At 30.9% G+C, this 71,501-nt stretch overlaps 8 protein-coding genes across 11 annotated transcripts in view; 7 read left to right on the top strand and 1 right to left on the bottom strand.

Moving 5' to 3' along the window:
- LOC101496978 (regulator of G-protein signaling 1) overlaps positions 1 to 4,805 on the top strand; it is a 5,724-nt gene extending 919 nt beyond the window's left edge. The window contains exons 2-11 of one of the 2 annotated variants that reach the window (XM_004502290.4): positions 1 to 72; positions 191 to 254; positions 362 to 446; positions 735 to 808; positions 1,196 to 1,387; positions 2,918 to 3,006; positions 3,141 to 3,379; positions 3,643 to 3,767; positions 4,037 to 4,158; positions 4,261 to 4,805. The exon at positions 1 to 72 is cut by the window's left edge and continues 49 nt beyond it. In XM_004502290.4, coding sequence (XP_004502347.1) covers positions 1 to 72; positions 191 to 254; positions 362 to 446; positions 735 to 808; positions 1,196 to 1,387; positions 2,918 to 3,006; positions 3,141 to 3,379; positions 3,643 to 3,767; positions 4,037 to 4,158; positions 4,261 to 4,464 — 1,266 coding nt within the window. In that variant the 3' untranslated portion in view covers positions 4,465 to 4,805. Of the gene's footprint in view, positions 73 to 190; positions 255 to 361; positions 447 to 734; positions 809 to 1,195; positions 1,388 to 2,917; positions 3,007 to 3,140; positions 3,380 to 3,642; positions 3,768 to 4,021; positions 4,159 to 4,260 lie in introns of both variants that reach the window. The other variant, XM_073368958.1, reaches the window with a different exon arrangement.
- A 1,296-nt stretch (positions 4,806 to 6,101) lies between these two features.
- Positions 6,102 to 8,143, top strand: LOC101497308 (very-long-chain 3-oxoacyl-CoA reductase 1-like). Its single transcript, XM_004502291.4, has 3 exons — positions 6,102 to 6,838; positions 7,129 to 7,198; positions 7,599 to 8,143. Exons 1-3 carry the CDS (start codon positions 6,219 to 6,221, stop codon positions 7,884 to 7,886), a joined length of 978 nt encoding a protein of 325 aa, XP_004502348.1. The 5' UTR covers positions 6,102 to 6,218; the 3' UTR covers positions 7,887 to 8,143.
- Positions 8,144 to 11,321: 3,178 nt separating this feature from the next.
- Positions 11,322 to 14,283, top strand: LOC101497630 (very-long-chain 3-oxoacyl-CoA reductase 1-like). Its single transcript, XM_004502292.4, has 3 exons — positions 11,322 to 12,149; positions 12,240 to 12,309; positions 13,785 to 14,283. Exons 1-3 carry the CDS (start codon positions 11,512 to 11,514, stop codon positions 14,037 to 14,039), a joined length of 963 nt encoding a protein of 320 aa, XP_004502349.1. The 5' UTR covers positions 11,322 to 11,511; the 3' UTR covers positions 14,040 to 14,283.
- Positions 14,284 to 17,907: 3,624 nt separating this feature from the next.
- Positions 17,908 to 25,142, top strand: LOC101497963 (uncharacterized). The gene is made up of 6 exons (XM_004502293.4): positions 17,908 to 18,217; positions 18,307 to 18,374; positions 18,465 to 21,108; positions 21,241 to 22,488; positions 23,233 to 23,287; positions 24,695 to 25,142. The coding sequence occupies exons 1-6, from the start codon at positions 18,109 to 18,111 to the stop codon at positions 24,834 to 24,836; spliced, it is 4,266 nt and encodes a 1,421-aa protein (XP_004502350.1). The 5' UTR covers positions 17,908 to 18,108; the 3' UTR covers positions 24,837 to 25,142.
- Positions 25,143 to 26,015: 873 nt separating this feature from the next.
- LOC101498292 (photosystem II reaction center proteins PsbY, chloroplastic-like) lies at positions 26,016 to 26,996 on the bottom strand. Its single transcript, XM_004502294.4, has one exon. The coding sequence runs from the start codon at positions 26,726 to 26,728 to the stop codon at positions 26,129 to 26,131; it is 600 nt and encodes a 199-aa protein (XP_004502351.1). The 5' UTR covers positions 26,729 to 26,996; the 3' UTR covers positions 26,016 to 26,128.
- Positions 26,997 to 28,267: 1,271 nt separating this feature from the next.
- LOC101498630 (ALBINO3-like protein 1, chloroplastic) lies at positions 28,268 to 35,149 on the top strand. Its single transcript, XM_004502295.4, has 11 exons — positions 28,268 to 28,828; positions 29,739 to 29,849; positions 29,996 to 30,070; positions 30,457 to 30,517; positions 30,836 to 30,909; positions 31,029 to 31,133; positions 32,556 to 32,666; positions 33,500 to 33,603; positions 33,689 to 33,898; positions 33,992 to 34,295; positions 34,644 to 35,149. The coding sequence occupies exons 1-11, from the start codon at positions 28,472 to 28,474 to the stop codon at positions 34,725 to 34,727; spliced, it is 1,596 nt and encodes a 531-aa protein (XP_004502352.1). The 5' UTR covers positions 28,268 to 28,471; the 3' UTR covers positions 34,728 to 35,149.
- Positions 35,150 to 44,796: 9,647 nt separating this feature from the next.
- LOC101498958 (ultraviolet-B receptor UVR8) lies at positions 44,797 to 48,904 on the top strand. 3 transcript variants are annotated; one of them, XM_004502299.4, is made up of 7 exons: positions 44,797 to 45,043; positions 45,888 to 45,927; positions 46,069 to 46,351; positions 46,669 to 47,018; positions 47,100 to 47,501; positions 47,818 to 48,202; positions 48,389 to 48,904. In XM_004502299.4, the coding sequence occupies exons 3-7, from the start codon at positions 46,121 to 46,123 to the stop codon at positions 48,629 to 48,631; spliced, it is 1,611 nt and encodes a 536-aa protein (XP_004502356.1). In that variant the 5' UTR covers positions 44,797 to 45,043; positions 45,888 to 45,927; positions 46,069 to 46,120; the 3' UTR covers positions 48,632 to 48,904. The 3 variants fall into 3 exon arrangements, with proteins under 3 accessions (XP_004502356.1, XP_004502354.1, XP_073224515.1); XM_004502297.4 differs by having other exon boundaries at positions 44,797 to 45,927; XM_073368414.1 differs by lacking the exon at positions 45,888 to 45,927.
- Positions 48,905 to 65,397: 16,493 nt separating this feature from the next.
- Positions 65,398 to 67,742, top strand: LOC101500122 (probable pectate lyase 5). The gene is made up of 4 exons (XM_004502301.3): positions 65,398 to 65,611; positions 65,971 to 66,708; positions 66,850 to 66,988; positions 67,226 to 67,742. Exons 1-4 carry the CDS (start codon positions 65,493 to 65,495, stop codon positions 67,445 to 67,447), a joined length of 1,218 nt encoding a protein of 405 aa, XP_004502358.1. The 5' UTR covers positions 65,398 to 65,492; the 3' UTR covers positions 67,448 to 67,742.
- The last annotated feature ends 3,759 nt before the right edge of the window (positions 67,743 to 71,501 follow it).

Below are 71,501 nucleotides of genomic sequence, written 5' to 3' on the forward strand. Positions count from 1 at the left end.
ACTAAAGGCAGTGGTTTCTGGATACCTGTAATTCAAGTTGTTGCTAGCTTCATTATTCTTCTATCAATTATGGTAGAAAAAAGTTCTTTATGTCGTGTCATTGATTTTCTGTGACAAAAAAAAAACCATATTAATCGTTCAGTCGTTATAGCAGTATATGCTCAGTATTGCCGTGTTTGTTTTCATACAGATGTCGAACAATTTCTTGAAATTTGAAAAGAGGTATTGGTGGCAGTCATGCTACTTGTGGGCAGGTTACCTTCTGCCATGCTATCTATTCTGAATTGTTTATAATTCATATTTGAACACATGAATATTTGTTACTTGTTAACATAACCATACTTTGCATGTTTATTTGCAGTCTGGGGTGAAGGTCCACTAGGTTTTGGTTTGCTGTTGAGTTGTCGCATAACACAAGCGTTTCAGTTATATTTTATCTTTGTCAAGTAAGTGCAAACTTGATATTGAGTTGTTAGGTTCTATAGCTTCCAGTTTCTGCCTTAGGTTGCACTTTGCCAAGTCCTTACAAATTTTATGATGGGAATTAACCATTTCACACCCTTAAAATTTCTACCCCGCCCCTTTTTTGTGGTGTGAAAATATAACCACTCGTTTATGTTTATTTTTTTTGTAGCTTTTTATTTGTACTCACCACATTGCTTAACAAGTGCTAAATGAGTTACTATCCATTTGTCAATGGTGTGTTGAATTTTATTTCTTTATTGCTATTTCAGGAGGCGTTTACCACTGATCAGATCTTTCTTTTTAATTCCGCTTATTCTATTTCCCTGGATTGTTGGTGCTGCTAGTAAGAATCTGATTTAATTTTAAGTTACTTATTTTTGTTGTTTGTGTTTTGTAGACTTTTCTGCTTGGAGTAGATATAGTAGTAGTAGTAGCTATAAATTTATCCGGGTACTTCAATGTTTTTTTGCCTGTAGAGCTGCCTTTTTTTTAATTTATTTTTATGTAATATCTTGTACTCTTTTCAAAATTTGCTGGGCATTATCTACTTCAGTTGAATGAGTTATTCATTTCAAAATATTTCTGCAGTATGACCTTAGTATTTTAAAATCCTGTGGAATTTCTAGAAATGATTGCCAGAATCCCCTCTTTGCCTAGCCTTTCTCTTTTGCTTTCTAAGTTGCTATATTCTTATATTTATTTCTAACAAAGCTATTAATTCTTGCTCTAGTTATTCATATCAAAAAGCCTCTTAGCAATCGCTGCCACATGTCGGTTCAGTGGACCGTACCAGTCGTTTGCCTTCATTCATTGTATGTTGCCACTTTGGTTGGGGTAACCGCAGCTGTTCATCATATAGAGTTCAGGTTTGATGAACTCAGAGACCTCTGGCGGGGAATACTTGTATCATCCGTATCCATTGGTACACTTTTTCCTAGATTCTATAACATACTCCATTTATCTTTATTAATTTTGAAGCTCGGGCTTTCTACTAACAACTGCTATAAGGCAAATATCAGTGTTCTTGAATTCACCATTAAGTCAAAATGAGTAACATTAATGTTAAGAAACTGAAGCAGAAATCAATGTTAGCTATTCAATGCAATATTTTCAAATGTTTACAGATTCTGAGACTACACTATGCAATCTCTTTGACTAACAACAATTTTAATCTTATTTAACAAGGATTTGACTCCTCTAACGTGAGAAATTGGTGAAGTGAGTGGATCAATGGTTGATATTATAACCACCCATGATTGATTAGCATGTTCACAAAATAACAACCATTCATTTTGCATAGGCTAACCGAATATCTATATCCAATGAAATTATTTTCAAAACTATTATTATAAAACAGGAGGTTGAATACTATAGTAGTCATAGCCTCATATGGTTAGTCTTTTAATAATTGAGGAAGGTAGTAGTACTCAAATTAATAGTTATATTAAAATGATAAGAATGATGTATTGAATGTTACTACAAAAAACAAAACCCTGATTTTTTTTTTAAATAGGGAAACAGATCATGATATATAAAGAAATATGAATACTAATAACCTCAAGAGATAATCTAAGATACACTAAACTACTTCAAGGCACAATCAAGATATTATAGGATATTTTTCATATATTCTAAGCTAAAATGCCTTTTGGCCCCCCGATTTTCTAAATATGGAAATTTTGGCCCCCATAATTTCAAAATAACACTTTTTGCCACTAACTTTTACCCCTTTTGCAAATTATTAGACTCCTTGATTTTGACCAAGTCAAAACTGACGTGGACCAATATTTTTCACTATCTAGTGCCATGTAGGATATTACTTGAATATTAGATTATTATTTATTTATTGCAATTATAATTTGGAATAAAAAATAAAAATTGAGCGCACCTGTATTCTAAATAACTGAGTAAGACTAAATAAAGGTAACTATTTGAGTCCAGATCATTCGGTTATTTTTATGGATTTAAAGTGAATTATAAATATATTTGCCTCACGAAAGTTATTTACGTGCACTCATGAAATTTATTTGACTGAATATGCTTATTTACAATACACCTTTATTTATGAGGTGAAACTGCTATTTATTGCCTCCACTGTTATACACAAACTAAAAACTACTTCTCTTATTGTAATTTAAACTCATTTTTTTTTTCAAATTATAATTGTAATCAATAAATGATAATCTAATATTAAAGTAGGACACTAAATAGTAAACAAATATTGGTCCACGTAAGCTTTGACTTGGTCAAATCAAGAAGTCCACCAATTTGCAAAAGGGGCTAAAGTTAGAGGGCCAAAAGTGCTATTTTGAAACTATGGGGGTCAAAATCGCCATATTTATAAAGTTGGGGGGCCAAAAGTGCATTTTAGTCTATATTCTAGCATATATTTTCTAAATGTCTCCGCTTGGTGGCTTCAATAATTTTAATATTTTCTCATTTATTCTGTCAGTTGCATGGGTTACTGCTTACATACTGAATGAAATTCACGACAATATATCATGGCTTCAAGTTTCCTCCAGATTTCTTCTTTTAGTTTTGGTATGCTTTCCTACTGCTTCTTGTTGCATAACGATGAAATAAAGGACACTGTTAGTTGATCGGAAGTATGAATTCAAAGTCATTATGTTGTGAATATTTTATTTACACGATCTTATGTTTGTCTTTATTTAAAGGCTAGCATACTTGTGCTGGCTTTCTTTTCGATATCAAGTTCACAACCACTGCTCTCGCAAATCAGCTTGAGGAGAAGAGAATCCAGAGAATTTCGCACAATGGGCCAGGCTTTAGGCATACCTGATAGTGGGGTATTAGTACAAAGTGAACCAAATTCAAGGATAGATCCTAATGAACCATTGGATAAGCTTCTCTTGAATAAGAAATTCAGGCAGTCTTTTATGGCATTTGCTGATAGGTAAAATGCTCTTCTGTTGACTCTAGCAGACATTTGTTGGAATTATGGTTTCTCTAATTTAAAATTCAAGTGAAATGAACATTTTCAATACATTGAATAGAATAGGTGTTACATTTTGACAAAGAATCCCGGTTGAGATAAATGTCTAGAAAGTTTTGGACCTAAACATGAAAATATAGAAGTAAAGAACAAAGAAAATAAAAAAAAACCTTGTTTTTGTTCATGCAAAATAATATTATATTACTGTTTTAATATATTTACAGTTGCTTGGCTGGGGAGAGTGTGCACTTCTTTGATGAAGTGCACGAGCTAAGTAAAATATCCGAAATTGACTGTGTGAGAAGAATCTATATGGCACGGCATATTATTGAGAAGTACATTGCTGCAGGTATCTACTTTTTTAGTTACAGATAGCTTCCTTTTTCATCCTGCTTTTCCCATTGTTAAAACTGCAAAACCAAAAAATTTCTCAATCTTTTTATGATCATGTCTATTTGATTTATACACAGTTTCATGTCTCACCAATGCTGTTTTCAGTGAATGAGTTGAAGTATCCAGGGTTTCTAACTTTATATGGAAAAAAATTGCATGCGTGCAAGTTTTCCTTCCAAATGTAGGGTGCTGGTTTTGAACATTTGCTAGAATATTATTTTACAGGTGCAGCTATGGAGATAAACATCTCTTACAGAAGCAAACAAGAAATTTTGTCAACTTCTGACCTCGCACGCGCTGATCTCTTTCATAATGCACTTAATGAGATCGTGCAGCTGATGAAAATGGCGAGTTCCTTACATTCAAAACAATTTGATGGGATTAAAATTATTCTAGCTGTGGCCGTATAGTTTTAATCTAAATTATATATATCACGTCCATTTCTGCAGAACTTGGCAAAAGATTATTGGTCATCAATGTTCTTCCTAAAGTTCCAAGAGGAATCTGATATGAGATGCAATGGCTATGAGCTTGAGCAAATAACAGGGTGGAACTATTCTCCAAGGTTGAGTTCTGTTCACGGTACAGACGACCCTTTTCACCAGGATCATCTTCTGAAGAACTCAGAATGCGGCAATGATACTGATTCGTGACTTGGTAATGCTTATCGGCTTGCAAAACCAGATTTATTACTGATATACTTTTTTCCTACTTCATATATAGTTTTTGTCCACAAGTGAGAAGGTGTATGTAGTAAAAAAGCAATTGTCTTTTTCTTTACCAACTGTATAGTTAGGCTAGGATCGTATACATCTTGGCGTTGTTTCTTACACTGATAGTCTGGTATTGATTTGATTTGAACTTACTCTAACCACGTCTTAGGTCTAGCATTTTAAGTATACACAAGAGATCCTGTTGTACTTCTATCATCAAATGCAGCTAGCTAACAACGTCTTTGTGACAGTATATTATAAACGTAAAATGTTTATTACAATGTTACGGTGTTAATTTCTGTTAATTTTGTTAGGATTAGCTTGTGTTTGTTGTTAGGTAGTTTATGTGAATCCGGAAATAATATCTCTCATTAATTGTATTTATCTACTTTCCTAGAATACATTAGACAAATCAAGAATTGATTTGTTTTTCTTATATTGTAATTATTAGAGGTAATTGCTTGTATAGAGTGTTACCATTATTTATAGAGAGGAATAACAGGCAACAAGGGAGGAAGCCAAAATTCATGACAGCTTGGGGTTTAAAGCATGAAATAACTATTTCTCTACGTACATGTGATCAAAATGGAAGGCACATAGATGTTGGATGAATTAGGATGATCCTGAAAGGAATAATAACTACTTTCTTAGGTCTTAAATATAAGCGGAAAATCAAATATATTTGGTATAGATTAAATACATTAGATTTTTCGTTTGTATTTAAGATTCGAGAGAGTATTTCGTTACCCACCTGGAGTTAAAGTCAGGCAGATAGGGTTCTATGAAGCGTGTAGCTTCATGATAATCACTTTAAACATAAACAGTTCTAAGCTAATGAAAAATTGGAAGACTTGAAGATATGTTTTCAAGACCAAAAATCTGAACTCTGAACTGGCTAAAATGGTTGGTCCTGTTTGAACACTTTTAAAGCAATTGAATAATGAGCCAAAAATATCACCTATTCGATGTAAGATTCAGTTATTAAAATATTGCTCACACGAGTCTGTCTTCATTGTTCACACTTGTGACCAAGTTGGCATTGTAAGTAACATGGACCACTCAAATCTTTTACTATTAATATATAATAATAGGAATCAAATTCTCTATTGTAACTGCGTCACAACTTTCGGTTGTCCAATTTAGATAGATAGCTGAGATCATTTTATTCAGTAAAATTTAGATAGACTTGTGATCTCAACTTATAGACTTGCAAAAAATTTGTGGAGAGGAAATAATCTTTTACTGCATGAAATTCACATAATTTTTTGTAAGTCCAATTTAGATAATTTTACTGCATGAAATTTTTTGCAATTTTTTACTACAAAAAATTATCTAAAATTGAACTTGTAATTTTTTTATTTTTTTTTTGCAATTTAGATAGACAACTGAGATCATTTTATGCAGTAAAATCTGATCAAAAATCAACGGTTGAGATAAACAATTACGCAAAACTACGTATTTTTAAAATAGTAAGAAATCGCCATCCATAATAATAATAATGGGGGAATAATTCCACATTCCAACCCCACACTGCTAACATGATCATTTATATACACTCACATCTTACGAATTCAAGGTTGTTGGTGAACATTTAATTTATTTAATTTAATGCCAAACAACCACTCCTATTGATTTCCAAAGAGTTCTATATACCAAGAAATTATCTTTCTTTATCTTTACACAAGTAGTGAGACATGGAGTGGCAAGATTTCTTCTTAGCAGCAACAACAACCTTAGGCTTCATCACTATATGCAAATCTCTTATCCATTTTCTAAACTATATATGGGTCATGTTCTTAAGACCATCAAAAAATCTCAAACAATATGGTTCATGGGTTATAATCACTGGCTCCACTGATGGAATAGGAAAAGCCATGGCTTTTGAGTTTGCATCTAAGGGACTCAACATTCTCTTGGTTGGTAGAAACCCTCTTAAACTAGAGTCAACATCAAAGGAGATAATAGACAAACATTTTGGAAATGTTGAGGTAAAATGTGTTGTTTTAGACTTGCGAAAAAATTGTGGAGAGGAAATAATGAAAAAGTTAGAAGATGCAATATATGGTTTAGATGTGGGGATTTTGGTTAATTGTGCTGGAATGGCTTACCCTTATGCAAGATATTTTCATGAGGTTGATTTGGATTTGATGAATTCAATTATTAAAGTGAATGTGGAAGGATTAACTTGGGTTACAAAAGCTGTGATTCCTAGTATGATTAAGAAGAAAAAGGGTGCTATTATTAACATTGGTTCTGGTTCTAATGCTGTGCTTCCTTCATATCCTCTTGTCACACTTTATGCAGCTTCAAAAGCGTAAGCATATAAATTTGTGTTTTTATTGATCTAAGATCTGTTTTGTATTCTATTTTATGCATTTTTCTTTTCTTTTTTGGTTTGATTTTCTTCATGTCTATAGTCTTTCTTATTTTCTTATCAAATATTTCATCATTTGAATTGAAAAACAACTCTCAGAAAACTAATTTAGAAAAAGATAATAACTTTGCCACTTCATTGTTATTTATAAAAATTATTCTGAAGTAACTACAAATTAATTTTTTAATTAAAGTCAAATTTGAATCCAGATCTTCATGCTAATTTTACAGGTATCTTACAATGTTCTCAGCATCCATCAATTTGGAATACAAGAAGCAAGGAATTGACATCCAGTGTCAGGTAATTCTCTTTTGCTTCTCTCATGTTTCATGGAAGGTAAATTGACATTTTAGTCCTAAATTTACAGAGTATTGTCACTATAGTATTTGAATGTAACGAAATTATACACGTCCTTGAGTGTTTCTTTAATTTATTAATAATTTTATTAACTAACGAAAAACACATGTAAAGACTAAATTAATTGACTAATGACTAACAAATACACGTTTAAGTATATTTTTGTAATTTTAATACATTTAAAAACTACCATGACAACGTCGTCTGACGTGTTTAAGAAATAAAATGATTAGTACATGTTTGAATGTTTGATGGTTATTATTGATAATTCATAATTACTAAACATAAGATAACTGATTTAATTTGAGAGAAAAAGTTTGAAAGTTCTGAAGTGAATATACAGGTTCCATTAGCTGTGTCAACAAAAATGACAAGGACGAAGGAGTCACTTTTTGTTCCATCACCATATGCATATAGCCAAGCATGCACAAGATGGATTGGCTATGAAAAACTGGTTGTACCTTTCTTCTTACATTCTCTACAATCTTATTTCGTAATGGCAATTCCTGATGTTTTCCTTGATTACTACACGCTGCATAATTTTCTTTACTGGCGTAAAAGAGGACTCATCAAGGACTCTCAAACCAAAGGATTACAAGCATCTACTTCTCAATTCAATCAACAATCATGATGATGCCAAATTTAGTTTATGTTTCTAATTAAATCTAAATAAGAGGTCCAAGTGAATATGTAGGACTTTTGGGTTTTTTTGTACTTTCTTTTAACATAAACTTGATCCTTTAGCACAAAATTGATGACTAAGTGTTAGGAGTAAGTTCAAGTAATAGCATTTATAGGCATAGTTAATGCTACCGGCCATAAGTCATGAACTAATTAGTTACTCTTGTATCTTTGCATGATTTAATTAAGTTTTAAATTCCTATCAAATCTATTATTTTGTTAAGAATATACAAAAATTTATAATTTTTTAATATTAAATATAAATTTTTAAGTTTTTAACATTCAAAAATTCATATTTAATATAAAAAAATTAAATTTTAGTGGAATTTTTTTATAATATCTTAAATATTATTTAAAAAAAAATATTTAAAACTTAAAAGATACACAAAAGTTGATGAATATTTTTATAAAAATTAAAATAAAGTTTTACAAAATGGAGAGAAATTTGGGAGGGTATTTTACAACCCACCTCATCTTCCCAATATGAAATGTTGTATAATCAACCTTTTTGGTTTGTCCTCATCTTCCTTGTTGGAATATTCACCAATCTCAGCTTCACTTTCATTTATGCCAGGTGCTTCTATACCAATTTTCTCACGCCTCCCAAAAAATTTAAAAATTGATGGATTAAACCGGTTTCTCATTTTTATTTTTTATTTTTTATTTTTTATAGATTATTATTTTCCTTTGGGTTTGGGTTAATCGTTTCTCTACTTTACTATTACTATTTCTAATTTCTTGTTTTTATTACTACTATTTGTAATTCAAGCATGTGATTCTCGTCGTTTAATTTAATTTGGGGCACGTATACGTCCATGGTGTAAAATTGAAGGGAATCCTTAAAATCAGAAAGAGGTTAAATTTGGACTGAAAATTGCTTTAAAAGAATAGCCGGTTCTTTAAATCACACAATTGTGAAGGAATAAAAGTAGAATTAAACCTTAAAACTAACATTCTACTAGAACAGTTATTTATATATTCATCCCATAAATATAGGTAGTTGAAAGGATGTTGATAGTGACAATAATAAACTTTAAATAAGTAAATTAAATAATAGAACCATAAATTCGATTCAGAAAATAAAGATCCTAACAAGAAAGAAAAAATTCAGACAATATTTGATCTAAGAATTCGATTAATTGACTTTATATCAGTGACTACGATATGTTTGATGTATGATTCAATGTTGAAGTTTATAGTGTACAACTTCAGGGGTTAACCACCAAACACAAAGGGCGCTTTTCCTCACCACAATTTATATCAGGATATCCTACTTTTTAGGATTTGTAACTAAAATGTCTCACTTTTGAAATCACATATTAAAATGCTCTATTTTTTTGAGCTAATAGAAAATCGCTTCCTCGGGATGCGAGCAGCTAAAGAGAAGTTTTTTTTCCTAGTAGGAGGTCGCTGGCTGGGGATGCGACCTCTTAAAGGGTTTTTTCAAATATTTTTAAAATCATTTTTTATATTTTATGTAATTGTTAATATTAATTTTCTATATTAAATAATAATAATAATACATTAATTAATTATTTATTATTATTAATTATTATTATTATTATTATTATTAAAAATTGTTATAATTAAAAATAATTATAATTAAGTTAAAAATAATTATAATTAAAAAAGAAAATTAATATTATAACTATTAAAAGTAATTAAAATTAAAAACAGTAAATTATATTATAAATTTAAAAGAAAATACATTAATAAGAAAAATTACATTAATAACATGAAACAAAATACATTAAATTAAAATAGGAAATTAATATTATAAATTTTAAAAAAAATACATTAAATAAAAATTATACATAAAATTATTCTCAAACTATTTTCATGATAAGTTTGAGCTTAAAACAACAACGATTAATTACGATTGCTATAAAACAAGCTCGTATTTTATCTTTGTTACCTTTCGCTAATTCATTACCTTTTGTTAATAATGGAAAAAAAAAATATGAAAAAAGGGGGATTGTTTCCATTTCAATTTTGGTTCATATGGCAAATGTTTGCATAACCAACAGGGAGTTTGATTTTATTGTAAGACTCTTCTCAATTGCCATAAATTTGTTGGATTTATTTTTTCCCTTCCAGGTCTTTTTATAAATAATTGTATAATTGCGCAAAGCCTGAATCTCAGCAATAACGACCTATTTTAATGTATTTTTATTTATAATTTGATGTATAATTTTTATTTAATGTAATTTTTATTTGTATTTTTATTTAATGTTGCGCAAAGCCTGACCATTTATTATTAATAATAAATCATACCTAACACTAATATAATAAAATATGAAGAATACAGTGTCAATTCATTCATGAATTCATTGATATTTCTTCCTTTATTATATAATTAGAAATTTAAATTAGTAGAATTTTAATTATTTAGAGTGAGATATATCTCAATTTAAAAAGACCACTCACTAAATATGTCATATTGACAGTTGAAATAAGACATTCATCTAAAAGTTACAAGACACACCATTATTTTAAGAAATTGTTGTGATAATTGTAGAAAAAAAAATATAATAGACATGAAATTCAATAACTAAAGCTAAAAACAATTTGTAAAGTTTTATATTGAATACTAATTAGAGATATTATTTTCATTTTTGAAAAATTGCAAATAACCATTAAGAAGAAAATGATGATGAATCATAAATTGAAACAAAAAAATGAATAAAGGAAAATTGCTTTTCACTTTAAGTTCTTTAATTTATTCTAATTTTGACTGAAAAAATTAACAAAAATAAAATTAAGAGACCAAAATAGAATAAAAGATAATTAAGTGATCAAAGAAAAAATAAAAAAATAACTAAATGTGCAATTTAATCTAAATAATTAAGGACATTATAAAAAATAAAATAATATGATATTAAAAATAGCTTACTTTATTAATTGTTTTTATATGTATTGAAAAAATAATAATTAAGAGAGTATCACATGATTAATCTGACATTCCAAATCAACCATCTATCATTTACAACACACTCAAATTATTATTAAAAATAAAAGATAAGTAAACAAGTTACTTGGAGGATGATACAAAAACTTAATAAAACAATTTCAAGGATACAAACTATGACAAAGGAAAACAATAGTACAGTAAACATCTAAAAAAATCAACAAATTTTATATTAGAAGAACTTTTTGTTAAGAACATCTAAATAGTAGAGGGAACAATTTTCTACCAATGACCATTATGAATGCAAAACCTTAAATTAACAAAAGCTAATAAATATATCTTTTGAATCTTATTAAAACAATTTAATCTTCTATTTTGAATAGATAAAAAAACAAAATTAGAATTCTTGAAATTGCAATGGGATGCATTAGTTATTAGTATTAATGAATTGAATTGAATGCCACAATGTCCCAACGGTCCAACCTCCCTACTTAATTCTGTTGATTTTCCTGCTCATCTACCTTACCTGTTATTTGTTACTACCATACCCACACTACTCTCTCTCTCTCTCTCTCTCCTTAAATTCAGCCATGCTCTTCTCTCTATCTTCATAAACCTCTCTCTCTCTCTCTCTCTCTATTACCAAACAACCCTTAATCATACCAATATGGATTGCTGTATAATCAGTAAGCTCAAGACTCAACCTTTCTGGTTCATTATCCTCTTCGCCCTCGGTCTCCTCACCATTCTCAGATTCACTCTAACATTTCTCAATTGGCTCTATGTCAATTTTCTCAGACCCTCTAAAGATCTCAAAAAATACGGATCTTGGGCACTCGTTACTGGACCCACCGATGGCATTGGAAAAAGTTTCGCCTTTCAACTTGCTAGCAAAGGCTTGAACCTAATCCTCGTTGGACGAAACCCCGACAAGCTCAAAGACGTTTCGGATTCAATTCAAGCCAAGTTCGGAAATACTCAAGTTAAAACAATTGTAGTTGATTTCGCAGGTGATCTCGACGAGGGTGTTCAGCGAATTCGAGAAACGATTGAAGGGTTGGATATTGGGGTTTTGATTAACAACGTGGGAATTTCGTACCCTTATGCCAAATTCTTCCATGAAGTGGACGAAGAGCTTTTGAAGAATCTTATTAAGGTTAATGTTGTTGGAACTACTAAGGTTACTCAAGCTGTTTTGCCTGGGATGTTGAAGAGGAAGAAAGGAGCAATTGTTAACATTGGTTCTGGAGCTGCTATTGTTATTCCTTCTGATCCACTTTATGCTGTTTATGCTGCCACAAAAGCGTGAGTCTTGTTCATTGTTCTACTTTCATGCTCTTAGATGTGTTCTCTTTTCTGTTTTTGAAATGAGGGTACGTGTGTTTGTTGATTCAGGTATATTGATCAGTTTTCAAGATCTCTCTATGTTGAATACAAGAAGAGTGGGATTGATGTACAGTGTCAGGTATTGTGCTGTTGTTTTTTAGTCTTTCATTTTTAGTACCTACTTCTAGCTTGCTTCAATTTTTTTGGGGTGAAAAGGATTTGAACCCTCTGCTTTTCTTCTGTCATGTTTTGAAAGAGATAGACACAACAACAATTTTGATGAACCTTTTACACAAAAATTAAAAGGAGTAAATAATTGGTTGAGTCTATCTCTCTCCAAATGTGAGGAAGAAAAAGAGAGAATCCAAATCCGGTAAAAAGTACCTTTTTTTTATAAATTAAGCCTATGTTTGATGCCTCTTTTGCAGTTGGCAATATTGATTCTAGAGGTTTAGAATTGATTTGAACATGTTTGGTTGTTATAGAGTAGAATTTATTTTGTGTCTAGGGTTGATTATGACTTGAAGCTCTAATTTTTAGGTTTTGCCTCTAGAATTGATTTTTAGCTTTGTATTTATCACTCAACTCACTTTACATGAATTAATTCAAACATAAATTACTTTATCTTCAACTCACTTTTAGTCAAAATCAATTTTACCAATCAATTCATTCAAATTTAATTTTTATCACCACATAACCAAACACACCCTAAAAGTTAAAAAATTCCTCTTGGTTCAAGTTTCAGAGCAAATATACCTGAGCTAAATAATTATAATCAATTAGAAGAGACTGGAATTGGAAATCCAGTTGAATAGCTATAGTTTCAGATGAAGTCAATTGAATTTTGTGGTCATGATATGACATAAAAAATATGCATAGGCATAAGCTTTGGTAGCATCACTTTTATTATTATTATTATTATTATTATTATGGTCTTTAGCAGGACGGAACTATTTCAATTTATCATAATGCAAACATCATGCACAACTTATGATTAATTTGGTAAAGCACAAATGTTTACGGTTACAACTGTTTACCTATATAAACCGTGCACAAAAACTAAACAGAAAAGAATCCCCTTTATTTTTAATTTTATTTTTCTTCAAGTTGTTGCAACTATATGGCTTTGAAGTTTCTGGAAGTTGAAAACCTGATGTGCAACTCTAAAAGCAATTTGAGTACTATTGGGACTTTTTTCCTGATTTTCTCTAATTGAAGTTTTACTTTCACATTCAGTTATTGGTGGTATTGTATCCTATTTTTGTTTTTCTAAAGGTTACTAGTTTTTTTTTTTTTGTCATTACCAAGTTACACCTGATTTCATTGTAAGGTATTGTAGCTTCAATATTTGATTAGATATGGAAACATGAAAGTTTGATCAACAACTAATAAATTTAGGTGAATGCACTGTGCACTTTCACAATCTTGGTTGCTTATACCATTTCCCCTTCCCACACACCATCCAATTTTTCCTTCTGGCAGTTGGAAAATTGTTCACCTAATTAATCTGTTTATGGAAGAGAGTTGACTATGTTGAAATGGATTGATTTGCTGTAATATGCAAAGTTTTCTATTACTCTTGTCATGTTTTTTATGGAGATTTTTTGGTTTCAGGTTCCATTATATGTGGCCACAAAAATGGCATCAATCAAGAAATCTTCATTCTTTGTCCCATCAACGGACGGCTATGCAAAAGCAGGTGTGAGATGGATAGGATATGAACCTCGTTGCACGCCATACTGGCCTCATACCCTTCTTTGGGCCGTGGCATACTCGTTGCCTGAGTTCATAGTTGATGCTTGGCGTCTGCAGTTTTGTATTGGTATTAGAAAGAGGGGACTGCTGAAAGATTCAAGGAAGAAGGATTGAAAGGATGTTTGATTGTTTGTAATGTGTAGGCATAGATGTTGCTGATAACTGCAGGCTGCTGCAAGTAGATTAAGATTCCAAGTTGTTTGTTATGTTTCTAGTTTTACTCTTAATTAATGTTGCTGGTCTTAATGAGTATCAGTTATGTGTCCCTACTCTTTTTTCTTCTCACATTCCGTTTGTGTTTCTGTTCTCTGTTAATTGATAACTGGTATTCTAAATTGTGAGCATTTCTGTTCCATTATCTCATGTTCTCCCATCCACAGCCATTAACCACGTTGCTGAGAGCCTCAGACAACATTCTCACCCCCCATCGATCACACAACCTCCGTGTTTAGCAAACCATCACTCAGTTTTTCTCATCTCGCTTCACCGCATTGTTTCGTTTAATTGATATTGGACAATATTCTTTAAAATATAAATGATTGACAATTTCTTTGACTATAGAATTTTTCAAGGACAATCCTAGTTCAACATATTGAATTTTATGAATGGACAAATAAATCGCCGAAATAATATGTACTTTTACATATATCTCATTCATATCAATGTTCTGTTGTCACTCTAAAATTATTTTATCGTATTTAATCTCTAAGTGACTCCTATAAATGTAACATAAAATGTAAAAATTTAATGTTTTATAAATTTTCGATGGAGTATTATTCACGTTGTATCTACATTAAAAGTCACATATTTGTTTAATGTGATATGTCAATTTTTAATGACAAAAATAAATAGAATAACTATTTGAATTATTGATTATAATTTTAGAATGTAGATGTCAATTTATAAAATATATATATATAAACTATTTTGATTGTTGTATTATCTGAGAACCAACTTTTGCCTAACTTTTTTTCTTTTAACTTACCTTTTTTCTAATAAAAGTTAATGAGATATAGAGACATCAAAATAGAGAAAAAGACACCAACTATGCCGATACTTCATTCCATAACAAACATATGTACCTCATAAATACATTCAATAATAATAAAAATAAAAGTGACTAATAACTTGAAAGAACCGGATCAAAACTCGATAAAACAAACAATATAAAAGACCATCAATTGATGTCTCATTAATAGAGTGCATTAATTAATGAAAGCATAAAGTAAAAAGTCAAATCCTATTATGGAAAAGTCCTCCTTAATATAATTGGGATTAGAATTCCACCAAAACTGACCATCAGACAGAAAGCAACGTTGGACAATTTATCTACATAAGCATTACATTCCTTATAACTATGACTAACTAAAACAAAGGCTTCTTACAACATGAACACGACGACAATAGCAATATCAATAATAATAATAATAATAATAATAATAATAATAATAATAATGTAATATGCAAAGTTTTCTATTACTCTTGTCATGTTTTTTATGGAGATTTTTTGGTTTCAGGTTCCATTATATGTGGCCACAAAAATGGCATCAATCAAGAAATCTTCATTCTTTGTCCCATCAACGGACGGCTATGCAAAAGCAGGTGTGAGATGGATAGGATATGAACCTCGTTGCACGCCATACTGGCCTCATACCCTTCTTTGGGCCGTGGCATACTCGTTGCCTGAGTTCATAGTTGATGCTTGGCGTCTGCAGTTTTGTATTGGTATTAGAAAGAGGGGACTGCTGAAAGATTCAAGGAAGAAGGATTGAAAGGATGTTTGATTGTTTGTAATGTGTAGGCATAGATGTTGCTGATAACTGCAGGCTGCTGCAAGTAGATTAAGATTCCAAGTTGTTTGTTATGTTTCTAGTTTTACTCTTAATTAATGTTGCTGGTCTTAATGAGTATCAGTTATGTGTCCCTACTCTTTTTTCTTCTCACATTCCGTTTGTGTTTCTGTTCTCTGTTAATTGATAACTGGTATTCTAAATTGTGAGCATTTCTGTTCCATTATCTCATGTTCTCCCATCCACAGCCATTAACCACGTTGCTGAGAGCCTCAGACAACATTCTCACCCCCCATCGATCACACAACCTCCGTGTTTAGCAAACCATCACTCAGTTTTTCTCATCTCGCTTCACCGCATTGTTTCGTTTAATTGATATTGGACAATATTCTTTAAAATATAAATGATTGACAATTTCTTTGACTATAGAATTTTTCAAGGACAATCCTAGTTCAACATATTGAATTTTATGAATGGACAAATAAATCGCCGAAATAATATGTACTTTTACATATATCTCATTCATATCAATGTTCTGTTGTCACTCTAAAATTATTTTATCGTATTTAATCTCTAAGTGACTCCTATAAATGTAACATAAAATGTAAAAATTTAATGTTTTATAAATTTTCGATGGAGTATTATTCACGTTGTATCTACATTAAAAGTCACATATTTGTTTAATGTGATATGTCAATTTTTAATGACAAAAATAAATAGAATAACTATTTGAATTATTGATTATAATTTTAGAATGTAGATGTCAATTTATAAAATATATATATATAAACTATTTTGATTGTTGTATTATCTGAGAACCAACTTTTGCCTAACTTTTTTTCTTTTAACTTACCTTTTTTCTAATAAAAGTTAATGAGATATAGAGACATCAAAATAGAGAAAAAGACACCAACTATGCCGATACTTCATTCCATAACAAACATATGTACCTCATAAATACATTCAATAATAATAAAAATAAAAGTGACTAATAACTTGAAAGAACCGGATCAAAACTCGATAAAACAAACAATATAAAAGACCATCAATTGATGTCTCATTAATAGAGTGCATTAATTAATGAAAGCATAAAGTAAAAAGTCAAATCCTATTATGGAAAAGTCCTCCTTAATATAATTGGGATTAGAATTCCACCAAAACTGACCATCAGACAGAAAGCAACGTTGGACAATTTATCTACATAAGCATTACATTCCTTATAACTATGACTAACTAAAACAAAGGCTTCTTACAACATGAACACGACGACAATAGCAATAATAATAATAATAATAATAATAATAATAATAATAATAATAATAATAATAATAATAAAATTTATAAAATTGTGACTACAAAAGATGAATAATTTTTGCAATGACTAAAATAAAAATAATAATTAAAACTTGAAAAATATTTGAGATACATTCCATGAGATATATATACGTTGAGAAAGATAAAAATAAAATAAAGTGATGTGATATTCGAAGGAATAAAAGTAAAATGAGATGTTAAATTGTGTAAAAAAATTATAGGCGTATGTCTTTATTAAACATATACTTATAACATATTAATATATTTTTTTATTAAAAAAGAATTATATTAATTCAAACAAAAAGTTGAGAACTTAACTTCCAAAAATTATACATCAAAAAATAAATTTAACATGTAGAAAAAAGTGGGTAAACTGTTTGAAAAAAAAAATTGAACATCGTGACTAAATTAAACTAAAAAATGAACACATCTAATTGCTTTTTTTAGATAATAACTAAAGACATATGTTATATTTATCTGGTACAATATAGAGATAATTTTTTAAAAAATGATAAATAAACAAATAAATTAAATATAATTTTTTTAATTATAAATATGATAACCATGTACTCAACTCAATACCAAAATCACTAGCTAATAAAACACTGATACAAAAAGTTAAAAAAGAAAAAAAAGTCACTTTACAGGGAAAAATTATATATAAACTCGCCATTACAATTGCAAAAGATTCATGTCCACCAACATTGATGTTTATAACCGGTAATATTATTTAATATTTAATTTAAGGTCATACTAATTGAATTAAGAGTACTTGTTAAAAAAAAAGTTTTGAAGAAAAATTATAAAATATTTAGAATTTTTCAAAATATGAATCATACATTTGAGACACTTGTTGGTGTTTCCTTTAATTTAATAAACTAATGGGGCGCGAGAGCGAAAGAGTTCTGCCGCTACAAAAAATAAAAATAAATAAGGCTATATAATCCGAAGGGTTCTGCCGCTATACCACTTAAACCCTTGAGGTTGAGGTTGAGGTTCAGGATTTATGAATGAATATGCCTATGCACTGTTTACCAATCCGATCGTAAATTAGGGTTTAGCTTAACCACTGATTCTAAATGGCGACGCCGACTTCTCTCAACGGCAACGTCATCTTCATCGACACTAACCTCGATACTCACTTGGTCCTCACCGTCTCCGATCACGACACCGTCTCCGACCTCAAAAGTAATCTCTCTCTCTCTCTATATATATATATATATATCCTTCTATTAGTTTATATACCTTCAATTGACATCCATGCCTTTCATATGCAGAGAGAATCGTATCGGAGCACACTTCATGCTTTCCCAAAGTTGGTCAGATACAAATTCATGGGATTAAGGTACATACATTACTGTCATCACTAATTTTCAAACAATGATTGTTGCAATCTCTTATTGACTATGTCGTTTTGCTCTTTTTTATTGGGTAGGTTAAGCGCAGGGGTTACTTTTATCACTTATCGGATTCGATGGTTGTAAGAACTGCCTTTATTGGTTTCAATAAGAACTGGTTTCTTAGTGTTGATGTTTCTGCATTGGGAGAATGTAAACAGAATGATCATTTGTTTTCCCATGCATCAATTGACATTGCAAATAATGATTTAATTGGTTCTCCTGATAATGCTATCGTTTTACCATCCAATCATCAGTTGCAATTGTTGGAGAATAAACAAGACGAGGGGGAAGGGATTCCCGTTGTTAGGACTGAAGGTACTGATAAAGATGCGGTTACAAATTTGGAGGCTGGTGTCAAATCATCTGGTAACCGGAGCCATTTAAATCATGAAGTTCCAAGTTTTCATATGGAATGCGATGTAGATGGAATTGGTAAAGGAAATAAGGATTATCTTAATGATTGTGAGGAAGAACTTTCTGTATCTGTGCAGAGTGGGAAGAAGAAAAAACGGAAGAGTAAAAGGAAACGAGAATATGACACTGTGGGAGATGATAAATCAAACGAAGAAATCCCTTCTGTTCACCCATGTGTTTCAGAGCTCACTGAAAAAAATGCAGTGAAAAATTTGGAGATGGATCCAAGTTTACCTAGTGCAAGGAAAAAGCATAAGAGTAAAAGAGAAAAAGACGGCACTATGGAAGGTGATAACTCAAAAGATAACATTGCTTATGTTAATAATCCTGTCGGTTGTCCATCCGAAAGGGCATCCAGCTTCAACAATTTTCAAGGGCCTGAGAACAAAAACTATGAAAAAGAAGAAATCCCTATTGATTGCCCATGTGTTTCAGAGCACACTGAAAAAGCTGTAAAAAATTTGGAGATGGTTCAAAATTCATACATTGAATGTGATGTAGATGGATCCAACAAAGGCATCAAGGATGGCCATATTGTATGTGAGGAAGGAACTTCTGAACCCACACCAAAGGCAAAGAAAAAGAAGCTTAAGAGTACAAGGAAAAAAGAGGAAACCGTGGGAGGTAATAACTCCAAAGATAACATTGCTTCTGTCGATAATCCTCTTGGTTGTCCATCCGAAAAGGCATCCAGTTTCAACAATTTGCAGGGGCCGCAATTGGAGAACAAACCTGATGAAAAAGAAGAAATCCCTTTTGATCGCCCATGTGTACCAGAGCACACTGGCAAAGAAGCTGTCCTAAATTCGGAGATGGTTCCAAATTCACGTATTGAATGTGAGGAAGGAACTTCTGAACCCACACCAAAGGCGAAGAAAAATAAGCATAAGAGTACAAGGAAAAAAGAAGACACTGTGGGAGGTAGTAACTCCAAAGATAACATTGCTTTTGTCGATAGTCCATCCAAAAAGGCGTCCAGTTTCAACAATTTTCAGGGGCCTCAGTCGGAGAACAAACCTGATAAAAAAGAAGAAATCCCTTTTGATCGCCTGTGTGTACCGGAGCACACTGAAAAAGAAGCTGTCAAAAATTTGGAGATGGTTCCAAATTTGCGTTTTGAATGTGTGGTAGATGGATCCAATGAAGCCATTAAGGATGATCGTGTTGTAAATGAGGAAGGAACTTCTGGCTCTGCACCAAGGACAAAGAAAAAAAAGCACAAGAATAAAAAAAAAAAAGAAGAAGACACTGTGGGAGATAATAACTCCAAAGATAATATTGCTTCTGTTGATAATCCTCTCAGTTGTCCATCCGAAAAGGCATCCAGTTTCAACAATTTTCAGGTGTCTCAATCAGAGAACAAACTGGATGAAAAAGAAGTCCCTTTTGATTGCCCGCGTGTACCAGAGCACACTGAAAAAGAAGCTGTCAAAAAATTGGAGATGATTCCAAATTTGCATATTGAATGTGAGGCAGATGGATCCAATGAAGCCATTAAAGATGATCATATTGTATGTGAGGAAGGAACTTCTGAACCAGCCGCAGCAAAAAAAAAAAAGCATAAGAGTAAAAGGAAAAAAAAAGACACTGTGGGAGGTGACAACTCAAAAGAAAATGATGCTTCTGTTGTTGTACCAGTTCAGCAGTATATTACAGTCCCAATCATCTCTTCAGAGAATGCAGATAAAGAAGTAACAAAGGGAACCGAAGTTCTAGAGGAGCATTGGCACACTAAGAATGATGATAAGGCTCTGTCAATGAAAGAGGCTTCAGAACTCAGTCCTGCTGTGAAAAAAGAGCATAAGAAAAGGAAGAGATCTCTGGCTCATGATTCTAGAGAACCATTGAACGTAGCGACAGAATCTCAAAAGGATCAAGCACAAATGTCTGACGGAGCTCACGGCGAAAGGAAAGAATCAAATGATCAGTCTGAACTTAATAACTACAAATCTGGGGACGATGTTGTACACAAGAACAATAAGACTGAAGACATTTTAGATACCAGGTCTCCTGCAAAGAAAAGGAAGAAGAGCAAAGAGAGAAGTAAAGAAAAAATTTTGTCCGACAAAAAATTGGTTAACGATTTTGATGTTGACAATTCTTCTCACCACCTTTTGGAGGGCCAGCAGAATATCAAAAACAGGAAGGCCGACCAATCAGCTGAACATTTTAATGATGGTGATCAAGATGAGAAAGCAGATCATTTCAGCACTCAAAGAGAAGGTGTTCAGGAGGAAATACCTGTAGATCGCCCATTATCTAAAGGTGATACTACTCAGTAAATGAGTTAAAATAGAATATACATTCCTTTTGATTGTATTGTGTTAATGTTAATTTGATAAATTTTCAAATAGTGTACTTTTAGTTCTATCACTGATCCATTTTTTTTCCGGGTAGATATCATCATGAACAAAATGACTCCTGACAAAATGGAGATTGGAACAGATGCATGCAAAGAAAGCATACAGTCTACAACAAAAGAAACAGGAAATCATAAGAACCAAAGTGACATAGAAATGGAAATACAGCCTTCTGATGTGAATGAAACCAAAGATCTGATGGAGGATAACGAGAATGTCGTCCTTGGTCATTGTCATGAAAGTGAAGTTGGTCAAATCGAGGGAGCCGAGGAAGGAGTAGAAGCATCCCCACAAAATGATTCTAAGCTAATGCCATCAGAAAGGTGCACACGATCCGAGTCTAACCAGGATAAAACTAATGCAAACATTAGAGAATTAAAGGCAACTTCAAATGTCGTGGACGTGAATGGAATGAAGGAACCTCTAAAACCAGGGAAGGAAAAAAAAGGGATAAAAATAGTTAAGAATAAAGGTGGAGGACAAACACTTCGAGATGATAAAGGCCTTGTCGATGCTTCTGAGAGTGAAACATTTATTGCCAAGTCTCTTCAAGCAACTGTTTGTGATCCTATGCCAGGAAATGCCGAGACACCGAGAAGTCCTTTAAATCAAACAGAAGGGAAAGTCATGCAGCAGGAGGAAATGCAAGGGACTGTTCTTTCTGGGGCTGATATGGAAGGTCATTTTAGCATGGACAATTCTGATTCCTTGGAACAAGCTAAAACAAAATCTAATGCTGAAAATGTGGGTAAGAGACCGAAAAATAAATCAAACAGCAAACAAGCTTCTTCCTCAAAGGACACATCAGATATGGTAACAAACGGTCATGTTTTTGATAGCAAGAAACGTGATGTACATAGGATTGATAAGGCACCAAATGCACTCAAGACTGGAAAATTGTCTAGTCAGTCTGAAAGTGCCATGTCCTCAATTGATGAAAATAGAAAATCTCGTGACAATGCTTCTGGAAGAATGGATGTGGAAAAACAAAGAGATCGCACTCCTATTTCAAACTCAAAGCTGGAAGGTTTCAACCAAATTGTTCAAAATAGTAGAGCTAGAAAAACTTCTAGGAATCATGTCATTGGAGTTAATAACACGCAGCAGAAGAAGAGCTTGTTAGAGGGAGCAATTTTCAAGGATGATAGTAGCAGTGCCTCTGAAGATGAAGATGAAGACCAGGTTGATAATTCGGATGCCAGCACTAGAACTCCATCTATTAATTCACTCGCATCTGATTTTCTAGACGGGTATGACAGTCCAGGTCTGGATTCACAGCAAAACGGTAAGTGAAATCTACTATAATTGGGAACGTCCTTTTATTTATGCATCAGTTGATACAGTGAATGCAGATAATCTTTGGGTGGCTGGGTTGGGGGTGGATAGAGTGTTTCTGATTGTGTTTGTTATGAATTTATTTTTCCTTTTCTCCCCATTCATTGAGATCTGATCTTTGGTAATCCTCGTTAGTCCTAAGATATTGTGTTTGAAGAGCTGCAAGCATTTAGGTAAATCATTTATTAAGGTGTAGAATATTGAAATTTTTGGAAGTTGTGATGAAAAGCGTGTTCCCTGCTAATTTTTGAGACTTTTTTGAAGTTTTTATAACCACGTTACTTTTTTTAGTACTGGAAAATGAATTGGCAACTATTAGATTTTGCAATTCAGTGTTTTTATTATTCTTGTTCATTTCTGTTCCAAGAAATTACAGGCCACTCGGTATACTTGATAATTTTTTTGCTAACTACTTGGGCTACTATTTTCTTATATCTCCTGTACTTACCTGGAAAAGATTTGGCATCCCCCATAGTAGTTAAGGATATGTAATCTTACTCTATGTCATCAGTGTACCGTTTGATTGTATCCTGATATGCTTATTGGTTCTTTATGTTGGTATTGATGACTAGCTTGAATTAAAGATTTATGTCATTGTATGTCTAAGTTCACAATATTTATTTGCTTCTTCATCCAAATTGTGTTGTTACACTTTGGTACCAATTAGTTCTCTTTTTGTATCAAATTGGATCAGGTTCTCACGATGGGAAAAGCCTGGAAAATAGCAAGGGAAGCTCCTTAAAAGCAAGGTAAGTTAATAAATTATGTCTCTTTTTGCTCTCGTTCTCAGTTTTATTTTCATCCTTTGAAATTCTTTAAATATATGGGCACTTGCATCCGAACAAAATCCTGAAACAGTGTTATTGGCAGTTATAGATGCCTATAGAAAGGAGAGCTGATAAGTAGTAGGGCCTATTCATATTTATTATTGGCAGTTATAGATGCCTATAGAAATAAGAGCTGATAAGTAGTAAGGGTATCTTTAAGGATATTTTTGTCACTTTTATTGCATAACAATAATACCATGTGCAACTTTTTTATTGATGAAGTGTTGCTCTATCACTGTATGCTTACTATCAATCGGTCTATCACTATTTGCTTCTTATATTCTTATCATATTGGACTGGGTGGTTTGCACTGGTAACTAATGGCTGACTTGCCACAACTTTGAAACTATGTCTCCGCACTTCACCTAGCAACACCATTTTTTGTTTTACGTTTCCATGTGACTAGATTACCACCTAAGTATACCAGTACCTTGAGGTAGATCTACTATGACAAATCTTGTGTGATCTATATTTGTTCACTCCTCCATGGATTGTTCCTCCCTCTTCTCAAATATTAGACCTCTTTCAGGAGCAGTCTTCGAATACAGTAAAAATTATGTCCACATCCTGTAAATGTCTCTCTTGTGCATCAGGGATGAACTGGCTGGCCACACTAATCGAATATGCTGTGTTATGGTGTGAGATAGATATATTGCCTACCTTATTGTCTCTGGCGCTCAATGGCTCTTCTCATCACTCCTAATTCTATTCTGATGTGGGATTCTAATAGAATCAATGGCTGTAGTAAAACTCCAATACTGCATAAAAGGTGTTTAGAAGAAACAAACTATGATATAGGGTTACTTAGCACAAGATTTGTTTTCCTTTTTCTCAAGGTAATGTAAGTTAATTGAGTTAACCTTGGGAGCAAAAGTTGTATGATGGTGAGCCATTGACATCCACAACCATCACCTGAGAGATGTAAACTAGTCACCTTGTTGTCATAATTATAGCTTGGGCTGGGTATTACCAACTAGTTGTAGCTATATAACCTCCAAGTTCTAACGCCACTTGCATCTGTATGATGAAAAAATTTCATTTTATTGTGCACAAGTAAGGACATACGGGTAATTAAATGTTTCTTTGAATGTATTAACGCTTTTGTCTTTGTTTGGGAGAAGCTTGTTGTTTCTTAAGAATTATAAATCATAATATTAGAAGGGCGAATGGGGAAGGCTCGGATAAACTTCCAGTCGTTCGATGTCTACATCATTGCAGATAATAGATGTTTTTAGGGCTTCTCTTTTGTTTTACGGTTCATTATTCATGTGTTATGTTCTGCATTTTATACTATGCAATAGGTGTAATTTTAAATCTTTCTTTGGCCAGTTTGTCAGACACAAAAGGAATGTCAATTGATTGTGTTCTTAGAAGCTCAAGCAGGTATAAGAAAGCCAAAATTATAGCCTCTCAGTTGGATGAATCTGAAAGTCAGCCGGATTTTGTTCCAGACAGCTTTGCTGATATGTAATCACAAGTTCCAGCAGGATTAAAGGAACAGGTAACCTTGCTGAGATGTAATCACAAGTTTCAGCAGAAAAGGAACAGCATTGTGGTATTTTTGTTCTCCTCTTTAGCTGGTGTCTAGCTGTTGTCTCATTTTTGTTGCTTAGGCGGGTTTAGGCCATCTTACCTTCTTTCCAAACAGATAGCTGATTCTCTTTTAAGTGTTTGCGGATCATGTGGTGGTTTATGTCATAAGTCGAATTCATTAAATTATAACATTATGGTATATTATACCATAGATATATAAACAAAGTGCGTTAATCAACCATTACGTTGCTTGGCTATGTAATCTTTAGTATGCTATTCGTCAATGTTCTTACTGGCTGATGTCCTATGCAGCATGGTTGCTAGAGTTATCAATTTGATAAATCTACTAATTATTACCTCTCCTCCACATGTTGGGAGGGGTAAAAAAATTTCATAATTAAAAAGGCCCTCAACATTATAAAGTTCTTAAAATTTTGTGGGTTTAGTGGGTCTATAGACTTATTTTTTCAAAAAAATTATCAATTTTTTTTTTAAATTCACCAATAAAAATTTTTTTATTTTTTTTGGAAATATTTAATTTGAGAAAAAAGATTCTGAGAATTATTTTTAAGAAAAAAAATATTTTTTTATTTTTTCCTATGAAAAATAAATTTTGGAAATTTTCAAGAAAAAAAATCTTAAAATTAACAATATATTATGGTCTAAAAATCTTAAGTATTCATGTTTGAGATGATATAATCATATAAAAACAAATGTAAATGAACATACAATGTAACTTGATTGCACACTCACAATCCTGTTGTTAAAAGCACATTGGAGGTGCATCAACCGGTAACCCTATTTGAGCACAAACCAACTTTCATTCGAATTTCTGGTCTCCACAATTAATTTTGAATGAATGAATTATTTTTTGAAATTGATTTTGATTAAAAATGAGCGGAAGAGAAAATGAATAGAATTATTTTCTTTATATGGAAGCCAAACACTAATTCTAAAATCAATTTTACCTCTCACAAAAACATGCTCTAATACCATATAGATATGCATTTATTTAGTGAATTTGTTGAATTGAAGGTGCTTGCTTGTTAGAGAGATGGAATGTTTAAATTGAGATTGAGATTATCTCAAAAAAAGAAAATGGAAAAGGTGGTAAGGGTAAGTAGAAAGCCATGTTTTTGATATACAACACATAATATAGTGAATGGGAGAGCATTAGATACAAGTTACAAGCAAGTTTTACAAGAAAGCATTTCACAAAAATCCCATAGTTTAATCAGATCTCATCCTATTGATCTGGTTGAGAGCTGGCTGCAAAATGTTGTAAAGCACCCAAAGAATAGCTGGTGAAACCACAAACAACAGAAGCTGTCCCCTGTTGTCACTTCCAGCTGCAGCAGCATCAGCAATCAGACCCATTTCACTAGCAGATGCTGACATCATACCCGAAGCTGCAAGCCCACCAAGTCCAAGCCCAAGCCCAATAATCACCCCTCTTGTGCTACGCATACGGTTGATTTGGTTCAAAGTTGGCTGGAGAATGTTGAATAAAACCCATCCTATGGCTGGAACCAATGGCAACAACAAAGCTAATCCTCTGTTATCACCTTCCGCAATTTCAGCTATTTGTTGAGCTGCGAAAGCTGCGTCACAGGTTGCAAGGGACGAGAATAGTGCGCCCGCGATTGCAATGGAAGGTGAAACCACGTTGGTGTTCTCAATTGAAGAGAATAGACCCTTTGGTAGATTCTGAATGGTGGTGGCTTTGAAATTTGTGGTTAGTTTAGTGGTTGTGGTGGGGTTTTGTAACTTGGGTATGGTTGTGTTTAGACACTTTGAGTTGATCATCATTGCCATTGTTGTTGCTGCCATTGATTATGTTCACAGATTGTCAAGAGTGGGAGTGAAACTTGGTGCTTACTATTTTGATTTGTGAAGACTAGACTTTGGAATTGGAATATAGATGGGAAAGCCACGTTGGAGAAATGAGGACCAGTAACATTGTGGTTTCTAGATTCTTCTCTTATCTGAATTGCTTCATTGGCGAGATTTCAACCTTGTATTCTATTGGGTTCTTATCACTTCATTTCACAAAGTGAAATTTGATAATACATTATTTTTATTGTCTTATTTGTTTGCTGTGACAACGTGAGAATCGGCAACATGTTCTTAAAACAATAAAAGCAACATGTTGGGTAACTTTGTTAAGGGCTGGACTAGAGTAGAGTTCATGCAATAAGTTTTGGGCCTAGCCTGGTCTTTGCTTTCCTTACCACTACAACTTTGAAACTGAGCCCAAATCATTCACGGGCTCAACTCAAGTATAGCTTGGGAAGACAACTTTCCCATCCCAAAATCATTCTATATATTACCCCAAAAAAACTCAATTTAATTGCTGATTTAAAAAAAATATATGTATATGTATATATAATCTATTTGATTTTTTTTTTTTAACTAGGGCAGAGAAAGTTGCTTCTTAATATTTTGACTCTTATGTGTCAACAATTCAATCAATTTTTTTTGAGGTAAACAATTCACTATTCAGTCATTCTAAATTATCGAGTCTAAATTATCTAATAAATCATGCCATAACCACAAGACTGAACTTATGTAATTAATGTGCTCCATAAAAAAATTGAACTTACATAAAATCGAACGATTATGTGATCTAACTTCGCTATCTTTCAATCGAGCAGTGATTAATTGAGAGGTATCTATCTCTTGATATACTGGGAGTTAAAAAAGAAACTATTCACTCACCTTTATATATGCAGTGCATCACACTATGTAAATTCTACGTTTGGTATTATGTGCATCAAGCATTATTACTAAAGAAAATCATATTTATTATTTTTGATTATTTTTATTAAAAACAATTGAATTATAATTTAGTAGCAAAAATAAATATACTTAATTTATATTTTTTTTCGATCACTATATAGAAAACTAATTTAATAATTATTATTACAATTAATTTTTTAGTTCATACAAAACACAAACTAAATTTATTAAATTATCTATTTTTAATATCAAATTTTAAATTACATGCATTAAATACTTTTTAAATAAGTAAATAGTATATTAAGAATAATAATAACAAATAATTAAAAATAATTAACTTTTAATTATAATAATGATTAAAATTTAAAATATTTATTTATTTATAATAATAATTAGAGAAAATAATATAAATTAAAAACATTAATTTTTGTTATGAACATTAAAGTTGAACTGTGTTTCATAAAACATATACTAACAAGTAGTAAGCACTTGGAATAAGAAAATAGAGGATATTATATTACCCTGACCGAAAGAAGAAATTAGAAAATGGCATACATATATAAATATATTGGTGGGCCCTTTTAATTTCATATAATTATTTAAAACCCAACTAAGTCGGAGGAAAAAAAATCCTCCCTCCCAACTATATGATATATCATCACATTAACATGTGGAAATTAAATCGCCTCCATTTCCGTGACTAACTTCCACTACTCTGTGCACTCCGCTCACACTACATACACCGCCCATATCCAAGACAAAAACCAGGCCGGTGATAAGTTTTTTTTTTTTTTTTTTTTTTTTTCCTGAACCGGTTCGTCGCGAACCCAACTAATGGCCGCTCTGTTACCTTGCACGCCGACTATACTCTCTGCTCCGTTCGGGAACCGGACCGGGAGCCATCTTCCACTTCGACCTCACTCCCACGCTTTCTCGGCTTCTTCCAAACGCTTTCTTCGAGGTTCGCTTTCTATTGCCCGATTTGGATTTCAACCCGGTTTCTTGCCCGAACCGGATGACGCTGAGGTCGTTATCAGGGAATTGCTTGCCCGAGCGGAGGGTTTTTTTTACACAATTGCCGATGCCGCTGTTTCGTCTTCCGATACAGCGATAACTACCACCACCACCGCCGCCAAACAGAACAACGATTGGCTTTCTGGAATTACCAATTACATGGAAACTGTTCTCAAGGTATTGCTCTCTGAAACTTCGATTTAACCTGATTTTAATTTTATTTTGATTCACGTGTAAAATCGAAACATTTATTTTGAATTTGAATTATCAACATACTGGAGTTCAATTAGTAGAAGGAACTTGTGTGTTGGAGAGGATGAAATTAGAGTTGTAAAGTAACATTATAGTTGTAGTTTTTGGTGGTGGTAACTAGGGTGGGGTTCGGATTATTGGTGTTTGCTGTTTCATGTTAGACTCCCACTATCTTTTGCCTCCACCATTGCAAAATATAATTTGTTCCACTATGGTTATAGCTATGGAGTTTCCCATCTTGGTTTTGGGTCGTAGGAATGCACTTTTGATCCCTCTATTTTCACTAATTCACCGTTTTAGTCCCTCGTTTTTAAATATGAAAATGCAGTCCTCAATTTTTAAAATTTCAAAAAAAGATTCCATCACTATATTTGGGGCTTATTTATATTGATGTGTGATGTTAAATATCGAGTTGGCAAGTCATAGTGTGGGGTGACACTGCATATGTTAACTAAATTTTATTATTTATATAATTAAAGTAATGTTTATAAAGATAAAACTTAAAATAGAAAAAAATGTGAAATATGCATTGCCACATCACCTTGTGACTTGTCAGCTCATTATTCTTAGAAATAGGAGACCGAAATCGTGAGTCAACGAAATGTGCATATGGGTCTAAATTTCTCATAGCAATAAAGTATTTATCCTGGTAAATAAAATTGCAATTTGCTAAAGCAGCTTATTTTTATTTATGTGTTTCTTGCAGTTCTTTTTCTGAAATTCTTTGTAAGTTGTGATTTATTTGTACATGTGAATTACATAACTACACATGGTTCTACTTCTACCATGATACATTGTAAAGTAATTCTGAGGAGAAGTATTTTACCCTTTTCAGGTGCTCAAGGATGGGCTTTCTACTTTGCATGCGCCGTATGCTTATGGTTTTGCAATTATACTGCTCACTGTTCTTGTAAAAGCTGCCACATTTCCATTGACAAGAAAACAGGTTTGTCGTTGTTGGAATGTGCTTCACTTGTTTTGAAGAGCTGAAAAACTGATTCATATGAGTTGTGTGTTAAATTTGTGGATGTGAAATGAAGCACTGTGCCTTTGACATTTAACAGACATTTTTCTTCCTAATGTTGTTCTCAGGTAGAATCTGCCATGGCTATGCGATCTTTGCAACCTCAAGTAAAAGCTATCCAGAAACAGTATGCTGGGGATCAGGTATTTTATATGGCTTCCACAAGTATTACTTTGTCAATAAAATATATTTTATATTTACCGTTGGGTATATATATATATATACACACACACACACTAGTATTCCTGCTAGAGTGTGTTTGGATTTTGAATGCTGTAAAGTGGGATTTAGTTTGATTTGTAAATCACATATTTTGTGTTTGGAATATTAAAAAAAAGAAGAAATGATTTTATTTTTAAGATCTAATTTATTTCTTTGTTTTTTTGTCACAAGTCCTAATGATTAAGGTAGTATTTATGGGAATTGATTTGAATATTTAGATTGACGTATTATCCTTATTGAATTGCCTTTGACCAGTGATATATTTTTTTCTTTCAATTGACAAGATTTCTATATTGTCTTCTTGCAGGAGAGAATTCAACTTGAAACTGCTCGATTATATAAATTAGCCAACATTAATCCTCTAGCAGGTATCTATAACATGATTGTCAGTATTGAAATGGGTTATAGTTTTAGATATTTCCTTTGACTTTGAGGATGTAACCTTTCTCAGCTTTCATATCACAAGTCCGGTTTTTTTCTGAGTTATTTCCATAATTTTTTCCCTACTGTTTCTTATGTTATACATGGTACTATATTGTTATATCATAGATATGCAAGAGCTTACTATGCCTCAGGTAGTTAGATGGAAGCAGCAATCAATCCACTACTCCAGTATAAAGCATTGATCTCGCTTTTTAAAAATGAAGTTGATAATTCTTTTATTAATCAGTCGTCATTTTTTCTAGGATGCCTGCCTGTTCTCTTAACAACACCGGTTTGGATTGGGCTATATCGAGCCTTTTCTAATGTAGCAGATGAAGTATGTTGCTTATTATGTTGATTTTCTATTTGATAGTCTACTATGCTTATTTTCAGATATATACATATCTTTTTATTTTCCATGGCTGATGTTATGTTTTTGTCTAATAATAATCTAAGGGACTCCTTAATGAAGGCTTCTTTTGGATACCTTCTCTTTCTGGCCCAACTACAATTGCAGCTCGGCAAAATGGAAGTGGCATCTCTTGGCTTTTTCCTTTTGTGGTAAATACCTATGTTTTTGCCTTTTCAATTAACATTGGATTTGTTTGTAGATTGGTAAGAAGTTGTAGAGTTCCTTTCGGAGTTTGATAGTAGCAAAGAGAGGAAGTATTTATTTTTTGTAGAGTTTGACATTTTCATGGAGGCAAATGCAACAGTGTTTTTAGGATCCGTTTGTAGTTCTAGTTACTTGATTGGGACCACAGCAATCATTTTAAATCCCCTGAATTTCTGTTCCTGGCATTCTTTTTAAGGTTCCCCTGGTTTGCAACTTGATATTAAAAAGAACCATTAAGCTATTTTCTCGGAATTTTCCTATTTTTATTGTGTTTCCTAATAGGAAAATGCCATACTCCCGTCATTATAATTTTTCCACTCTGTTATGTTAGGAAGTTTCTTCTTTGTCAGTCTCAAATAACCCAAATCTCAAGGCTTTGGGGGTGCACAATCATAAGTGTACTATATCTGAACATGTTGAAGACTGTAAGGAGTTATGTCCATCAAAATATTTGGTTGTGGAAAATTGGAAATACTCTAACAGACATGTGGCATGTATGTTTAGTAAAGGCTATAAGCTGGTGCCTGTGTTTTGTATTGGTCTGTCAGTGGGGGTTACTCAATGGGCAAAGGTAAGATAAGTGTGTATGTATGATGCATGTATGAGCTACCACTTACTCCAAGAATATATATAAATGGCGCCAACTAAGATGCACCTCCGCTCCCTTCTTAGAGTCATTATGAATGTTAAATTATTTCACATTTTTTCTTCTGGGCATATCTTCTGAATTCTGATTTGATAGCACTGGTCAGAATTTACTAGTTTTAATAGAAAGTTTCCTTTGATTTATATAGTGAAACTCTAGGAATGGTCTTTCCAACAGAGATGTAGTTACAATAATAGAATAGAGAGAGATGGTAACTGCTTGAGAGAGCTTAGTCTCTCCCAACCAACCAATACATAAAAACTGAACTCCTTTCCCTTATCTTCCTTTCTATTTTATAATATAATGATGAGTGTTAAGAACACTCTTTTCAACGCTTATGCTTACACTCTTTTATAGGGTGAAATCTATGTGGATCCCACCACTTCATGTGAGACCCATTCTCAAAGTGTGAGACTTGCATTTATTTCATCCACTAAAAGAGTGAATGTTGAAAAGATTGTTCCTGGCACTCCATTTATAATTATACAAATTAAACAAGTGCTGGCCCCGGCCCACTTAAGTTCATGGGCTTCCTCCTAGAATAAGTCCTTGCAATAAGTGAACTATTACTAACATGATTCTTGATCTAGGTTAATGTGAAAACTTTCCGTATTATTATTTTAATTATTTATCCACATTGTTGGTAATTTCTGGCAGATTCTAGGTGGATTTAAAATTGAGGTTTGTTTTAATGCCTTTGGCTTTAATTTTTTAATTTCAGGATGGTCACCCTCCCCTTGGATGGTCAGATACATTGGCTTACCTTGTCTTGCCTGTTTTGCTGGTTGTCTCTCAATACATTTCTCTTCAAATAATGCAGTCATCATCACAGGTAATTGATGCTGCATGTACAATTAAATTGGATACTTCTTTTCTCAATAATTAATGTTGTCTATACTGATATAATTAAACACGCTGAATTTATTACTGATAATATAGGCCAGATTTGAAGTCAACACTAGCAAACACAGGGTTTCTCCCTATCAAGGAGTTTCCTCCTTCAACAAACACAGACAACTGCCTATACTGCAGACGCCCTATTGATACCATACCATAACTGCCCACACAAAGAAAAAACAAAAACTAACTCGTACATAAAAACATAACTTCCTGTCTGAACCTTGTTGATTGTACAAGTGTTTTTGTGTTGTACTGTATGAGAGTTATAGATATGGCTAGTTATAGCTTTAAGTAGAACACTTTTCAAGCTTGTTAGTGCATGTCTGGTTTCAATTTTGGAGGGGTCAAAATCAATTTTGAATGTGTAAAATTGATTTTGGCATGTTTGGATGTTGTTGAGTAGAATTGATTCTGCCTCCAGAATTGATTCCAACTTGAAGTTAAGATTTGTAGCTTTTGAGTCCAAATGTATTTAAATTTATTGTTAAACTCACTTTTATCTGAACATATCCAAACATAAATCACTTTTAACTAAAATCAGTTCACTCAAAATCAATTTTAGTTACCGCAGAACCAAACACACGCTTAATCAATGTTATATGTTGGTATGAGTTTTGTCCTTTTTGTATCCATAGCCAGGCTCTCTAACTGGATTATCTTATATTTAATATGTCATGGCAGTCATGTGAACCCCACCCATTCTTCTACAAGGAGTAAAGAAAACTGTGTTAATTTTTATTGGTGTCTGCACATGTCAATTTTCAGGCTACTGATCCCAACGTGAAGAATACTCAAGTCTTAAACAAGCTCCTTCCGTTAGTAATTGGTTATTTTGCACTTTCAGTTCCTTCTGGTCTTAGCCTTTACTGGTAAGTATAAGTAAAAGCTTCCAGATGTACTTATATGTTTAACCGTGTTATTTGTATTTATTAATTATACTTTTAATTTGTGCAGGTTCACCAATAACATATTGAGCACTTTACAGCAAATATGGCTTCAAAAGTTAGGAGGCGCAAAAAATCCTGTGAGACAAGTTCTAGATGGTAATGTGAAGGATGACCTAATGCAGATTCAGAAGTCAGTAACTAAATTGAATTCCACAGAAGTTGAAGAAGCCAGGAAAAGTGAGAAATTGACATCAGAGGGGCCACGACCTGGTGACAGGTTAGTGATTATAACTGTAGGTAGTCACACTTTTTTCATAATGCTATTGATTTATTTTCACCTGTTGTAATTTTGTTCCTCTTTCTGTTGCAGATTTAAGCAATTGATGGAGCAAGAGACAAGGAGGAAACAACAGCGAGAAGAAGAAAAAAGGAAAGCTGCAGCTAAAGCAAATCAGGAGCAAACAATTGAAGGGGGAAATCAAGCTGTAAGTGACTTAGTTGAAAAATCGCATTCTGTGGCTGCGGATACTGATCCATCCATATCTGGAGTAGTAAATGGTAATCCATTAAGTAAGGACTTGGAGGGAAATCAGAATTCTACATCTACATCTGATAGTGAAAATAACGAAGGTTCTTCTCATTTCAATGCAGTAAACGAGAAAATTCTAGAAAAGGTATTATTGCATATAGGACATGTTTACTAATTTTTTTGGTTAAGGATAACGTGCTTGTGACAATTAGGCAATTTTGCTTACATCTGTTATGAGCCTTCATAGAGTGCTGTTTTTTATGTTTCACGTCCTTTCAGTTTGGGATACTGTGATAGTTAAATTTTGCAGGAAATTATAGTCTGCAGTACTATTCTGCTAGCTGAGCTATGATTAGTTGATAACAATGCATTATTTTATTTTTTATCACTTCTAGGAGGCAATGAGGAAACTTTCTTTTACCATTAGGATATGGATAACTATGATGTATTTTGTAAATCATACAATTCTCTCTCTAATTTCATAATTTTACAGGAACCAAGAGAAGTATTAACAACCAGAGCTACTACAAACAAGCAACATCATGGAGAAGACCTAGACCGCGTGACAAAGGATTGACCAATTAGAAGAGTTATAAATTCAGCTGCTGTGAGATTGACCAGCCCAGTTGGCGTCTATAGTATAGGCTATGTTAGAAACGCGACGTCCCATGCAATCTGAAGTTTCTCTGCTTAACACTGGACATTGCCACACAAATGATAGAATGAAAGAGATTAGAGATGTCTACCATCGCTGGTGGGGGGAGGATTGGGTTTGATTTACGATTTGATGGCTGATATGCAGTTATATAGTTTAAGTTTGTATTATATTTTTTTCCACAATTTTCACTAGTTATTTAATAAATAAAGAGAATACCCCATATAGTCTGCTTGTCATCATCCATTCTATTTTTGTTTGTTGCTGTACGATGAGTCAATAAAGTCTGGTCTAGGCATGTAAGAGGACTTTACAATGGGCTTTATAGTATTTTTCTCGTAATATTCGACCACTTGCACTGATTATGAGTCTATGTTTAGTTTTTTTAGACAAGATGCAAAGATTTTATTGTCAAAGCCCTTGCTTTGGACGTGAAGTTAACTATTTCTTCTGTGAGACTAGTTTGATAAAGTATGCACATTAGTTTTTAGAGTTTTCAGATCGTCGAAATTCTTGCCAACGTACGATATTTTGGGTTGTGCGGTATGTTTGATTTGTTGACGCAATTATTCGATTTGGATAGAATGGTTCTTCACTTTAGTCTAGTTTCTTGTAACTGTGGCCGTTGCATGTTTCAGCACGTGCACTTCTGAGCTGACGTTGCGTTCGCGCAACTGTTTCATTAGTTTGTACTAGCACGATTCTGGTCGACCCTATCCAATATTTAAGGTACTCATTGTATTATATAATACTTTTATTTTACATAATAAAAATGAGCCGGCAATATCCATCCGCATTTTCACCCTTCGCTTCGGTAACCATAAACTGACGGACATCAAATTCGTGGGATTATTAGGAGATAAAAATCAAAGTGATTAATTTTGATAGTTGTATGATAAATTTTAAGATGTAGAAAAATCTTTAGACCGCAAGAGCATACGAATTAAATTTACATATAATAATGTGTATACTGCTTGCTTTGCCTTACCTTTGAGGTTTTTATCTTCCAAGGGTATTTATAAATTGTTTATGTGAGCTATTAATGCGCCGGCAGTGTTTATTGGCAGGCGACAAGTGGATTAAATGGAGGTAGAGGAAAGGACCCGACACGCATTCCCTGACTCTGAGCGAGACAAGGATTTCGTGCTTCACTTATTTTCCCACACTGCTGGCGCACATGCAAACTTCTTCTACTCACTACTATCACCGCTTCGCTCGCTCTACAATCAAAATCGTTTTTTCACGTTTCCCTTCACTCAAATTTATTTCAACAAATCGTATTGGTGGCTCAATACTTTCATTTCTATAAAGATAAAGTACCTTAATTACTCCTAATAAGTGGTGACTGGTGGCATGACATCACAGTCAAGAAGGGAAGGGAATATCTAGCATGGAAAACGTAAAAGTATAATAATTGTGAGTTGTGATCAACCAATATCACATCACATGCCACTTCTCCACCTTAATTCTCATCTGTTATTGTTTTCATTTCCTAGTATCTCCATCTAAAAATAAATTGAATTCTACTTAAATTTTAACTGAATAGATAAATATCGATATTTTTAAATACTTCGCAGTTATGCGAATTAATTATGATAAAATTTAATATTTTTTTTAAAAAAATTAAGAGTTTTTTTTAAAAAACTGTAATTTGTTAGTGTAATTTAAATTAGTCAATATAAATAATTTTGTTTGGTTAATAAATTCAAAAAAAAATTACAGGGACTTTATGAGAGACTTTGTTAATAATTAAAAAAATTTAAATACCACTTAAATTCCATTTAATTATTTAAAATATTAAACTCTCTAGCATTTCCAATTAATTAGTCCAATCACACGCTAAAACTATTATTAGCAAGTAACTTAGTATGTTGCAGTAATTTTTAAGAATGAAATGTCATGGTGAATATGGTTGCTGCCAATTTATAACTTTCTAGTTTTTTTAGTGACATTATATAATGTCGGAATATTTGTTATAGTGCATGGAGACTGACACAAGGAATAATATCTCCTATGAAAGTTTCTGTTTTTAACGTATTTTTTATCTTTTATTTTATGGATCTAGCTAACAAGTGATCTAAATTCTAAAAATGAAAATGTTTACATTAAAAATATTAAAATTTTTAAGAAATTGAATGCATCATTTTAAGATAAAACTTTCAAATTTAGCATTTATCTCATTTTATTTCTTTCTCTTTCATTTCTGTTTTAATTTAATTTAATATTTTTTTCTCCCTTATTAACAACACAACTTTGATGTTGATACAATATTGCACCAGCAAGGGATGCAATTTGCACTATACCTCCTTGCTCCTCTATAATTATTATTTGGATGATCCACCGTTATAAGACACAGCAATAATACTTATACAATTCTTAATTTTCATACCTTTATTTAATTTTTTTTTTATCTCTCGTTATATTATATTGTCAACCTATCACATATATCACTGTATACAATTCATGAGAAATACATCAAACATTTTTCTATAAAACGTAACAGGTATGTGAATTCTTATGCAGAATCCAACCAATGATTATCCACCACGTAAACTCCATTAATTCCATTTTCCCTGCCAAACTAAAATGGAAACGTGATAAATGATTATGCTAATTGCTGGTTGACTAATTACTAAATTCTTTCGTTTGGGTATGTTTTACCCTATTTGGAACTTTTTTTTCTTTATCTAGAAATGGAATTTTATGTATCTCCTATTGTAATTAATAAATAAATGATTAATCATGTCACAATCACACCGGAAGAAATGTAAAACTTTGAACGTTCAATAAGATGAAGAGCTTTTAGTAAAGATAATGACAGCTTGTTGATTGAGTTTGAAAAACTTTTTTAAAAAATATTTTTCAACTATCGAATATGTTGAGTCATAAATTAGATCACCCTCTTCAAATGTTATATTGTTTAAAATTATGCAAAATAAATGATCAATCATGATGTATTAAGAATTCAGATATATTGTATCAGTTTTATTATTGTACGTTAGAAAATTATTCTGAAATTATACCATTTAAATATGCTGTTTAAAACCACTTGAAAATATAATCAGACAACCACTCGAGAATACGCCAATTTTTCGTTAAACTGATAGAAAAATATGAGATGGAGGTGAAAGGTTACAAGAGAGAAAACTCGATAAAGTTTAGAATTTTGGTGCGATTTGTAAACTGAGCGGAACCCTCTATTTATAAAAGAATTGTGCAACAAGTGGAGTATTCAGTTTGATCGGTTTACAAAAATCGGATAGAATTAAACACGAATCGGATTAGTTGTTAAATTCGACGGATGACATAAGAAAAATTTAAAGAAAAAGAAAACATACAATAATTTTATTTTTAAATACTAAAAATTAATACACCAAAAGATGGACAACAACATAAAGAAGATTAATAAATGAGCAAAGTATAAGTAACAGAACAAATAGCAGCAGCACTCTACACCAATCAGAACCACCTACAAAGACATTTTACATGCATATGCACGAACGTGAAGCACCGAAAAAACAGCTGAAACATCAATCAGCATGTAATAGTATGCTTGTTCAACAATCTTTTTGTGTTTTGGTTGGCAAAATCCCTTTATCTTGATTTAAACCAGCAAGTCACTTTGTTATTTTCAAAGTTGATGGAATTCGAAACTGTACTTTCACCATCCTCATCTTTTTTACTTTTTTTATTCGTGGTTTTCAAAATTTACAGTAGAATTAATGTTAATGACACTAAAGTAATTGATTAAAATCAATAATAGATTAAAATTATTCTACTTATTTGAATTGGGAACACAAAAAAACACTGCACCAAAACGTTTATTTTAAAAAACGTGGTATATATAAAACGACAAAATCAAAAAAAATAATAATAATAATTTATATGAAATACATTTATTTTTTGAGAGCCGAGAAAGAATTATATGGGTTAGATGAAAATGCATTGTTTGATAAAATTACCTATAACTATTTGCCGCACATAGAGAAAAATGTGAAATAAAATGATAAATAATTAATGACATTATAGATAAAAAATAAATAATTTTATGAAAAAGAATAAAATTTCTTAGTTTCATTGATACGAATAAATAACTAAAAAATATAATTAAAAACGGACAATCACCTACAAAAATAAGAATGGTATTGGTAAGATGTCTTAACGTGATTTATTAATTTGGATTGAGGATGTGATTGACCATGAAATAGCTTATAAAATACAAGAGTTATATCAGATTTATAGTAAAAGCATTACTTTTTAAGATTTCAAGACTTAAATACATAATTTTCAAAAATATATTTTCTTTTGAAGCACTTGCTAATAAAATAAATTAGGGACCTCAATGGCTAATTAATGTTAACCAAGGCAAAGCAGAGTTTTCGAGTTTGTGTACACGGCTCAAGCACTTTTTTTATTTTTTATTTTTAATAAGCAACCACTTTGGTTTATATTAGGATCTGCTCCTTAATTCAGGATATATACATCCTAGCTAATCGTATTAATTATTCAACTCTCAACATTTGTGTATTTGGTTGTTCTAAAAATTGAGAAGAATGACAGTGAGAAAGAGTGTGATTAGAAAGAAAAAAATATTAGAAATATAGTATTATGTCAATTTTACCATAAATGGTTCATTTAAGTATTTTATACATATTAAAAAATATATAAACAAAAAATATATATATTATTAGATCAAATATTGTGTATTCACCATTGACATAAATACAAAGTGATAGATATTGACTTATGAATAATGTAAATAAAATATTATTTAGTTATTAGACAATATAATTGAAAAAAAAATCATCAATACTACTATTGTATTAAAAGAGTCAATCATTTTGGAATAATTTTTTTTTATAAATGAATTACTTTTATAGATTTAAAGATTGTTTTACATAAAATAGAAGTGTATTTCTCAGCCAACTCTTTCTATCTTTGGCAAATCACTTATACAAATCAAAGTGTAAATGTCTAAGTCTCTCTAGTTAGTTTTCATAAACCAGAAAATTACATATTTATGTTAAACATGACATGACATGTTGGACATGGTGTCATTATTGTGACACTTGAAGCAAGCAAGCATGCATGCAAATATATTTTGTATGTGAAACAAGGCAAAAGAAGAAAAAGATACAAAGATATATGGCAATAACATTTTGTGTGTGTATTTATTAATTGCTCGAAAATTTGTTTGTCATGAAAGGTAGAAGTTGTACATGACTATTTTCTTTGTTCGAAAGTCACCCACCCGTTACACACCTGCTAGTTATAATCACCTTTTTTCATTTCTCTTTTTTTTTTTTTTTGGCTTAATTGCACTTTTGGTCTCCCTATTATAGGTGAAAATTGAAAGTAGTCCCCCCATTTTGTTTCTCCCCAGTTTTAGTCCCCCAAACAGAATTTGAGTCCAAATCATGATGAGTTGTCATTTTTTAATGACGTGTCAATAAAAAACTGACGTGGCAGACACATACGTGGAATAAACTTATTATTATATTATTTCTGATTAAAAAATATAATTTATATTTTTAAAAATCATTATTATAATTGTTAAAAATCATTATTACAAATAAAATTTATTTGTTAAAATTAAATTAAAAGAAAAAACACCTAAAATCAAAAATCCTAAACAAATCATAATCAAAAGGATTCACTCATGAACCCTAAAATCATGAACCCTAAAATCATTCTGAACCCTAAAATCATGATCCTCAGTCTCCTCATTTCCTTCATAGAATTCAGTCCCTTCACCTGGAATCTGATGATCATCAAAAATCTTCTTCTTCTTCCTTTGCTGGTTACATCGACTTGTTAAGCACAAATGATTTCACCGTTACTTCTTCTTCTACTTTACTCGATTGGTTCCCAAACACTGTCTTTGATGCCGACGACACGTCACCACCGCCTGCTCAAATTAACCAGCTTCCGTTACCGTCTCCCGCCGTCTCTGACGTTTTGAACACTAATCCGGCCACTCATATCTCTGTTTCCTCTCCGATTTCTTCATCCTCCAATGAAGCTTGTGTTGCGAACAAACCAGTTGTTCCGGTAGCAGGAAATGAACATGAACTTGAATTACTCGAAGAAGAAGCGAAGGATAAAGATGAAGATCATGCAATCACACATGTAGAGAATCAAAATCAAGACCGGACGATTCAGACAAAAAAACTGTTAGTTAATGATTTTAGGGTTCATGAGTGAATCCTTTTGATTTTGATTTGTTTAGGATTTTTTATTTTAGGTGTTTTTTCTTTTAATTTAATTTTAACAAATAAATTTTATTTGTAATAATGATTTTTAACAATTATAATAATGATTTTAAAAAATATAAATTATATTTTTTAATCAGAAATAATATAATAATAAGTTTATTCCACGTATGCGTTTGCCACGTCAGCTTTTTATTGACACATCATTAAAAAAATGACAACTCATCATGATTTGGACTCAAATTCTGTTTGGGGGGCTAAAACTGGGGAGAAACAAAATAGGGGGACTACTTTCAATTTTCACCTATAATAGGGGGACCAAAAGTGCAATTAAGCCTTTTTTTTTTCTATTGCATCACTCTCTTTTATTTTTATCTCTCTAAATGTATATCTATTAAATTAATTAGTTGTGTACAGTTTAAAATAGTTTGTTATTTTTTCTGTTTATGAATACCTGATTCCTCTTATATCTATCGATTGAACCCATAAATAAGTTCAATTTGTACATTTTTCTATCCATTTCTATTGGATGTAATAATATACCCCTTTCTACACCAAATATTTTTTATTTTATTTTATTTGATATTATATATCTTGTGTGAATTGCTTCATAGAGAGATTGAATAGTTAGGGAATAGCCACAATATAAAGTTGGCAAGGTGTAGAATTTGATGCAACTGTGCATTAATGGTAGAGCTATATATCATGGCTGTAATTGAACCAAGACTATCGCTCTCTTATGCCTTTGTTTGATGACATCAAGGTTATTGTTGCTCCTGGTAATTGAATTGGTTAAAAAATAAATTAAAAGAAAAAATATGAAAAAATAAATTGAAGATATTATGTTTTAGCTTCATTCAAAATTAGAAATAGATATAAAAATTAAGTATCTTTTCTTATTTCTCTATTACCGCATTACTATTATCAAATCATTAACATCGCATCACCATCATCGCATCACCACTTGCACTTAATAATAATTTTTAAAATCAAACTTTCTTGCAACATTAAACGACACAAACAGTAGAACATGTCTCTCGTGCATCGATAACATAAATAGTATTATATCAACAAATAATATGAGTTATTGATTTTATAGTTTTTATAAATTGAAGTTATAATTATAAGATAAAATGATAAGATAAATAATAACTAATTTTTACCAGTATAAAATTAGTTTACACGCTAATAATACGTTTAGGTTCGTTTGATGAACATGATAAGAATAAGTTATCACATCTTATTTGAATCTAGTGTTTGATGAATCAATATGATATGATAAGTTAATCTAGAACTCTATTATATTATGTCTCTGTAGTTAAAATTTATGTTATAAATATGAGGTGAGTTAGAAATCAGCAAGATAAGATAAACACAGTAATTTACTAAATTACTCTTATAAATATAAAAATAATTTAAAAAATATTAAAATGTAAATCTAATCAAATATAAATATAAAAGTAATTAATAAAATTTGATCTTAACCTTAAAAATTAATTATCAATAACTAATTTAAAAAATATTTATGATTTTATCACAAGGATAATTTTTCCTTTTTATATAATTTAATATATTAGTATTTAAAATTATAAAAATATAAAAATTAATTAAAATTTTAAAATAAATATAATTTATTTACAAGGTATTACTGTCATTTACATATATAATATATATCATATCTTTATTTATATTCTTACAAATAAAATAGAATTATTTAGTTACTCATAATATTTTAAAAAAAATTTAAATTATTTATTTAGTAGTGTCAATTGATAGTTTTAAATATAAAATTATTTCACTACTTAATTAAACTTTTAGTTAATTTATAGTATTTAAAATATAAAAAGTTAATTTAAAAAAAACACTAATATAAAATTATTGACGATGACAATTTTATTATTTAAATATAATACATATTATATTGTTGAGATGTATACTATATACATATTATATGGATATCTTATATTTATCCAGTTTTATATCATATTATGTATTTATATTATGTTGCTCATCAAAGAAACTCTTGTATATTTGTGTTGATCAATTAGTGGACAATTGAAATATTTGCTTATTTTATTTGTACATATCTGTTAAATTATTTGCACCGTGTCTCAAATATATATATATATATATATATATATATATATATATATATATATAAATTTAATTATTTTCACTCATACTAATATTAATGAAGAAATTATATCTTTAAGTCATATCTCAATTGTCAAATGTCGATATTGCTCGATTGGACGTTCGCAGATTCAAATCTAAAACATCAACAGTTGCTTGCATGAATTAATTATCATCTCTTTTAATACTAAAAAAGAAAAATGATTCTTTAAATACACTTCAATTAATACAATTAAGTTAATTTTTCTATAAAAGTTACCATAAATGAAATTTTTTAATGTGCATTTATATTTTATAAGTTAACAAATTTAATTACATAAACTAAATTAGTTACTTTTTACCTATAATCTAGTAAGTGATTGCATTATTAGTAGCAGATTTCCGTTTGATGGCTAAAATCAAAGAGATCAGATAGAATAAACTATTTTAACTTTTTCAATCTAATGTTGATAAATTAATATGATATAATAATTAATTATGTAAGTATATTTTATATATTTTTCTAGTCAAATTATTATCATGGAGTGGGGGCTAAGTTATATACCATCATCTAGTCAATTTGACAAGCCTCCTAATTATTGACCCCATGTCACACGTTGGAGAGACAAAAAATTTTTATAATTTAAAAGACTCTCAAAAAGTAAGCCCCAGCTCTCTAAAATTTTGGGGGCTTAGTGGGCCTATAGGATATTATTTTAAATAAAAAAAATTGATTTTTTTTTACATTTTCATAATTTTTTTTAAAATTTTTTTCGATTTTTTCATGAATAAAAAAATTTCGATTTTGTTTATAAGTTTTTTTATTGGAGAAAAAAATCGATTTTTTTTGAGAATTTTTTATTTATTTTTCTCACAAATTTTTGTTTGAAAATAATAAATTTCAAAATTTTTTCAAGAAAAAATCTCAATATTATCAAAATATTGGGGGCCTATAAGTCCTCTCTTTTAAGCCCCATGAAATAATGAGCTAAAATTTAAAAAAATTTATTTTTATAGGGGTCTAATATTAAAGATTTAATAAGAAAAAAATTAAAAAACCTAGTAGTTAGGGACTTTTTTTACGACTCTACCATCATCATAGGAAGAAAATGATTTTTTTATTCACCCTGAAAAATTATAATTTAAAATATTAAAAATCAATTTTTAATAAAATATACATATATTTGAAATAAAAGTAAAAAGTTATTAAATTAACTTAAATTTTCTAATAAAATAAAATTATTTTGTCGTATACATATAATAAACATGATATCATCATTTATTTTATTTAAAATATATACAAGATATGTATTAAATATTTTTTACAATAAAAATAATTATGACCATTGAACTATTAAAAATATTTAATCTTTATTAAATTCAATCTTCAAAATTTTACAAATAATTATGGTGTGTTAATAATATTGTTTTAGTATATAACAATTAAACTCTAATCAATAATGCATAATATAATTCATTTTATTCTTATTGAGCTCTTTTATCATGTTTGTTTTGATCAGCAACTGAACCCTAAAATAATTCCAAATTGGTTGCAATTGCGACACATCATCACCTTCAGTTAATAAATAAACATAAAAATAAAAGGAAAAAAAAATGAAAAAAAGGAAAAACGAGAGGATAAAAGCTAAAATTATTCATTCTATCTCATTCATTCACTCACTCTCTCAAAATTAAAAAAACAAAAACTCTTCTCTCTCTCTCTCTTACTCTCCTTCTCTCTCAACCTCCTCATCATCTTGCCAACACCACACCACACACAGTCCAACGTTAATTGATCAAAAACCCACCTCTCTCCATCTTCCTTTCATCCCAACTTTCCCTTCACAAAAATCCTCTCCGATTCTTCTCCACCGATGCAGATTGAGTTTCACAAATCATTCATCTTCGTTATATGTAATTACCGTTTCCGTGCTTTCTCATTATTCGATCTGTGACGATCGTAATGCCACTCATCGGAAACTTATTTACCATGTGATTTTGTTCTGTTTCCCCAAAATTCTCTGTTTCTGTTTTTTTTTCCTTCTTTTTTTTTTTGACCCTTTTTTTTCTGGTTGCGTATTCAGCAAGTGTACTCTAATAATTCTCTGATCTGAGAAAATCACACCCAAAAAATTAAATAAAAATACGATTTTTTAACCTAACCCTTGTTGCGGTTCCATTTACAAGCTTCAAATTAGAAGCCCCTGTTTTCTGGGTTTTCAACCATGGAAGACGATTTTCTTGGTTTGATTTTTCATTTTGATTGCGATGATCTCACTTTAATGAATCATGATGACTTCACGTGAATGAAGTTTTTAACTTTGATCACAAATATTTGGAAAATTCCTTTCTTTTTTTGGGAATATCCCTCACCGTTTAGGAGAATGAAATACTATACTTCTCCTCAAAGTTTTCATCTTTGGATTCACCTTGAAATATCCTTTTACCTTTTTTCATGCTTTTTATTCATCTGGGTCATCTAATATCTAAAATAACGTTTTATGAAACGATCGGTGATAATTTTCATATGCAACTCAGGTTTTTTAATATTTTTTTTCAATTTGGTATTTGTGAAGTGATTTTTTTTTCTGATCCTCTTTCATTACAGGTTAATGATTTGATGGGTCTAAATGCATGCCTTTTTGTGCTTGTAATTAATCATTTATAACGTTATAATCAACCGAGACATTTGGTCATTTTTGTGTGTGTAAGTTTGTGTCACATAATGAGTTTATGTAAAGTATGTTTTTCTTTGTAGGTTTGAGACCTGAGATTTGCTAGTGAATTATATTTTTGAGGTACACACTTTTTTGCAAGTTAGTAAAATTATATGTAAAGTTTTCACTTTCACATGCTATAATTAGAGAAACAAAGAAATCAATCAATTAATGTAGTTTTAATAAATTTGCGCATATTTTTTTCTTTCTTTCGCAATTTAGATATTTTCTTCTGCAAAGTTTGGGGGCACTGCCTAAAGTATTTGCAGTGCCCATGGATGCCACAACAAGCGGAACCCCAACTATTCAATACCATAACATCCCTGACCAGTCAATTACTGCCATTGTTGTTGCCCAACCACTTCCAACATTTCAAAGGCAGCAACGCCATTGCTTAGGGAACTCTTCTACTCCTGGAGAGTTTCCTTTGTCTGCTAATCCATCTATTGTCCTCCATGTCCTTACAGCGTGTAATTTGGATCCTCAAGACCTTGCTAAACTTGAGGCAAGTGCTATACTTATATGCATTTTTCACCTATGCAAATAGTTGTTGTTCTTGAATTGAATTCTACCATTATCAGTTTGAGTTTAATTTTCATACACTGTCAAGTAAAAAGATTTACAGGGTTGGCAAATCTCAATCAATCATATGTTTGCTTTTATTATAGTTATGATTAAAGTCAAACGTTTTTAATGATATCATGATTGTAATTGATTGACAATGTAATAAATTTTTACAATGACAGTGTATGTGAATTAAATCCTACCTATCTACCAATGCAAATAATGCTAATGGCTTTGTTTTTTGTGGGTATGTTGTAGGCAACATGTTCCTTCTTCAGGCAGCCAGCAAACTTTGCTCCGGATTTCACGTTGTCGTTATCCGAGCTTGCTGCATTTGACATGTGCTTGAAGAGAGCTATCTTTAAGCCAATGACAACAGAAGAAAAGCAAGATTTGAAGCAAAGATGTGGAGGTTCTTGGAAGTTGGTTTTGAGGTATTTGTTGGCTGGAGAAGCATGTTGCAGGAGGGAGAAATCACAGGCAATAGCAGGTCCTGGTCACAGCATTGCTGTGACTTCTAAAGGGGAAGTTTATTCATTTGGATCCAACAGTTCAGGACAACTGGGGCACGGCACCACTGATGAAGAATGGCGACCACGGCCAATAAGGTCCGGAACATGTAAACTTTTAAAGGTTAACGGGAAAGTGAACTAGTTGATTTAAAGTTAATGGAATTCATTGTTTTTCAGAACTTTGCAAGGGATTCGAATTATACAAGCGGCTGCTGGTGCTGGGAGGACAATGTTGATCACTGATTCTGGACAGGTCTATGCATTTGGGAAGGATTCTTTCGGGGAAGCTGAATATGGAGGACAAGGATCTAAAACTGTTACAACTCCACAGTTAGTGGAGTCTTTGAAAAACATATTTGTCGTCCAAGCTGCAATTGGTAACTTTTTCACAGCTGTATTGTCAAGAGAAGGCAGGGTTTATACATTTTCTTGGGGTGTCGATAGCAAACTTGGCCACCACACTGATCCAAGTGATATGGAACCACGTTCTTTATTAGGAGCTTTGGAAGACATACCGGTAGTGCAAATTGCGGCCGGATATTGCTACCTTCTTTGTCTGGCTTGCCAACCTAGTGGAATGTGAGTTCTAGACACACATCTTAATCTAATTCTTACATGTATTTACATTTCAAGTTCATATATCCTCAAGCTCAAGAGTCATGGAAGGGTTCAAACACTGTTGATAGACAAATGTTAAGTTGTTAAAATGTGATGTCAGTAGCCAGAGTTTGAACCTTGTTCCTTCTCAAACTCCTCTCAACTCAACTACTTGAGCTACACCTTTGGGACATTGACACTTTATATTAAGTTAACTAATTTATACATGTAATTTCATTGTTGTATTAATTATTTGAGTCTTTTGTATGTAATGCAATGCTTCCTTGAAAACTTATAGGTCAGTGTACTCAGTTGGGTGTGGCTTGGGAGGCAAGCTAGGACACGGATCAAGAACTGATGAAAAGTTCCCCCGTTTGATCGAACAGTTCCAGACGCTAAACCTTCAACCCATGGTGGTTGCAGCCGGTGCTTGGCATGCTGCTGTGGTTGGACAGGATGGACGCGTTTGCACATGGGGATGGGGCCGATACGGTTGCTTGGGGCATGGAAATGAAGAATGTGAAGCTGCACCTAAGGTAGTAGATGCATTGACAAATGTCAAAGCTGTTCATGTTGCGACTGGAGATTACACTACCTTCGTAGTGTCTGAAGATGGTGATGTATATTCATTCGGTTGTGGAGAATCTGCTAGTCTTGGGCATAATGCAGTAAATGATGCACAGGTCAGCATTGTTTTTCTTTTTCCTATGACAATATCCAAATTTTTTACACCGGAAATCAATCATATCTATCTTAAGAGTCATACAAAAAATGGTGTATGATTAGTTGACAATGTAAAATTTTGCATCAAAATTAATATTCTCGACATACAATGGTGATATTTTTTTCTTCTACTGTTATGATTACAGGGAAACAGACATGCAAATGTGTTAAATCCAGAGCTAGTGACATCACTGAAACAGATCAATGAAAGGGTGGTGCAAATTAGTCTAACCAATTCCATTTACTGGAATGCTCATACCTTTGCTCTCACTGAATCAGGGAAGCTTTATGCATTTGGTGCTGGAGACAAAGGACAACTAGGAATTGAGCTTGTTGCCAACCAGACTGAAAGGGTAAATCCAGAAAAGGTTGACATTCATCTTGGTTAACTCTATTTGTGCCTTTAATCCGCAATTCTTTCGTCGTCTAATTTATGATCACTCTGCATAGCATTTAGTTTTTTTAAATTCGTTATCTATTTTGTAAATATAATCAAAGAATCCAGCAGTGTCATGAAGGTCCAAGGTAGGTAACAAGCTAACAAGGGCCTTAAATGCTGTCTTTATTATGGTCGTTCAGATAACTCTTTAGGCTTCAACCGTTTGTTGATAGTTTTATTACATTGTTGAAGGTTTATTTATTTACAGTTTAGTTGTCTTTAATTTGTTCTGTCAAATTTATCATTCATTCATCATCATTAAGAGACATCCAAAGCACGTGGCATTTTTTTTTTCTTTTGCTTTTTTGGGGAGATAGATATGCTAGGATCTATGATTAAAAATCCGGATATAGAATGTGGCCACATTGAATACCACATCACATCCCCTAGTAACTCGAGACACTCTAACATAGATTTTTATTTTATTTTAGAAGAAACAATAAATTTGACTATAATTAATTCAAACAATTGTAGCATTTCAGATTCGAAACTGAAACAAAACAAAACGTCCGACTTATTATTAATAATAATAATAATAATAATAATAATAATAATAATAATTCTTTTGTTTATCAGAGGGAAAATTCCACTATGTAAGTTGTATTTGCACAACCTAAATTTGATATCGGTGGTGGTGTAGGTAAGTACTATAGATATAAGTTATGACTCGAGAAATATGTGTTTTCATTTGCCTTTAATTTTAAGAGTTTTACATTGGATTGGATGAGATTAAATATGATAATGTATATATAAGTGGTGATTAAATTTTAAGAAGGTATTAGTCATTCTAAGATTTATTAAGTTATCTACAATCAGACCACATTGGATATTAGGTATGTCAATGTGTTTGAAAGTGGGGATAATTCTTACATTCTAAATCGATTTGTAGGGAATGAGTTATATTCAACTTAAATTATGAGGGAAAAAAATAAATATCTTACATATATGAAATGGTTGTCCAATATTCTATTCGTTTTTTGAAACAGTAATTCAAATATCAGCGGTCAAAAAAGATATTTAAACTTAATTTATTTTATTCAAATATTAGTAATTTTAAATTAATCATATATATATTAATATCAGCAGGTACTTGCGGATAGAGCTGTCAAAAAACCTACAATTATTAAGCCTCTTTAATTTTTTTTTTAAGATTTCGGTCCATTATTTTTATGGGGCTTAAGAGAGGGAGCTTTCAGGTTCTAATATTTTGATAATTTTTCTTGAAAAAATTTTAAAATAATTTTTTCTCAAAAAAATAAATTCTAAAAAAATTGTGAGAAAAAATAAATAAAAAATTAATTTTTTTTTTCTTGAATTAAAAAAAATCGAAAAAAATTGTAAATAATTTTTTATTAAAAAAAATTCGAAACTTTTTTATCGGTGAAAAAATCAAAAAAATTAAAAAAAATTAATTTTTTTTAAAACGTGGGCCTATAAGTCCACAAAATTTTAGGGGCTTTTTTTTTGGGCCTTTTAAATTATAAATTTTTTTGACCCCTCCAACATGTGGGCTGGGGCCAATATTATGAGGTTTGTCAAATTAACAGCTCTACTTGTGTATACCACAAAATATGCTTAAAAACCTCACTATTGGATATGAGTAGATACTTGTTAATATTGTTTCCTTTGTAAGGGAATGATAATGCAATTTACACTAAAATTAGAAAGGAAAAAAGAACTTATTTCGTCCTATAATAATGGAGTCATTTGATCATTTTATATGTATTAAGAAAATTGTATAAATAAAAAAAAGAAAATAATACTTTTATCAAAATATTTTTGTTAGGTATTGATGCATTGTCAATGTCATAAATGTATAGTGAAAGATGTTGTATTAAAAGTGATACAAGTAATATTAATTAAATGGTACAATTAAAAAGAAAATAAAAAAAACATAAAAAAACGTATTGGAAATTGAAAGGTCGTTTATTTTAAGACAAACATTTTACAATTAGATAATTTATTTTGAGATGAATGAAGTAATAATGAGACAAGTTCCCTTGTTTTTGGGCCCTCACAAATTTTATATGGACTTATTTGTCTTGCCCTTAAGTGGTGCAATGATGGTTTTGGGGTGCAATGATTAAAAACTTTAGATCCTATTGTGACTGACTACAATAATCTCACTATGAGCTTTACCGTTAATGATGTATCGATTCACCTTATGGGTCAGCCCAAACCAGCCCCTGAAGAAATGTTTGAAGCGTCAAGAGCTCTTTTGAATTGTAGGTTGGCAGAAGGAAGTCCAGTTGGGCTTCATGTTTGTAATAGACGTGATCGTACAATCATTGCTAGATAGTTTTAGCCAATTCGTCATGTATTATTGTATGAACAATGTGGCTAAAACATTGTCAAAACTTGTTGAAACGTTGAGAACTGTTGGTTACAATAGTAAGGCCATAATGATGGTACAAACTAGTAAGGGCAGGGGTAAAGAAAAAGTTATTAGGCTATAACTATTATGTAACGTTTTTATAACGGATCAATCTAGTACAAATATTATTCATAATATTTATACCTATGTGAAGAGTTGATATCTCATATTCATGATCCGTGAGATATGTTAATCAATCTACTCACATAATAGTTACTATGCATTACTATTGACCCATTAAATAGTGGTCACTATAAGGTTAAAATCGTATCACCGATTTTTTCATTAATTGTGTAGAAATGATGCATTGATATATGTCATTCATCGTTTATAATATTTAATATTTTATATTAATTTTCATATTTTATATTATTGTCAATTAAATGGAGGCCTATAGGATCACACCATAGAACGTCGAAAAGTAAAAAAATTAATTAAAGAATTATTTAATTAAATATAATTTAATTAAATAAAATTATATTAATTTAATAAAATGAATTGGACTTGAAACGTACAAAAATCAAGTCAAAATATCAATTAGTTAAAAATATCAAGTCAAAATGCAATAGTTGTAACAGTTTTGATATTAAATTTATTAAAAATATGGTGCTCGAAATTAGTTATTAATATAATAAAGATTCATTATTATTAAATATTTTGAGATGTATTAGATAAAAATAATAATTTATTATTAAGGGTGTATAATTATGGTCTTATTATATTTGGTGGTTATTGTATTTTATTTAAATACCATTTGTGTGTTATAACTATTTATTTATTTATTTTAAATAATTGTATCTATCTACGATGTTGGAAGGCAACGCCATACGATGACTATGATGATATCATGGCCACTTATCCTAGCTTGCATGTTGAGTACAAGGTGTCTTTCGATCCTCATAGGAACGTCATGGCCCAAGAAGCAATTCAAGACATATATGAGCAAGAAGAAGGACATTTGAGAAAGGGCAAACATAATAGAGTTGGGCCCAAATGGTTAAGGGGTTTTTATGAGTATTTGAATAGTGAGACCTCATAATAGTATCTAGATCTTTTTAATTGTTAGTGAGTTATCATTGTAATAGAAAGATTCCCCTAAGCAATGAGTTGTTAACCCTAGTTTTTATTTATTTATGAACTTTCCCCGTCATTCCTTTCGGTGTATAGAATCCATGCAACTATTTGAGAATCAAATTCAATAATGTTATTAGCGTAGCCTAATTTCATTGTCCATTGAATGGGCCTTTAGAAGATCCATATTGAGAACAAAAACACCTTCGTGATCCCACAAATACATGCCAAAACATGTTCGGCCATTACAAAAATTAACATCCAAATTACATGTCAAACTTCCAATAGGAGGTGTCACCCAAGATGAAAAAGGAGGATGAATGTGACTTAAACTTATGTCAATAGAATCTTCTTTAATGTGCTTCCAACCATGAAGGTATTGGATTGCGCACTAAATGAGTTATAATGGTCACTTTCAAAGTTTCTCATTCATCAAACATAAAAAAAAAAAAAAAAAATTCAAATGATCATAGTGAATTTTACATGGGAGAGAGTGTCCAAAACCTGAAGACATGAAAGCAGAAATCAACAGAAAAATCTCTCTCAAATGGCTTATGTCTAATAGATGACACAATTGAGTGAGGATACAATTTTCCTTGTTGTGAAGAAAAGTGAGCAATGGTCGTCTCGTGTACAACATTACGGGAGTTATTTCCTCCATAAAGAAAATAAATATCATGACTAGAAAAAGTATAATTGTGAGAACAATATTGGTTTCAAATACAAAAAATCCTACTTTTGATGATAACAAAATCAGTTTGTGATAACAATTTTATGCACTAATATTTTATTTAAGTGTGCAATTCCAAGATAATAAACAACATTGTAGGATATTAGGATATATCCTCTGATGAATTGGTCAAAAAATCATGAAAATTTTGCATTCAAAACTGATGAAAAATTACCACTGAAACACTCCCTCTAATGATACAAAACATTAGACCGTTTCTGCCTCTGGTGGTACAAAAAGATTTGCCAAGATTATATCTGATTCATTTCTACACTTAGTGCATCTGTTGAAGTCTGCCTCTGATGAAGCAAAATATATTTTGGGAAAGTCTGCCTCTGGTGAAAAGACATTGGGATGTCTGCCTCTAATGAAGCAAAACAGATTTAGGGAAAGTCTGGCTCTGGTGAAGCAATTAAGCTTCTGGTCAAAACTGAAGTAGCAATGTCAATTTACAAGAAAGGGGGTTTGAATTGTAAATTATCCTTTTTAAAACTTCTTGTTAAAACTTAAAGAAATAACTCAAGATTGATCTTGGTTGTGAAAACAGAAAACGGAGAACGTTTTTGGTTCTTGACGAGAAAACGGAGAACGTTCTTGGTTACTTAAAATCAACAATTTAACTTATCTATTTAACTTGATAATCAAATATACTGAAAGTAAACAGATAAGGAAAGAGATGCCAAACAAGAATATATCATGGTTCACCCAGATTTTTGGAACTTTGAATGTTACTATTTTGAACATTATCCATTTTTGTTTCTGTGTTCACAATGTCTGATATGTGGCTTTTCATTCCTGATTGTTATGATCCTTTGTTTATGCACATAAACATCTTAGATATGTGCTTAATCGATTTAGATTAAGATTGCCTTTTGAATCATGCAAAACAGGTTGGAGAATGATGTAACAAAGCTGGAGAATGATGGTCAGGTGAATAATGTTCGTATCATTCTGGACTGATATCATCATACTGAAGAATGATATTGATTATTCTGGAGACAACTGTTAATCCTACTGGATAAAGATGTTTGCTGTTGAAGATCATGTGTAACAAGATAGAGAATGTTTATCAGTTTAGAGACTGATTTTACACTGTTGGAGAATTATCATTTGTCACTTTTGTTTCAAGTTGTGCCTTTTAATATTTGATCCTTTTGAGTGATTATTTTGCTCATATGAGAGTTGTATATTCCTAGTACATGAACTGGAAATCCATTCAAAATTTGCATGAGTTTTCCTTGCATTCAAAACAGATTTGATCTTGCTTGTTAGTTCTTGATGCTTAGCTTTTGTCTTTGTTAATCTTTTGAAGTAGATCTTTCTGGTATGAGCTTTGTGTACCTACTTCTGGTACCTTCGTAATAGGGACTAGTTTATCAACAAACCAGAAATGTTCTTGTCTATCGCAAGCCATCAACTTTGGAGATTAATGTTGTTTTTCATTTTTAATGCATGTCTTTGCTTTTGTTGATTATTTTCTCTTTGAATATGTCCAAAATAATCTTGAGTAAATAATTATGATCCTTTGCATTAAATATTGGGGATTTGCAATGTAGATTGATGTACTTTCATTTCCCATATTGATCTTAAACTAAAGAAGACTCTGTTCTTTGTAAACTAGAACGTTCTTCAACTAATGTTGTCAAAACCAGAATGTTCTTGGATTTAAAGTTGTGAAAGGGAGAACTTTCTCCATTATTCCAGACTTCAGTATTAATAACCAAAACATTCTTCATTTTTCAGACTGATGTCCAGAATGATCAGAATGTTGTCAAGAATGTTCTTCGTTCTTGATAGTCAAGCTCAATAATGATCAGTCTTGCTTGGACTTGCTTGATTCATCATAATCCATAGCTTTTCTACTCTGTATTTTGAATTGATTCTTTGTTGAGATGAATCATTTATATTCCTTGAAAGTACAAATCACATGTTTGTGAAATACATAAACAATGATTGCAAAATCCAGGGGCAACTTCTTCTTCAACAAATGAGCTCATTTGTTCTTGAAATCTCAGAACCATGGAGAACGTTCTCTGTTTTCTAGACTTTTGTCGAGAATGTTCTCCGTTCTGTCTTTGTATTTTTGCTTCATTTTCAAATGATCTTGCTTCTGATTTATAACATAGTGTGATCATTGATGGTTGTATTTGAGCATCTTCTTCATGAAGATGCTATCTTGAAGATGTAATAATTCTTCTCTTGAATGATTGATATATGATACATTTCTTTTGAGATTATTTCATTATTGAGTGGATACTTATGCACTTTGATGAAATGAATGACTTCTTGCTTGTTCACTTATGCAATTCATGTTTGTTAAACAAAACTCAAGTTCAATCATTAGTAGACCACCATTCATAAAACTTAATCTTTTATTTTGTAAGGTTTGTTGTCATTAAAACATACATCAAAAAGGTTTTTGCCTCAACAAAACTGCCTCTGATAATTTGCCTCAAGAGAAGAAGCAAGCATCTAACTTTCTTGTCTCTGGTGAAAGTCAACATTATGGTAAAGTCAATGTCATGGCAAAAGTCAATACTTCGATAAAAGTCAATGTTTATGGTAAAAAAAATCAATATTGGAAAAGTCAATGCCTCTAGTAAAAAGTCAATGTTGGAAAAAGTCAATGCATCTAGTAAAAATCAACACTCTTACATAGTCAGTGCTTTTTGTAGTCTACCTCTAGTCATTTACTTTTACTTCTGGTTGTTGCCTCTGGTCTAGGATCCTTTGCATTAAATATTGGGGATTTGCAATGTAGATTGATGTACTTTCATTTCCCATATTGATCTTAAACTAAAGAAGACTCTGTTCTTTGTAAACTAGAACGTTCTTCAACTAATGTTGTCAAAACCAGAATGTTCTTGGATTTAAAGTTGTGAAAGGGAGAACTTTCTCCATTATTCCAGACTTCAGTATTAATAACCAAAACATTCTTCATTTTTCAGACTGATGTCCAGAATGATCAGAATGTTGTCAAGAATGTTCTTCGTTCTTGATAGTCAAGCTCAATAATGATCAGTCTTGCTTGGACTTGCTTGATTCATCATAATCCATAGCTTTTCTACTCTGTATTTTGAATTGATTCTTTGTTGAGATGAATCATTTATATTCCTTGAAAGTACAAATCACATGTTTGTGAAATACATAAACAATGATTGCAAAATCCAGGGGCAACTTCTTCTTCAACAAATGAGCTCATTTGTTCTTGAAATCTCAGAACCATGGAGAACGTTCTCTGTTTTCTAGACTTTTGTCGAGAATGTTCTCCGTTCTGTCTTTGTATTTTTGCTTCATTTTCAAATGATCTTGCTTCTGATTTATAACATAGTGTGATCATTGATGGTTGTATTTGAGCATCTTCTTCATGAAGATGCTATCTTGAAGATGTAATAATTCTTCTCTTGAATGATTGATATATGATACATTTCTTTTGAGATTATTTCATTATTGAGTGGATACTTATGCACTTTGATGAAATGAATGACTTCTTGCTTGTTCACTTATGCAATTCATGTTTGTTAAACAAAACTCAAGTTCAATCATTAGTAGACCACCATTCATAAAACTTAATCTTTTATTTTGTAAGGTTTGTTGTCATTAAAACATACATCAAAAAGGTTTTTGCCTCAACAAAACTGCCTCTGATAATTTGCCTCAAGAGAAGAAGCAAGCATCTAACTTTCTTGTCTCTGGTGAAAGTCAACATTATGGTAAAGTCAATGTCATGGCAAAAGTCAATACTTCGATAAAAGTCAATGTTTATGGTAAAAAAAATCAATATTGGAAAAGTCAATGCCTCTAGTAAAAAGTCAATGTTGGAAAAAGTCAATGCATCTAGTAAAAATCAACACTCTTACATAGTCAGTGCTTTTTGTAGTCTACCTCTAGTCATTTACTTTTACTTCTGGTTGTTGCCTCTGGTCTAGTAAACTTGCTTCTGATTATTGTTTCTGGTCTAGTAATAATGCCTTTGCCATGTCTCTAGTCAATTAATACTACTTTTGGTCATTGTCTCTGGTCAAGAAATCATACCTCTAGTGTTCATCATGCCTCTGATTGCTCTTGCTTCTGATCCAGTAATTGTGCATATGGTGTTCTTGCCTCTAGTTCAGTAATTGTGCCTCTAATTGTTCCTTCATTTGGTTGTTCTTGCCTCTAGTCAAGAAAACATGATTATGGTGTTGTTGCTTTTGGTCAAGAAACTATGTCTCTGATGTTCATATTTCTAGATCCACTACATTATATATCATTCAAAACTAAATTCTGAAAACACTTAGAAAAATTCTAAGTTTCAGTTTAATGCTCAATGGCTAGAATTGAACTCAACAAATATATTTTTGAAGACAATGAAGCACCATACTAAAGGACAAACATACCATACCATGAAGGATACAAAGTCATTCCTTGAAGGACATTCATCCATACATTGAAGGACAAAGGAAATACTGCAAAGATTTCTATAAATAGAACCTGGTTTTGAATTCAAATAACATAACTGATCACTACAACTTACAACATTCTTTCAAAGTGAAACAGTCTCAAACCAGCAAGCAAAAATACTGAATTATAAAATTGTCAAATTTATCTAAGTGTTTGATTAAGAAAAATCTGAGAGCTTATTCGATAAACATCCTTTAGCTAGAGAGAAAATTTTGAAACCCACAAATACTCCTTTTTGTAACCAACCTCAGTAGTGGTTGAGAAGACTTGTTAAAACTTGTAAACTCAATTTGATAGTGATTGCCCTTTACTCAACAACTTGATGGTACAAAGTTGGAGGTGAGAAGATTGAGCACAGTCATTGTGACTAATCAAGTGTTCAAGTGTAAGTTCTAAATATAGTAGATTAAATCCTTCAAATGAAGGACTTAATGTAGCTACTAAGTTAGTAATGAACCAAGATAAAATTGTTGAGTCATTTATTTTATCATTTCAATTTTATCACTTGCGAAATGTTTTTGGATCCACCATTGAATATAAGAAAAGTATGCTAGGTATTCTTCAAAGAAGATAAAAAAAAACACAAATATAGGGGACCGTTAACGATCTTGGTTTGAAGTTGAGTCTAAGTAGGGTAGTCAATTACGAGAATCATGCCAAATAAACAATTTAACTCGAGGGAAAACCCACAATTTCCAAATAAGATTCAAGCAACCCACAACATGAAGATCGTCAGTGTCAACTAGTCAGTCATACCTAACTAATTATATGATGATTTAATCGAATAAGAACATGTAGCCTTTGTAGAACAAGTGACCCTAACGAAAGAAAACAACATAGTATTGTTAATAGAATCAGTCGAGGAGGAGGGAGCATACCTCATATAATATACTCATGTCAAGACTTGGACAAATGATGCAACAAGTCCTTAATACGAAGCTTCGACAACAAATGAGAGAGATTGGTAGGACAAGTAATAATATGGCCATAGAGACAAGGGGCCTCCCAATCTATATGTATACTTTTAGAGGTTTCAAAAATTAGAATTTATAAAACCGTTGACTACTAAACTCTCTCACACTCTACTCTCACAAAATTTCTTGCTACGCTATTCTAGCACATTTGATTATTAATTACTTAGGTAATGCTACCCTAAATCCTTTTTTATTGCTATTTTTCACGTTTTAGGTTTTTTCTTGTATTGATATTATTTAGATGTGTACATATGGACACATTTACCTTTTAAACGCTATGCTCTAGATGTGTACCTTTGATCGTGAGTAATATGTGTCCAGACTTATTATTTTGAACGGTACCAAACATTCTCATAACTCTTATTTCATTTGAGGTATGAAGGATCTTCTTTTTAATTTGAAGCAAGACGTTACTGAATCTATTGCTGAGTATTTTGCTCTTCATAATTACTTCACTACTAATAGTCTCTTATCATTCCTTCCATTGCTATATATGTTGGGCTTCATTTGTACAACCCACTACCTCATCAATTTCTGATCCAACATTATTTGTATTATTCTTAACTACACCCCTTCTTTCCATTCAATCATTGATCCACAATTGTTATTTTATGTGTCATTTAATTGCAATAAAATCACTTTTCTTCCTATCTCTTGAGACTTCTTCAATTTCTCGTAGCTCACGTTCGTGCTTTATTCGAACCTATTTAATTTATATATGTGTTTGAGTAGGACCTTCGTACTTTCTACAAACTTTTGGAAGTGAAATACATGTCCATTTAATATTGCATTGTTTTATTTTCAATTATCTTTGTAAAAATAACTTAATTTTTGTTTCTCATTACATCATCTAAGTGCAAATGATGTGATTAATCTCTTAACTTCAAGAATCTAGAGCACATTTAAGAGTTATGTCAATCAAATAATAATTTTCATATACATGAATTACTTACCAAACCCATATTTACATATCTAAGAGATTCAAACTGCTTACTACTTAGACAACATAAGTTAGATAAAAATAAATAAACTTGTGAATATTGAATCTGAGAAACATGCTAATATTAATGCTTGCATTATATATCCAGCACATGATCCCATGCATTATTAAAGAGAAGTGTTTTTGGACAGATCATTCATGAGAAGTTCATTTCAGCACAATTATTTTTTCTATAAATATGTCTTAGGATAGGTAATTTGTTCTCAAATTTTTGTTATTTTTCATTTACTTTCAATTTTTAAATTATATAAAAATTGATCGATAAGTTCATCTGTATTTATTAATTTATGATGACAATGTAGTGAATTTGTTTTTATTAGTTCACAAGCATGAAGCAACGTCACTATATAAGTTCATTAACATGCTCCCATTAAATTCCACGGGAAAAATCAGAGAGCAATGTTAAAAGTTAAGAAAAAACAAGCTGGGTATTAAACTGAAAAATCATAAATGTACAAAACAAAATAGCATGTACTTAACCCCTAATAATTCCCAATGATGCATTAGTGATGATATGTTCATATAATTTTGAATTAATTTATAAATTTAATTCTAATATAAAATGAATTAAATTTAAAATAATTTATATTTTGATGCATTAATATAGAAGTGAATTCAAACTCTAAATAAAAAATCAGTTTTAGAGATAAAAATTACAAAATTCAAAATTAGAATTAATTATATTTATTTGGACATTAAAGAATATTCCATAGATATTATTAATTATTGCTGCGTATGCCTAGCTACATTTGTCCTGGTCCTGGAAACGAAAAGAAAAGGAAAGATATAAGTAGGAGTAGCACAATTTGACAAGCCACGTTTTATCCAAATATAACTTGTATTATTTCATATTAATGTGATCTAATAATTTGTCATCCACTGGTTTACTTTAACTTATGTTCAGATATAGAGCCATAATTGCCCACTTTCCCATCACCTCGAATTCATGATTGATCCAGTAAACATCAATGGAAAATCGTCCCAAAAAATATGAAAAATAATATATAATCTCAATCTAAGTTTCATATCTCTCAAACTAAATCTCACAAAAAAATTAAGTTAATTACAATAATATTAAAAAGAAAATTAAAAATAATATTTGTCCCTACGATTTTCATATTGATCATTGCATTAAGTTTTGATTAAAATTGAAATAGTTCTACGTTACTTTTGGAATCGTAAAAAAAGAAGAATTTTAATATTATATATTTGACTTTAATTTTTTATTATAATTTTTATCTGTCAAATATATTATAAACTTATATTTGTCTTTTTTTTCTCTATTGTTTTATAATTTTGTAAGATAGTTATATATTCTCTTTGAAGAATGTGGTTGTATATTAATAGTATAAATTATTCTGATATTTAAGATAAATTTATATATTATAATAATTTTCATATAGTATTATGCTGTTGTGTTGTGATTATTATTTAAATTTATCTGTTAATTATTTTTCCAACACATAATTCAACAATGAGAGTATATTTATATCATTAGGAATTAACTATAGTAATAATAATAGTTAATGAATTACGCTGACAACATAATCTCTTTAATTTATCAAAAAATCAAATATATCCTAGTAAATTTACGTGAATTATATATAGTTTAGTAAATTTGATTGAAATTTCAACTAATTAAAAAGAGCTTAAAAAAGTGTAAAACGTAATCTAGTTATAATAGAATAAAGGAATTGGGAGCATCATGGGAAAAGTAGCTGGTTGCGCACATGGTGTGCTTATGATAAGCTAAATGCGCTATATATCCTAATCTAATCCAAATCAAATAATGCAATCACATGCACATTTTGACCAAATTAAACTCATCTCGGAGATGTGCATGTCCTTAAGTACGGTGCTATAAAACCCGATATAATCATTTGGATCAATATTATACCAATTTTGATCCCTTTTTTAATCATGTTCTCGATCAATTGTCACATGCATCCAAACCATGGATCTAACACTTTCACATGCTCTTTGCATGTAACACCCATTTGCCTTTCTACAAACACTAATTAACTGACGTTACCTTGGAAGATACGTTAAGGAAAACCAATCATAGGGCCCGTATACCAACCATTCCTTAAATTTTAAATCTCAAACACATATTCTATATTATTGTATTTTAGTGTAAATAATCATATATATATAAATAAAAATGTTACATTGACATATAAATAAAAACGTGAAGTGATATGCCAAAGTAATAAATTTTTATTAGATATAAAACAATAATTTAAGTGCGTAATTTTTAATTCCATTGTATTTTGACTAGACTCTTAGTTATATATTTTTTCGCTAGAACCCAATGCGATATTACACGAAATCCATAATACATTCTCTTGATGGAGTCATACAAGATAATCACGCTATTTCTTGATTTGACTAAATATACATTCTCACGGTTTGATGAATTTAGCGTATGATTAGAGATAACCATATTCCGTATGATTGTCATTATACACTTCACACATGATGTCAACATGTTCACAAAACAAATGATCAGCAAATAATTTTTTTACTTCTTAATCAATTACTTGAGTAGGTTTTCCGTTCAACGAAAACGTCTTTTTCAGCTAACATGAAAGAAGCTAAGCCACTACTGTATATCAGATTTGGATTCTCTACCATCAAAATAAACATCGTTCTATTTTCATCTAAACAATTAATTTGATTCTTTCGCTACGTTACGTAACTATGTGATTTTCCTTCCTTTATTAGAAGGAGAACAATTCACCTATGTAAATATGAAACCTGACTCAATTCAAAAGCTAAAATATTACTTCTTTCGGTCTTTTTTATAAAAAACAATTATTTTATAATTTATTAATAAAAAAATTATTTATTTAATTTAAATAAATTAAATATATATGAATCAAAACATTAATTTTTATTAATAAAATTATAATTTAATTCTCTTTTATAAAAATATAAACATATCTAAATAGGGGAATATGTTATGTGATCTACTATAAATTAATGTTTATGTCTGAAATAATTATTAAATTAAAATTAGTTCAATAAATTAAAAATAATAAATACTTTTAAAATTTAATTTATCGTATCAATACTAAATAAAGATAAAGAGAGTTGTTAAATTTAATTTTTAATAATTTATAAATAAAAATAACTTATATTTTTTAAGCTTATGTTAATCATTGCTATCTTTAATAAATAAAAGTAATTTATCTTTTCCAACTTTGAGATTATTTGTGATTATTTGAATTTAACCGTGCCATATCATACTTTTTCTCAAAAAAAAAACCTTCTGAAAAAGATGTGCCACGTGATACTCATCATGAGTCACATTTGAATTGAAGTGGACGAGGAGAAGGATAAATATAGTATTTTTTATAAATAAAATGTTCGGCCAGGAGATAGCTGGCCATTAAGGAAAATGTTCACCAATTCTTTCGATTTTATCAATCCACTTTTTAATACACTATTGGAAGTTAAAATCCAACAAAAATAAATGAAAATTGATGAACATGTACCGGCTATCCATCATTAATATTGAGCATTGTTAGCCAGAGCCAATTGGAATCTCACTGTATTGGTCTCCTTTTGACGAAAAAATGTGATCCACCCAAATTCCATACTAGTTCAGTTTGGCCCAATTTGTAGAAGCTCTTTGAGACTAGGATGGGGTCAAACAAATCAAGGGCTAAGATTAACCACTGAACATGTAGGGTCCACTGGAAAAGTATCAAAGGGAACACAAACCACATGGGTGAACATGCATTTTCATCTATGTCGTCCCATTCACGGATGGTACGGTTTTCCCATGTGTACATTATATATTAGTTTCTATTTTTAGAAAAATCAATTAAAATGATTACCACCTAAGAATTATTATGGCTTGAGTCCAAAAAAAAAAAGTGTATGCCATATTTATGGTGTTTAAGGACTAATATGCAATTTTTACATTTAAAAAAAAAAAATTAATAACAATTTTCAAAATATATAGTTATTAATATAAAAACATTTTACACATGTATAGTGATATATATGTATTCTTAACAAATATATTGTACATCAATCAAGTGATTGAACTCAAGTGGTTAATGAACTTCAATTAAAATATAATTGTTCTAAGAGAATTTAAATTTGAATAATGGTTAGAACGATTATTGATCAAACATTACATCGTCATATGAATTAGACTTCTACATCAAAAATCTAATATCATATGAAGAACATTTCTCTAAAGATCGTTGATCACATTATCATAATCTAACGTGGATCTACGCATCACAACAAAAATAACGTTCTCAATAGATTTTTATCTCATATCTCATAAATTATTCTTTTATATAAGAAGTTTCTTGTCTAAAAATAAAATATACACCACTATTTATTACCTCTCGTTCACTTCAATCTTCCACTAACTTGAATATTAATTGAAGTATTTGTAAGTACATCATTTCATCGGAGATTTGAAACGGTCATCTTCCATCGTGTTTCATCACTTCTAGTCTTTTAAGTTCCACATATTAGTATTACTTCCTATCTATGCAATTGTCAAATTTTTATCGTTTTTTTTTTAGAAATATTTGAGTATATTCCTCTTTTATGCATCGTCAATAGAAATATTAGAAAGAATTGAAAATGAAAAAAGAAAAACAAGGGAAAAAAGTCATCTAGATTCCATCTGAGCACATTTCATTTGATTTCCCTCTGCGCAGTTGACGCTGAAGCATGTGTTACGGTCAGAACATTTAGTGTACATCAATTTCTTCTTTATAAACAATTTTAGGATTGTCACAATTAATTCCCCTTCTATTCTCATCCCCATCACTTTGTAATGCTAGATAAGGCTTCATTAATCTTTTATAGTTACCACTCATGGATCACCGCAACTAAATAAATGCACATTGCTCATTTGGTAATGTCCCAGACACGAAGAATTGCAATAATAAATTCATTGCACACCCTATATACAAAACAAATATAATAACAACTTCCTCCACTAACTTATAAGCAAGAAAAATATTTTCACTGTTATTCAAAAATTCGTTTAATTACAATTATTTTTTTTTATTTTATTTTTATAAAAAAAATTAAAGAAGGAAAAAATTATTACAGATATGTTATTTAAAGACAAAAGTTGACTTCATATATCACATATCATATAAAATATACCATGAGTTAATGTCTTTACTTTATCATTGTCATATCATCTGAAGAAAGAAAAAATATTAATAAAAAAATCAAAATTGTATGTTTAAAGATATTTGATGTTGAAATTTGTGTCCAAAAATTATTTTTTATTTTTTTATTAACAAAGTAACATTAATAACTATTTTACCACCATTTTCAAAATAATTTGAACTCTATATTTTAAAATTATAAGACTAAACTTTTATAACTGAAATAATATTTCAAATGTGATTTATTAAATTGTCTTTTTTTAACGTACTATCTGCATTGTTAAAAAAGAATTATTTATAATAAGAGAGTGCATTTTTTTGGTAAAGTAAAATTGCAGAGGGAAATAAGTTAACCATAAGGAAATGGAACAGGAATACTAGTAGGTGTGAACGGATTATAATAGTAAATTAATACATGGATGTTGGTGAAGGAATGGCCTGTAATAAATGATGTATGTGTAATGTTTGGAAAGTAGAAACCTACTTCAACGGCCATTGCTGAAACTATAGTGATGATGAGTTGAAATTTTCACTTAAGGTAGGGTCTACTTGTTGTAACTGCAAAGAGTTAGCACACTACATAATAATGCAAATTAACCCAAAATATTACATCTATGCAAATTGCAAAGTGTCGGCACACAGTTAATTTAAGATTAAACATCCAAACAACAACATTCTAAAAACACTTCATTTCGAATATATTGGATTAGAAGTAGCAATTCAACAAATTTAGGCAATTAAATGGTTCACGGGGTCCTAAAAAAATTAATTAGTAGCAAACCAGCATATGAAAACACACATAATCAGGGAGCTTACTTATTAAATCACCATAACCAAAATACTTATAATTTTCCGTATGAAGAATATGATTGATTACCTTAAATCATGCAAATCTCGGATCTTATGAAACAAATGTTTATTTATTTTATGAGGCACGAATTCCCATTTTGTTCCCTATATATAGTATAAAATGTCCTTACATTTCTTCATAACCATACCATACTCTACCTACATTATTACTCCTCCTCTCTCCTTTTTCTTCTCATAGAGGGTAGTTCAAATAGTCATGGCACTTCCACTCTCATTCATGCTACTCTTTCTACTACTACTTCTACTTCTTGTACCTTCCTTCATTCACTCATCCCCACTTCAAGATCCTGAATTAGTAGTCCAAGATGTACAAAAGTAAGAAACTATGCATATTTTTTCTCCTATTTTATCTAGAGTTGTACACTATTGTTATTGTTTGTAATTTGTTGACGGTATAAAACATTTTATATTTTCAATGTATAAAAAATTAAACTCTATATTTTTTTTAATATTACACATTTATGTAGGAAATACATGGTACAAAAACAACAATAAGTCAAATGTTTCAGATCTACGAGAGATTTTTACAGTATATCTCTTTTTAAAACCTTATATTTTGAATAGAGATGTAGTGTCTAAATTTTTTGTTTGATCTATTGCTTTTCCCGTACTCCCCAACAATTTCATCACCATGGTAAAGAGTATAAAAAAAATGTTTTATTTTTATTTTGAAGGAGTATTAATGGTTCAAGGAGAAACTTAGCATTTCTTTCTTGTGGAACGGGCAACCCAATTGATGATTGTTGGAGATGCGACCCAAATTGGGAAAAGAATCGTAAGCGATTAGCAGATTGTGCCATTGGATTTGGTAAACATGCAATTGGAGGCAGAGATGGTAAAATCTATGTAGTAACTGACCCTGGTGATCACCCTGTGAAACCAAAGCCAGGAACATTAAGATATGGTGTTATTCAAGAGGAACCATTGTGGATAATATTCAAGCGTGACATGGTGATTAAGCTTAAGCAAGAGTTAATGATGAATTCTTTCAAGACTATTGATGGTAGAGGAACAAATGTACACATTGCAGGTGGACCTTGTATTACTATACAATTTGTGACAAATATTATCATTCATGGGATTAATATACATGATTGTAAAAGAGGTGGGAATGCTTATGTCAGAGATTCAACTACACATTATGGTTTTAGGACACTTTCTGATGGTGATGGTGTGTCAATTTTTGGTGGGAGTCATGTTTGGGTGGATCATTGTTCTCTTTCTAATTGTCGTGATGGATTAATTGATGCTATTCATGGATCTACAGCTATTACTATTTCTAATAATTTTATGACTCATCATAATAAGGTTATGCTTTTGGGTCATAGTGATAGTTTCACTAGAGATAAAAATATGCAAGTTACCATTGCTTTTAACCATTTTGGAGAAGGACTAGTTCAAAGAATGCCAAGGTATCTATCTATCTATCTATCTATCAAATTTTAATGAAATGTTATCTCTTCAATTACATTATAATGTTATATACTTTAATTTATCATTAGGGGTATCTTAAATTTCTCTCTTTTTTTTTAACTGTTTGTTACATTTTGTAGATGTAGGCATGGATACTTCCATGTGGTGAACAATGACTACACACATTGGCAAATGTATGCCATAGGAGGGAGTGCTGCTCCAACCATTAACAGCCAAGGCAATAGATTTCTTGCTTCTAATGACAATACCTTCAAAGAGGTTAGATCAATAAAGAAAAATAAGATTTTCCTTTTTTACTCATTATTGCATACTATTTTAGAATTTCACTCTGGTCTAATTCAACTTTATTAAATTGGCTTATAAGGTGGAGGAATATAAATCTTACTTATAAATATTTTGTTAGACCCTATCGCATTTAATGTGTTACTCTCAATGAAAAGTAGCATTAAAAGTGACATATTGATGGTAATTAAGGATGAAAATGATTAATTTCAGGTGACAAAGCGTGAGATTGCACCACAAAGCCAATGGAAGAATTGGAATTGGAGGTCAAGTGGTGATTTGATGTTAAATGGTGCATTCTTTAGAGCATCAGGAACAGGTGCATCTTCAAGCTATGCAAGAGCATCTAGTTTGGCAGCAAAACCATCTTCTTTGGTTGCTTCTATCACTGCATCAGCTGGATCACTAAACTGCAGAAAGGGTTCTCGCTGCTGAATTAGGAACAAAAAGCCTAATAGTATATTATTACTTTACATAGACAAATAAAAGGCAAGAATCAAAACTGATTCAACTTTTGTTGTATATTGAACTTTTTAAACATTTTGTTTTGTAACTACAACCTTAGCTTGTGTCTACAACAATCCACTTTGTGTTATGGTATAGTAATACTAAGTATCATGATGAAGGTGACAGACACAAGTAAAAGAGTTGATATAATTATATGTTCAATGAAAAATCAGAAATGAGGAAAGACCAAAAAAAGTTTCAATGAAATGTTTATAATTAATTACGCCTCTGTTCCAGTTTTTTAAATACTTCTCTTATTTACTTTCTTTTATATATTTTTAACATTTTTAACGTCAGACGAGTTTTCTAATACACTTTTTTATTCGACTACTATTTAATTTAATGTGTTGATAATATGATGAGTAGTCTAAATAGATAAACTTAAATATTTTATTTTATTTTTAAAATATCGAATCTAACTCATTTCTATAAATTGATTTTGTAATAGTTAAATTAGACTCAATCAAAATGAAGCGACAAAATAAATTCACAAGTTAAAGACAAGACATATCTCTCAATTCAAATCAATTTTATAAAGATGTATTAAGTCTCGTAAAAACTTTAATAATACTTTCTCTATCCATGAGAAGTATATTTGACCATGTGGTGGATAGATCTGGCTTCCTTGTGGTCGAGCTTCTATACATTCGCAGTCAGATAAGGGCAATTATTCAATCAAAATGGAATGATTTAGATTTAAGATCAGTATTGTTAAATATAAACTAAAAACTAAAGTTTATAATTTTTGAATTGATAAAAAATGAGATAGACAATAGTGTCTCTAATTGTATAAATGTGTCAAAGTGTCTCTAATCGAATCCAATTTATGTGGTGGATACCCTCACATGGAGCGGAAGTGAAAGTGAATTATCGTCATTGGTAATTGTAACCACACGAAAATCATAGAAGGGACCCCATAAGCATCTTTAATGACTTGTGTCAGCATTGATGAAATTGAGACACAGCATCTATTATTGAGATGAATTGATTGATTTTTCCCTGACATGCAATGCAAGGCAACGAGACTTGATTTGATACTATAAGGCAACAAATACACTTATACTAGTCTTTTTGAAAATCAATTGAAGCATATATAAAGTGACAATGATTGAAGTTTGTGTCTGTGACAACATCTGTTTTTATTAATGTCAGCACCAAACACTAATTTTCATAGTATATAGACTATGCTGCATTGCAAAATGGAATTTTTGGCATTTAAGCTAAAATAAGATTTGTCATTTTTTTGTCCTATGTCTCATTTAATTAAGTCTAGATCTGAATAAGGATGGATCATAGGCACCTCACCTACATGATTGTTACAATTCACAACTATTGTCATTATTTAATAGCACAGTAAAGTTATTGATTCATTATTTTTTTTATGGTAATTTTTATTGACTGATTATGATTATAACTCAAACAAAAAAATACAGAAGGCTTATTTTTGTATCAATCTATATTATTTATTATCTCTACTTACCTAACTTTGGAAATTAATCTTTTGCATAGGTAGGATTACATAGGCAACAAAGTTCTTTCTCAAGAGTTTTCATTTCATTGTTTTTTTATAAATAATTTCTCATCCCCAAATTCAAATTAAACCAATTTATTTATCTTCGAGAAAGCATAAATGTGATTTTGTATGTGCGTCAAGGTAAATGGTACTTAACAAATTATAGAATACCAATGAATTTCTCAAATATATTTTGCCTCACATTAACCAAACATTTATGATTTTACAAAAATCATGAGTTATAGAAGATAATATTATTTCCAATATAAAACTAAACCACATGTAATTATGTAAGGGGTTTGATTCTTGTATTTGAAGATGGTTCGCGTATAGGACAATTAACTTTAAAGTAGTAGTAAAAATATCAAAACCATCTAAAGTGTTTGATAATAATAGTAAGTTATCGTAGAGAGTATCTCTGCTTACTAATGAACTAATTAATTTGATATATCCTCATATTCATTACGTCAAAAGGAAAATTCTCAAATTCGTGTGTGTATATATATATATGTGTGTGTATAATCAGTATCTAGTTTCAAGGAAGAGAGTCTTAATATGTATAATTCAATTATGGACGAGAGCTGTATAAGGTCTAATCAATCAATTTGGATTTGAGTTTTTTAAATTATTCATCATTGACTATTTATTATTCTATTTGATCTCAATTATAAGAAGAAAAATTAAAAAAAACATCAATATCAATAAACTTTTTTATTATTATTACTTTTTGAATACTTTTATAAATATATTTCGAAAAGTGTGAAACATTAAATATTAATATTTAAAAAAAAATATTAAATTAGAATTAAAAAATCGCTTAAATAATAAATGCATTTAAAAGTCATAATTTTTTTTATTAAAAAAACAAAAGAAATCTTCAAAAGTTTTCTTATAGTTGAAACTGGTGGCGGTAATCGCTTCAGTTTAACTATTTAGTTTGTATAATCATTAAAATAATATATTTGTTTTTGGAATATAATTCATATATTTATAATATATTAAAATAAATTTTCAATTCATTTGAATAACACATCACACATTAACGTGTCACGTCATAATATTTATGTCATATTACTTGCATTTTAACGTGCCACCATTCATATATATCAAGTCAAGACAAAGAATATTTTAAGTCAATACTTTATAATAGTTTTTAGTTTTATTTATGTTTAATTTGAATTGGAATAATTTTGGTTAAGTGGTGTAAGTCCAATATAAGTCTAGAGCTTTTGGCCCATTTTAGAAATAAGGTAAATCCTTCTTAAATACTTTGTAACAGTCTAATTTGAGATAACTTTAAAAGGAATTAGAATTAGTGAGATATGTCTCCTCTTTGAGTTCTTGGATTAGAACTTGAATCTTATCCATGGATTTCTTTACTATTGCGGCGATTCCAGATTGACTTATCAATCATCTTTGATTGTGGTGTCTTCTTCATCTTCTCCATTTAACTCATTTGTTCTTATTCATTTTATTTTACCACTTTACCTCAAGAAATCACTTGGTTAGATCTTTAACATCACGTGGAAGCACTCAAATCCACATCATTTGGTATAATAAAAATTATTATAAAGTCTCGACTTGAAATATTCTTTGTTTTTCTTCCTAATTAGCTCTTTTTAGGTCCTCATCATTTTTTGTTATCAATCTTTTCATTTTATTAATAATACTTTTAGGGTGATGCAAATCATTAATATAGTTGAGATATCAATTTATCAAGATAGTGTCTTTGCACTTTCAATTTTGCTTTAAAAAATATTATTCAACCTCAACACTTCATTTTCAAACGCAACCCGGTGACTAGTTATGTTTTTCTTTTTAAATTTGTTTGGCACCCCAATAGTCTAGTCCAATAGGATTTCATTATTCTTCTTCTCCTTTAGAATTTCAGCAACCGCCGTCTATATTATTCTTTTCTTTCACATTTGCGCCACTTTCTTCTTCTGTTCCAAATTTTCTAAAGTTGTGTCGTCGTCCATCTTCTTCTTCTATTCCAACTGTTGCGCCGTCGCACACATTTTCTTTTGTTTCAAACTTCCTGGAGTTGCGCTACCATTCACTTTTTTCTTCTCTTCGAGACTTCCTACCGCCGCACCGCCGCCCACCTTCTTCTTTTGTTTTAGAATTTTTTTTTTATCAAAGTAAGGTGTGTAGAGTAATTTTCCCTAAATTATCTATGTCATTCTGGCAAGATACATTTTTTATAAAAAAAAATATCAAGTATATTGATTTTTTATTAATAAAATGTTGGGTAAATTAAAATACAGTTGTGAAAAGAAACTTTTTATAAAAAAAAACATTGTCGCAAAAAAAGCTTCATTTGAGTTCGATACTATTTATTTAAATGTTATATTTTGTTATAGTCTTTTTTTTATTTAGATAAAATGATAAATAAATTTACGGCGTATTAGAATATGAAACATAATATTTCAGATTAATCAATAATTGTTATAGCTTAGTAAACTAAAA

The sequence above is a fragment of the Cicer arietinum genome, chromosome 5, assembly GCF_000331145.2.
Source record: "Cicer arietinum cultivar CDC Frontier isolate Library 1 chromosome 5, Cicar.CDCFrontier_v2.0, whole genome shotgun sequence".
In the NCBI taxonomy this organism is placed as follows: Eukaryota; Viridiplantae; Streptophyta; class Magnoliopsida; order Fabales; family Fabaceae; genus Cicer; species Cicer arietinum.

Coding starts and splice junctions, on each gene's coding strand:
- LOC101497308 (XM_004502291.4), top strand. CDS start 6,219: ATGGAGTGGCAAGATTTCTTCTTAGCAGCAACAACAACCTTAGGCTTC. Junction 6,839..7,128: donor CTTTATGCAGCTTCAAAAGC/GTAAGCATATAA, acceptor CTAATTTTACAG/GTATCTTACAATGTTCTCAG. Junction 7,199..7,598: donor GAATTGACATCCAGTGTCAG/GTAATTCTCTTT, acceptor GTGAATATACAG/GTTCCATTAGCTGTGTCAAC.
- LOC101497630 (XM_004502292.4), top strand. CDS start 11,512: ATGGATTGCTGTATAATCAGTAAGCTCAAGACTCAACCTTTCTGGTTC. Junction 12,150..12,239: donor GTTTATGCTGCCACAAAAGC/GTGAGTCTTGTT, acceptor TTGTTGATTCAG/GTATATTGATCAGTTTTCAA. Junction 12,310..13,784: donor GGATTGATGTACAGTGTCAG/GTATTGTGCTGT, acceptor TTTTGGTTTCAG/GTTCCATTATATGTGGCCAC.
- LOC101497963 (XM_004502293.4), top strand. CDS start 18,109: ATGGCGACGCCGACTTCTCTCAACGGCAACGTCATCTTCATCGACACT. Junction 18,218..18,306: donor CACCGTCTCCGACCTCAAAA/GTAATCTCTCTC, acceptor TTTCATATGCAG/AGAGAATCGTATCGGAGCAC. Junction 21,109..21,240: donor AGATCGCCCATTATCTAAAG/GTGATACTACTC, acceptor TTTTCCGGGTAG/ATATCATCATGAACAAAATG.
- LOC101498292 (XM_004502294.4), bottom strand. CDS start 26,728: ATGGCAGCAACAACAATGGCAATGATGATCAACTCAAAGTGTCTAAAC.
- LOC101498630 (XM_004502295.4), top strand. CDS start 28,472: ATGGCCGCTCTGTTACCTTGCACGCCGACTATACTCTCTGCTCCGTTC. Junction 28,829..29,738: donor ACATGGAAACTGTTCTCAAG/GTATTGCTCTCT, acceptor TACCCTTTTCAG/GTGCTCAAGGATGGGCTTTC. Junction 33,604..33,688: donor TCTGGTCTTAGCCTTTACTG/GTAAGTATAAGT, acceptor TAATTTGTGCAG/GTTCACCAATAACATATTGA.
- LOC101498958 (XM_004502297.4), top strand. CDS start 46,121: ATGGATGCCACAACAAGCGGAACCCCAACTATTCAATACCATAACATC. Junction 46,352..46,668: donor AAGACCTTGCTAAACTTGAG/GCAAGTGCTATA, acceptor GGTATGTTGTAG/GCAACATGTTCCTTCTTCAG. Junction 48,203..48,388: donor ATGCAGTAAATGATGCACAG/GTCAGCATTGTT, acceptor TTATGATTACAG/GGAAACAGACATGCAAATGT.
- LOC101500122 (XM_004502301.3), top strand. CDS start 65,493: ATGGCACTTCCACTCTCATTCATGCTACTCTTTCTACTACTACTTCTA. Junction 65,612..65,970: donor GTAGTCCAAGATGTACAAAA/GTAAGAAACTAT, acceptor TTTATTTTGAAG/GAGTATTAATGGTTCAAGGA. Junction 66,989..67,225: donor ATGACAATACCTTCAAAGAG/GTTAGATCAATA, acceptor GATTAATTTCAG/GTGACAAAGCGTGAGATTGC.